The following is a 55,235-nucleotide window of genomic DNA, read 5'->3' as shown; positions in this document are numbered from 1 at the left end:
TGATGCAGATTTTTGGTAAAATATTTTGAAAAACATTGGATCTAAGTGACTGCTTGCTCCCACCTGCAGGTGGCGGAATTTCTTACTTCTACTAAACAGCTGCTTTTAGCCTTTGTTGATGAGAAGTTATTATTCATAATTATACTGCGAGTAATAAAAAAAAAATCATACATAAGCACAAATATTCCTAAATTAGTGCCACAAACACTTTGATTTGTATTGTAAAAAACCACAAAAACAATCGCGAAACCCTGGAGGGACTGAAAAGATTTACAATATAATTAAATTTTAAGAATTTATTTATATATTAACAGTTTTGTTACCAGGTTTTATCAATATATTCTGGCACAATCACCCCTTTAAGAACATTGATTATCTTAATTTGACCCAAAATGAAAATGAGTTTGACACCCCTGCTTATGACTAGAATTTTTCATCGATATTAAGGAATTATTGACACAAAACAACCTCCTTTGTTGCGCTGAAAAATTACTTGTAAATTGGTTTTGTCTTATTTCAAGCATACTAAGATATCTGCATTAGAAACTAGACCAAAAATACTCAGTAAGATTTTATGTTTTTGCAGGGAACTTTCATTTTGATACTCGTTCTTAAAAAAAAAAAACTTTTGGGGAATGAAGAAAAAAAAAAAGTCTGGTTTCTTACATGGAACAAAACAGAACAAAGTCACAGTCAACTAAATGTGGAATGCAAAAAGTCGGAGGGGTCCGTGAACGCATTTTTGAGTGACACTCCAGCAGCCTAATCCAGAGAGTGAGGATGCAGAGCGGCGCTCTAGGTCGATCCAGCGACCTTTAACTTCTAATTTCAGGGCTGACTGGAGAAACCCCGCCGAACTTTGTCCCTGAACGCTTCAGATCCCGCATTTTCAGTGCCAGCTGTGGGTTTCATCGGCACCGTCTTCCTCCTGTACCGGACTTTAGTAGACGTTACGTGGGGACAATGGAATCCAACATTATCCCGGACAGTATCCGCCCTCAGAGGCTGCAGCCGGGGATTGGCTTCGGATCGGGACCGACGGGGACCCTCCGCTCCTCCTCTCTCCGACCCGGAGTCACGGTCCCTGTCGCGCCGCTACTTCCCTCCCCGGCCTCGCTGTCCGCTTCGTCCGGGCCTCCTCCTCCTCCGCCGCCCCTGCAGCTCCACAGCCTGTACGGAGGAGTGGGAGCGGGGCTGGGGCCGGGGGCCGGCGGCCACTGCAACCCGGGGAACCCGGCGGTGCTGAAGGAGGCGGTGGAGGCGGTGGTCCGCAGCTTCGCCAAACACACGCAGGGCTACGGCAGAGGTAATGTTGTGTAGGAGAAAAAGCCTGTGCACATCCGTGTTAATGACTGTTAGTTTTAAATCTGGAGAGTTTGGAGAACGAGGATACCACAAACAAAAACCAGACATTCCTGTTATAAACCCAACATGTTTTATGATAATCTCCCTCTAGTTAACTCCCAGAGCTGACCTGCAGTAAACGGTAATCCATTTGTTATAACATTCCCCAGGTAGAAAAATCAACAATTTCCACAAGTTTGCCTCAATCTGGCAGCAGCCCACCATAACTGGGGCCAGCACAGACCCAGTTGTGGTTTTAGTGGATTGTGGTTGGTGCAGATTTGGGCCAATTTGGGCTGAGAAGTGGAAAATAAAAATCAGACCACAAGCAGATCGATTGTAATGTGGATGAGATGCAGATGATGTTCTGCAAACAAGTCCAAAACCAGAGCTCCAACTTATTCCCTTTGGCTGGCTGAGTATGGAGGAGTATTAGGCAACAACTTGACATGAAGTTAGGAGGGATGGATGTTTTGTTTCCAAGGAGACTAACTCTTTGGTGCTCTTTTGAAATGGTGTAGATTAGTAGTTTTGGAGGGTTTCTGGTGGTCGTTAGGAGAACCAGACGTGCTTTCTTGTTTAAGTCGTATAAGTTTGGCCTATGACGAAGCACTCAGACATAAAGGCTCCTGAGCCCAAACAGTTTGCAGACAGAAAGTAGGATTTCAGCACCAACAGCTGCTGCCTGGGAAAAATCTAGAAAAACAACAATCGAGCACAGAAAAATGTTTGTTGCTTAAAGAAATGATTTCCACAGCAGATACTGCTAATTTAATGCACCGTAAATAATTAGTGTCCAACTGTTGTTTCAGCACACTCCGCACAAAAAAAGTAAGGTTGATGGGTCTCCTTGGATATCTGCTTTGAAAATGTTCAAGGACTCTTTTGCAAGTCAAGGCACAGAACCTTCAGAAATTAAGAGCCTTCAGAAATCATGAATAACATTGATTAAGATCTCTTTTAAGCTTAAACTTGACTTAAATCTGAATCAGTGTTGGCATTTGCAGCCACTCTAAGTCTTTCTACTCTGCACTAATAGGATTTAATCCCAAAAGATTGCCCCTGTGTGCCGCCACTGACAGCCTCGTCCCCCTCCTTTTATTCCACTTAGGCTTCTTAACAACGTCAGCATAAGAATGAGACTGCTGTGACAGGATTGTCTGTAAGACAAGACACGTCCTTAAGTACAAAATCTTGATTTAAACACAAAAATGCTAATGACATTTAGTCTTATGGTATTTCTGTTATTCCAGAGTAGCTGTTGCTCTGCGGCTCTCTCCCGCTTCATTTCCTGTTTGTTTCCGCTTTTATTCCTAAGGAAAAGGTCAGACAAGAGGACTTCATCTTACCACCATCTGCTCCTCTTTGTTCGACCTTCACCTGCTGGAAACATTAATAAGATACAAATCACCGACTAGCTTTTGGTCACATCATGTTGACTGAATAAATAGGAACCTGTTTGATGAACAGAACAGCCAATTGGGGTTTGCTATGTAGCCTGGAAAAGTCAGAAAGTAATTAGATTTGTTCAGTCCTGGATAAGTGCAGTGAAAAAAAAAAGAAATTTTGTATTTCCATATTTTTGTTTACTTTATTTCCTTCTTTTAACGTTCCGTCCATCCATCCATCCATCCATCCATCCATCCATCCATCCATCCATCCATCCATCCATCCATCCATCCATCCATCCATCCATCCATCCATCCATCCATCCATCCATCCATCATAAAAAACAGGAACGATAATGTATCAAGCTAATAAACTGCATAAAAGTCCAAAAGAGTCATAAATTGAGATGAAGCACCTGCAGCCAGATCTGGAAGTGTTTAAGTTCCTTAAGAAGAGATTTAAACACCCATCCACTCATAAATAAGTATTTGCACAGTCTCCTTAAGTATCTTTCTAAGTTTTCTGTCATTCCTTCCTTCGTGCTCAGTGATCCCAGACTCGGTCCATGACGTTCAGATCCTCGTCTGTGGGGAGGGGGTCACACCATCTGTCGCAGGAATCCATCTCTTTCCTGAAGTTTCCTCCTTTGAAACCCGGCGTCATGTTTTGGACACGCCGCATTGGGATTTGGAGACTCCTCCCTGAAGGCGTTGTTGGATGGATGAGAGTCTATAAACATCTCAAAAAACGCACATAAACTTTATTTTACGGCCGTCTAACAACAAGATGAGAGCGTACGCTGGGTGTTTTACAGCCTGCTTCAGTGGGAGTATAAAAAATATTATTTGGATTGCAGCTTGGGAATTTACATTTCTGGAGCGGTGGTTTTGTTTTGTAGTTTGCTGACTGGGAAAGCTGAGAACTAAAACACACTGATGTTACAGGAGCAGTCTGAGCTGGGAGTCTAATTATCCAGCTCTCATATCTCTCTGCAGACATAAACCTTTATAACTACAGATCCTTAAAAAAGTATTTACATTCCTGATTTTTTCCTTTCTTTTTTTTAACATTTTGCCATGTTGTACCTGCATACTTTCTTTATTGAAAAAGCTTTGATTGAAACCATTTTGACTCAAGTTTTCATTCAGGATTGTTTTTTGTCGTTTTAGCTCCTTCCGTCATCACGTCAACTCTGGTTTGCGTCTCTGTTGCTGCTAAACAAAAACGTCCCACAGCATGATGGTCCCCCTACCCTACCATTGCTGACCTTCATTTTCACACTTCTGCTCTACTTTGTGTTGGTGTATCACCTTAAAATCTCTATAAAAATACTCTTGACGTTTGTGGTCGTGACATGAGAAAATGAGAAAACAAATACTTTTACAAGGCGCCATGTAACTGTCTCTAATTCAGATTTTACTGCACTCTTCTGTGGTTGTTCTTTCCTAACTTAAGACAGACATTTCATACGAGTTCATGAAAAGTCAGAATCTGAGCCGAACCAATTTTTCCCTTCAGCGGACAGGATGTGAAGTTTCCTTCATGAGGTCACCTCCATCTGTTTTGTGTGTGCATCTTAGTTGAAATAAGGACAGAGTGGCTTTAATGAAGCTTTTCTGTCCTCCCTGTCCCTTCAGTGAACGTGGTGGAAGCGCTGCAGGAGTTCTGGCAAATGAAGCTGACCAGAGGGGCCGACTTGAGGAACGGCGCTCTGGTCGTTTATGAAATGGTCCCGTCAAACAGCCCGCCGTACGTCTGCTACGTCAGCCTTCCAGGCGGCAGCTGCTTCGGGAGCTTCCAGGTGCAACATCATCGCTTTGTTTCCCTGGATAGTAAAAGATTTAAAGATATATATACATATATATTTGCTTAGGGACATCTGGGAATGAGCTGCATTTTGGATAAGCTCCTCTGTACTGCTTTGCTCTGCCTCGGTCTCTCTGGCTCTCATTATTACCCTGACTCCGCGTGTTTTCTTTCACCGTTTGACAGTTCTGTCCAACCAAGGCGGAGGCGAGGCGCAGCGCCGCCAAGATCGCCCTCATGAACTCGGTCTTTAACGAGCACCCCTCCCGTCGGATTACAGATGACTTTATTGAGAAGAGTGTGAATGAAGCGCTGGCCTCCTTCAACGTAAGTTCAGAACGGAGAGATCTGCTGCTAGCGCCGACAGTTCGGCTGCGGTGGTTTGTGAATGAGTGCCGCCCTGGGAGAGCCTCTCTTTCTGCACTGAGAGATGCAGAAGGAGGAAATAATCTGAAACCTGTGTGGAATAATTCACTCCAGGTTCGACTGGTCTACTGCAGCCACCATGCCTGTCTCAATTTAAGGTTTCCTCAATGGAGAAAAAACATGGAAAATATTCCCCTGGTGCGTTCACAAATAGAATAACAACGTTGTAACTGTGTTTTATAGCAGTGGTTCCCAGCCTTGGTGCTCAAGACACACTGGCCTGCATGTTTTTGATGCTTCCCTGCTTCCACACACCCCAATTCATTGCGTTTCAGCAAAACCCTGTTAATCAGCCATCAATTGAAATCATGTGTGCTGAAGCAGGGGGGATGCCTAAAACTTTCAAGGCGGTGTGCTTTGAGGACCAGGATTGAAAAACATTGTTTCAAAGAATTCAGAACTAGAGCTGATTGAGCGCAGTCTGGATTCCTTAAAAATTGTGAAATATGGAGTTAATTTCCTGCCATGATGTTGGAAATAAATAAAAGATGTTGCACAAACTGTCCCGTCCTCAAACACATGAAAGATATTTTCCAAGTTGTCCTCTAGTGCAAAATGATCTCTTTTTGCAAACGGAACAGTTCCACAATCTGCAGCAGGTTACCCATATCGTGTTTTGTTGAACAGGACGGGACATGAAAATAAAAAACAAACAAACAGCACAGATAAAGACAACGACAGTTTCACATTTACACATTTTTCTGGAAAATGCATCTTTGATAGGCCTCCCTAGCTAATTGGGACAGGGACACAATTATGATAAAACTGATAAATAAGCAGTGAAAGAAAACGTTTACATCACCTCCACAACAGAGAGATACTCCGAATATCACACATAGATAGAGAAGTAACATTTCTTAGACTTACATTTGACAGCAGATTATATGGACCAAGAACCGCAAAAAATGCCCCAACTAAATTAAACTAAAGATTTCAAAACCTGGATTTACAACAAATTAAATTCTGACATAAAAGAAAACAGTTTGATTTCAGGGATTGTATTATCTTTTTTAAAATCTAATTTTTAACGCCTTCCAAATTGGGAAATATTTTAATGTAAAACCAGGCAGCCAATATAGAATTATTGATCAGATGTTAAACCCTTTTGTTCCGTGTTGATACTCCATATTTGCCACTTTCCAGGAACAATAATCTCTTTTAAGAGAGGTAGAAACCAACCATTTATTATAATAATAATAATAATCTATATTTTTATAACACCCTTTATGTTTCTAATTAAAATCTCAAATGGCAGTATGACAGAAGCGTTATGTTATATAGTCCTTTCCAAAAATTGTGTACAACATAAAAGAAATTTGCTGCTGATTCCAACAATAATTTTCAAAAAGATCATTTCTGAATTTCAAATTTGGATATTCTTTCAGGCCTGCTGTTCTGCTGTTTTATAGTTTCTAATTTTTCTTGTAGCCATTTCCTAATTGAAGATCAACTCACATCTGTCTTACATAAATGACATGATCTCATGTCTTTCCCATTTTGAATAGTGACTTAGGGAAATTGCCCTAGGAGAATTTAAAAGAAAGATTCGCTCTTGAATGGTTTGTGTTTTTATCGTGGTTTGTTTGGATCATTATAGGCTAATTCTGCACCATTGCTGTGTGTTCACAGGGGAACCGAGAAGAGGCCGATAATCCCAACACCGGGATTGGGGCGTTCCGCTTCATGCTGGAGTCCAACAAAGGAAAATCCATGCTGGAGTTCCAGGTAGGAGAAACACATCAGCTAAACATGGATGGTGATAACATGGTAATGTTAGATGTCAATATAATTCAGGATTCCTTTTAAGGAAAGGACATAATGGGATCTCAGTTTTTTCAAGTCTGGATAATTATCCAAAAACCTATTTTGAGGATGGAAATTTTTTTTTTCCAAATTTTATTCCATATTCCATCCATAATGGTATATAATGGTATTTTTCTTTTCTGCTCCATCTTCTTTATTTGTTTGTTTCTTTATTTTTTTCTTCATTTATTTGTTTATTTCTGTCCGTCTGATTCCTTATGCTCTTCCTGAAAACAGTGCTTCCATTACTGGTCTCTCCTTTCTTTGTGTCTTTCTTTTTTTTCCTCCTTGTCATTCTTTCCATCCATTCCTTTCTTTCTTCCTTGTGGGCTTATTTTTATGTCAAACTTGAGTCCCTCCTTTTTTTTCCCTTCTTCCCTCCCACCCTTTGTCATTTCCTTGCTTCTTTCCTAAAGTAATTATTAGTGTCACCTCTCGTGTCCTTTTGTTTCTCCGTTCCTCCAGTCCGTCGTTTATTTATTGCTTCCTTACTCGTGTCCAGTCTTCGTTCCTTCCTTTTTGTCTTTTGTGTTCAATGAACTTTAGTATTTACTGTTTGAAAATGAACATGAAGGACTGTTATGTTGAGTCTGGGAAAAGTCTGGATACTTTTCCATAAAGTAAGCAGAAGCTCTACAATCACACTCACTTTATGCAGTTCAGTTTAGTAGAAGAAGTAAGTTTGAAGCTGGTAAATGTCTATCTTGTTGAAAACAGGAATCTGAATTCAGTGTGCAGTGCATTACATGCCTGGTGAGCAAGTTTTTCCCCTGTAACTCCTGGTTGTTTGCAGGAGCTGATGACTGTGTTCCAGCTGCTGCACTGGAACGGGAGCCTCAAAGCCATGAGAGAGCGACAGTGTTCCCGACAGGTACCCGTCTCACACATGGCATCAATTACACACAGCTTGGTTTTAGCTGTCATATAACTCGTTTTTGTTTTTTGTTTGTTTACACAAGACAAATTATACATAAAATCACGGTCCAAATGAAGGGACTGTTCCAGGCATGTTTACTTCTCCCAGCATTGACAGCAGCTGTGTTGTTGGAGACATGAAAATGAACTCGACAGCGAAGGTTTTTGAAAGTTTATATGGTTTGGAGTGAAAAAGTTCAGCATAAACAACTTTACAGATGCAGGGTTTTGTAAAGCAAACTTGAGTACATAAATTTACTTGTTTGCAACAAGAAACCTTACGGTATGAGCAGGGTGAGCATGAAGTAAAGGGCACTACAAAGCAATGTCCATTAACACTATTAACCGAACATTTTTAATGTTTAAAGAGTAACAGAATAGTTTCTAATTCACTCAGGGTCAAACGTTTGCATTCGGACTCAAACATATACAGAAATGTCCCAGATTAACCACACATTCTGAAGCCCTCGACAATATTCTGGCATAATTTTATCTGAATATTTAAGCACTCCTTTAATCAGAAATGGTGGAGCTCCTTTACACTGATTGGTTTTCTGTTACAAAGCCGACTTTTGCACTGAAGAGGATTATTTTTATTTATTTATTTGGAACATGATCGAAGTATGAAATCACACACATGATCAAGGAATGCAAAAGACACATATGTTTGTACCGCAATAATCTTAACATCCTCGAAAAGGAGTAGGAAGAAGTAAGAAACTTATGAACTCCTACCCCATAAACTCATAAAGTGTTTTCAGATGGACCCTCATCAAATAAAAGAATACAAAATAAACATAGATTATTATGCATTCCAAGAAAAGTTCAAACAGATCATCTAAAGCCTCAAAATTCCTTTTAATGCCCAAACTTACAGGAGGTGCTGGCTCACTACTCCCACCGGGCCTTGGACGACGACATGCGCACCCAGATGGCGGCGGACTGGGTGAACCGGGAGCAGAGCGTGGCGGGAACCATCGCTCAGGAGCTGGCCTCAACGGAGCGGGAGCTGGAGGACGCCAGGCTGGCAGGCAGAGAACTGCGGTTTTACAAAGAAAAGAAGGACATCCTGATGTTGGCTGTGGGTCAGCTCAGTGCCGCCAACGCCGCCACTCTGCCATCGCACTAAAACACAACCGCCTCGCCACGGCGAAGGACCCCTGGTAACAGTGTTGATCACTTTCTAAGATGTGTTTTGTAATGAGGATCAGGAAATCAAGCTTCAGCTCATGCTTTGTTTATGAAAGAAAACACTTGTTACTGAACTCGTTGTGCCTAGTAACCACAGGCTGCTTTTTTTTTTATTATTTGCCTGTAAAACTTGGCATTGCATCAGAGTATGAACAGGGCTTTTTTTCCCCTCTTTTGTTGTCTGTTGTGTTACATTTGTTTCTGGTTTTGGATTTGATGGGGGAAATATTACCGGGGGGGGAGGGGAGGAAGAAATTAGATGCAAAAAGTCACAAGTATCAGTGAGATTACCCTGAACCTTCTTTATGGACGTTTTTAGTGAAATAGTGAAAATTGATTCAATTTAGTTGAATTTTAAATTCCTTTTTGTGCTTTGGATTGTCTTTTGGGAAAGAAACTTTTATTAATCTTGTATTATTTCACAAGTTGGAGGTGTTAAAATGTTGTTTCAGAAAAAAAAAAGCAATTTTAAGTTAATCTCTCTTCTGCTACAAATGCAGTTAAATAATTCAAAACTCACTACAGTTACAACAGGCCGTGGTGTGACTTTATATATAATGCAGAGAGTAGCTATTATAAAAGTATTATTGATCATGTTTTATTATTATTATTATTATAGAAAGGAGCTTATTTTACTGTGTTTCACACTCTGGTGGCTGAGCAGTGAAAACTTCCACCAAGTTTGAACATTTTTACTCGTTTAGAGCACAAACCCTGGGATAGAGTTTGTAATTCATGCCCTGAATTCACTGTTTCCTATTGCAATCTGGAGCAGCCTCTCCCAGTGTGGAAGGAAGTTTGAGTGTTGCAACAGGAAGTTAACAGATTTAGCAGGCAATACGTGTCTAATAGTGGTTCCAGTGGTCCTGCTAAGGTTGAGTGATCATGTTAGCACCAATGTCATGTCTCAATCAAAGGTAGACGAAGACCAGCCCAATGGAGATCGAGAGTTCAGGGTAACTAAGTTTTGAGGGATAAAGGTTCAGGGTGGTATCATTCAGACAGGCCTTAATGATACAGATTTTTGCAACATTTCAACTGGCAATACCTACTCGGCTTTGTAGCATCCACTCAAGCGAAACCTTGTGATTGATCATGTAATGTCAGGGTCTTAAATTACACATAAACTCCAACATACATGATGCTCAGCTCCAGTCAGAGGGTGTGTTTTCATCCATACGTTATACTATGTGATCTGTATCACAAACAAAACCATAGAGAGGATCTCTTTGTCAAGGTAGTTTTCTCAATAACTATTACAATATTTCTGGAATTTGAGAACATTTACAATTACAATATGTGGCTACTTTTGACTTTGACTGTTCAGTTTTTAAAAAATCATACAGAGAATTAAGTGTTTGTTGTGTTTTGGTGTTTCTGTATGTGAACGGTTGTGGTTATTTTAGAGTTTTTTTTGTATGATTTGTGACCCTGACACTAGTCGAATGTATATTATAGCGTGCTATCAACTTTATTACTGGGAAATATGTGGAGCAACTTGTCCCGGTTCGTGTCGGCTGCCGTCCGCCTGAACTTTGTGGATTAATTCGACAAACCAACTTTGTTACACAATAATGGATGATTTTACAGCATGCACGACTTTGTAAATGCAGAGGTCAGTGGTATAAAATGAAAATGGATTGTTTTACCATGTTTTGATGAGGAAAACTTGGACCTGAATATATATTTTTGTTTCTGTGCGTTTGTTGAAAATACTCAATGCAGAATTTATTTTTTGAACCATTTGAAGCCAACAGATGATAAATGAAGTTGAACTCTTTATATGCTTTTTGTTTCTTAACTATATTTCTAAGCTAGAAGGATCAAGACATTTTAACCAAACTCTCCAAGACTGCATGTTAACAAGGAAAGTGTTTAATGGACAAATCGTGGCTCCAGTTTAAGAAAAATGTGACACAAAAGCAAACTAAAACAGCAGGGAGTCACATTCTCCGCTCCTGAAGGTAGAAACCCTAACGGCTGAAACATGTAGCCTTAATTTTTTTTGGAGATGACAGATTAAAAACATGAAGGAACAATTGGCTGTCATTAAAAGCAGGGGAGTTTTTATTTTGCTTGCCTTTCATTTGGGATTGTTGTTATTTTTTATAAAATTGGAAACCTTTATGTTGGGACCTGTAAAACACTGAAATGTTTTAGTTAAATTCATTACACCATGGAAGAATGTGGTAGATATTGGTTTACATACAAAGGCAAAACTGAAATTATAATTTAAATATAATTCCCTTATTTGAATTGAAAACTCCCTGTAGTCTTAGTTTGTTTTTTTTTGCCTGGCCACTGGTCCTGTTTGCATTTATAGAAACAATATTTCTTTGAATATTGAAATTTTTCTATTGGATTACAATTATTTTTTTTAAAGTTTTTAATAGGTAAAATCAAATGAACACATTTACCTCTACATGCCAAATTCCCTTTATATGTCAATTTCAGTTTTAATATAACTTTGTTTCTGTAAGTTTTCATATTTGCTTAAACAATATATGTTGTGTGGGTTTTCAGTGATTTATGAAAAAAAATGAAAGATTCATAATGAGTATAAGAACATTTTAATGGAGTTGTTTAAAAGAAATGAGATATTGATTTCCTTTCTTTTTAGTCACTTTGGTTTTTATAATAAAAACCCCCATCAAGTGTTGTCTTATATACAAGCCAGTCCAAAATATCTTCGTACAAAGTTTTCCTTTTTTTATGCTTAAGGATTTTTTGTTAATATTAAGTTGTTAAACATTTTATAAATGAATGAACCCTTTTTTAATCTCTTGGGTTTGATGCATGATGCTTTAGATTTTGTTTTTGTATGTTTCATATTCAATATACAGTATTGTTTTATAAATTGCTCTTTGAAGCCTAATTGTGTGTATTTTATATGAAGTTTTTGTATTCTGTCTTTATACATTTACTAGATTTATATCGATATGTAATAAATCAGTTAATAAAAATGTGGCTTGGTTTGTTTTGTACTATCATCCCCTTATATGCTGGAGTAAACAGAGTAAAATGGGGATAATTGTTGTATTTTTATTAGTATTTTGAAATAATAAACTTGTGTCTCAATCTCAAACCGGAAATACATTGTTACATGTGGATGGTCGTCACAATATGCTATATGGTTAATACAGATTTATTTATTTTATTTTAATATATTTTATTTTGAAAATTTCTAAGCACAGCAGCGGAAGAGGCGGGGCTTCCGTCTTCAACGCTACCCCGGCGTTGGTTCATTCAACATGGCAGCGGGACCAATTTCGGAAAGAAATCAAGGTAATTTCATCCTTTAAAGTATGTTTTTGGTGAATATCTCTCACTTGTTTTGACATGTGCTTATGACTAAATCGTAATATAATTTCTCGGCGGTTTTTGAGCATCGCTTAGTGGAAAACATTCGCTTGAACACATGGAAGTGTATGAAGTGTTGTTAGCTTAGCATTTTGCTAGTTAGCTTCTTTTAAAACGTAAGAAATGTAATTTACATATATATCAAACAGAAGCACAGTGGTACTGTAAGTTATAATGCGGGTTATGACGATGTCAAACTGCTGCTTTTTAGCATGCAAAGTTAGCTTGGAGAATTAGCACGTCATAGCATTTAGCGCCACTCATGAGCCTTAGTAAATAAACAGTATTGATCTTTTGTTCACTATTTTACCAGCTGGATAAAATATACTGCTTATAATGTAATTAGGAATGTTTTTCAGTAAGTTGCAAGTAAAAATGTTCATTTTGAATAGCAGGAGATAATTTCGTGATTAAGAAAACTAGTTCTTTCTTTTAACTAATGACTGTTGGTATTTCGATCTTTTGCAGAACGAATCATTTAGTATTTTTTTCAAACCCCTTTGGATTTGCACTACCAGGCATTTGTTTCCCGAGATATATATTTGGCCATGTTCTAAAGCTTAAAGCTGTTATCAAAACCAAACTAGCAAGAAAGGTTTATGTCAATGAAAGATGAGTCTTATTAAAAATGTAAGATGTACAACCTGATAAACACACCAAGATGTTAACTACAACACTGTTCTTCTGTAAAAAGTTTAAATTGCAACATTTCTTTTCTTGTCAATTTTCAGATGCGACTGTGTATGTTGGAGGCTTGGATGAGAAAGTGTCGGAGCCGTTACTGTGGGAGCTGTTCCTGCAGGCCGGTCCTGTGGTCAACACACACATGCCCAAAGACCGGGTCACTGGTCAACATCAAGGTCAGCGACAACTTGCAGGCTGTTTTTCTCAGTGGACAGTAAAACATACGAACAATTAACTCATTTGGATATTTATATCCTTTCTTTCTGTGAAGTAGAGAAATACGTTTTTACAAAGTATGTAGCGTAACTGAGAACGCAGCTGAAATCTGCCTACGATGTTGCTTGAACATGTATTGCTTGGAGCAGAGTTAGTTTTATTGGTCAGAAATGAGAACAATGTGTTTTTGTGATACTGTCACTAAGAAATGTAACTTGTTATTTTTCTCAGGTTATGGCTTTGTGGAGTTTCTTAGTGAGGAGGATGCTGATTATGCCATAAAAATCATGAATATGATAAAACTCTATGGCAAACCAATTAGGGTCAATAAGGCCTCAGCACACAACAAAAACCTGGACGTTGGTGCAAACATCTTCATCGGTAATTTGGACCCGGAGATTGATGAAAAACTTCTCTACGACACGTTCAGTGCGTTTGGTGTGATCCTCCAAACACCAAAGATCATGCGAGACCCCGACACAGGCAACTCTAAGGGTTACGCTTTCATCAATTTTGCCAGCTTTGACGCTTCGGACGCGGCTATCGAGGCCATGAACGGCCAGTACCTCTGCAACAGACCCATTACGGTGTCGTACGCATTTAAAAAGGATTCCAAAGGGGAACGCCACGGTTCGGCCGCAGAGCGACTGCTGGCTGCACAGAACCCGCTCTCCCAGGCCGACAGGCCGCACCAGCTGTTCGCAGATGCTCCGCCCCCGCCGTCTGCACCAACACCAGTCCTCACTGCGATGGGAACAGGAATTCCCATTCCAGGTACGACTTTTGTGTCGAGTTGAAGCATTTTTCAGTATTGCAGAACTTTTTTTTGTCCAACATCCAGTTTAACTTCTTTTATTTTGTTTTTTGGTACAGGTCTCCCGCCTCCTGGTGCGTTTCCTCCTGTTCCCCCTCCTGGAACGATGCCCCCAGCAATGCCGCCTTCTATGGGCATGCCTCCAACAGCAGGAGGTGTTCCGCCAGGGTCTGCCGGTGGACCTCCACCTGGACCACCACCGTTCCCTCCTGGCAACATGCCTCCAGGTAAAACTTGGGGCTTTCAAATGCAGCTGAAACTGTCATTCCCTGTCAGGGAAATCCAAAGAAAACTATTTTCTCCTTCTGTTCCACAGGTATGCCTCAGATGCCCATGCCACCTCCTGCTCCTCCTGGCATGGTGCCCCCACCTCCTGCTCCTCCAGGATCGGCTCAGAGGGCTCCGCTGCCCCCCAACATGCCGCCACCACCAATGGGCATGCCTCCCAGGGCACCATACCCCATGGGTGAGAGCTGCTCTTACATCTTAACCTACAGCGTACATCAGGAATGTTTTGGAACATCTTTTTTAATTTTTAATAAAGAAATGACCTAATCTAATGGCAAGCCAAGTTTACTTTTTCTTACATGAGGCAATCCAAACTGCTTTACAGGAAGTCAAAGAAAAAACAACAAACATCTTAAAGCTTTAAAAAGCGTCGTCTAATAAGAAACAAATGTTAACCTAATCTTCCATCTCAAGCTGCAGTCACCATTAGTCGCCTCCAGTGGCAAGCAGTTAATTAGTGAGACGCTTTAATCAAATTCGTCAGTAAACAATTAGATTTTGGTCCTGATTCAACAGAGCAAATAGTTTCTGCACATCTCAGGTTTTCAGCAGGTTTGTTCCAGAGTGGAGGACCATAAAAACTAAAATGCTAAAAGTCTAAATGTGCTTCAGATCAGAACCACAGCTTGTTCGTGGTTTAAATGCTGTAATTCCTAATGCTGCATATTGTGACCCCTCTTTTTGTTTCCCTCAGCTCCTCCTGTGCCTCCAGGTATGCGAGGGCCTCCTCCTCCCATGCCTCCGCCTGGCTACGGCGCGGCTCATCCTCGTCCGCCTCCTTTTGGTTTTCAGAGAGCTCCTCCGATGCCACCCAGGCCCCCAGGTGCCCCTCCTCGGGTGCCTTAAGCACACCGTGATCCACGGAAGACGGCATGAAACAGCTGCTGTTTAGCTTTTATTTTTTATTTTTTTAACATGTTCAGGGCTACTCCTGTAGCTTTAGTGTGTTCTTTATTTGTTTTTTCATATTTTTTTGATCATTGTACAGATGAATGCAACTTGACGAATAAATATTTACTAAAATTTCTTTTTTTGGGTGTTTTTGTATGGTTCTTGATCTATCAGAGAAAGAAAATCATTGCATTTTTTCTTTTATTAAAAGACTGATTACTCAGCACGAAGATTCATCAAGTTTGAAATTATTAAATATAAAATGTGGACAAATTATTTTTGTCAATTTTATTTTGCAATCATTTAGGGTTTAAATTAATTAATTGCACACCCCACTGTGTAATTATGATAATCTCTGATCTGTTTAGCAACTGAAGACTCTGGCCTTCTTTTGTTCCAGAAATCTGTTGGCAGTATTGTGGCGTTCTGAGAACAGAATCAATGAGCTTTGTTGTATTCACTCTTGTCCTGCTGTGACATTTTACCAGGTCATGGAGAGAAAGGAGAGGTGTTAGCAATAAAAGCAGTAATTTATGTTTTTATATCAGAAAGGGCATTGGGCCAGACATGAAGCAAAGAACAAATGATTTTAAGAGTGGAAGTGATTTAAAATTCAGTGCGGTAGGGCTTATAATGTCTGGAGTAGGCTTCTATTAAATACGTCATGTTTTCAAATGAAGTCAGCTTATTTCTAATGGTTCAGTATTGAGAGTTTAGCTTATTTGTATTCTTTTGGGTAAAACTCAATAATATAAATCCTTCACAAATAAAAATTGAATGTTAAATATCAGTTTGACGTTCTTTTGTCCAGCTCAAACGGCCAACAGCTGAACTCAAAGCAGTTCAGGAAAGTAGCTGGTCAATGGCCAAAGAAAAGAAACAAAACAAAAAAAACAGTGGAAACATTGGTTTGATTAGACAATGAAATGAGCCTTGTAAACAACAAAATACAATTGACTTTCTGGCCCAATTTGGACTAAACACAGGATCAAATAATCCAATCTAACTTCATTTATAAAGCACTTTAAAACAACCAGCACAAGACCAAAGTGCTTTAAAGTTCAAATAAGTTTCAAATTGTAACGCTATTTAATAATGATAATAAAAAGAACTGAATAAAGACATAATATCTTGGTATGTTTTTCATCTGGAAGATAGACATTGACTTCAACAATTTGTGAAGTTTAAAAGTATTTCATAAAGTCCCCTTCTCTGTACGATTTGAACATTTTGTTGCATCGACTGTAATGTTAAAGCTTTGAGAATCAATGTACAGTACTGTGAAAGAATCACCTCCAAGAAACACAGTGAAAAAGTCAATGAATAGATTTTAAAAATATGCCAGCATGAATTCTGTCTTAAATCCCATCAAAACCTATGAGAAAGATGAAAAGAGTTCAAAGGAGCTGAATGGCCAGCAGAGCCATAGAGAGCTTATTTGTACAGCAGAGGTCACACAGTCATTCTTACAGCATTGTGAAACTGAAGCTCTATAATAATAATAATAATAATAATAATAATAATAATAAAAGGTACAATTTTCTAGATTGTCCCTATTTTCAAGCTATAACTTGGCAATATAATGTTTGGATGGATCTCTTCAACATGGAGTAAATAAATGTGTTAAAAGTACATTTAAAAGTCTGAACAGTAAACATGTCCAGAGTTACTTTGCAAACTATACTTTTTGTATTTGTGCTGATTAAAAATATTTATTGAGAAGTTGTTTCAGAAATTATCACATGCAAAAAAAAATTTTTCTTTCAACAAAATTATACAATTCTAAACGATGCCTAGTTTCTACTCTAATTTAAGGAGATGAAGATATTAACATAAATTAAGATATTAATAAATTAAGATATTAACAGGATATTTTGTAAATCTCCACATTCTGTATAAGTCATGAATTATGTTCCAACTATCTGGGCTTGTGGGTAATTTGTCCTGGAGGCACATTCAATAAATGTTTCTAAATATTTTTAATATTTTAAAAATATTTTTAAATATTAAAATGTTAGCACTTTTCTTCCCAGGGGTAATTAAAATAATAATTAACTAGTGAAATAATTGCTCATGCTTCTCAAGTAAATTAATATTTCTTTTAATGGCATCGTCCATAAGTTGCACAATAGTAAAATAGATTTGTGTGAAATCACTTAATTAATTAGAAACATAATTCTTGCAAGAAATTGGAGCAAATGTTGGGAAGACAAAAGCTTCTGAAACATTTGAAATCCGCCATTATGCTGCTGAAACTTGGAAAGACGCAGGTTCCACCATGTTCTCAAGGTTTCCCATCAACATAATGGAAATGTGATGTTTTTGTCCCTAGAAGAAGAAGAAGAAGAAGAGGCAGCAGACTGTTCTCAGAGGAGAGTTCACATTTTTCATATGGCGCATCTTCCCCGTGCAGACTGAGGAATAGCGAAGGGGTTGGCATGGTAACAGGAGTCAGGCGCGCTTGCATGTGCGCGTCGAGAGCGCACACATGTAGAATGATGATGCTAATGTCTGGAGATAATGGTGTTTGCAAAAAAATAAAAAATAAATAAAAAAGATGTGTGTTAATGCGCTGAACACACATAGATGGGTATAAACACATTTTATGCATCAAGACGAATTATTAAAAAAAAAAAAAAGAAAAAAAAAAAGGTGCAATCCTGCGCATATCTGCGCCGAAAGACCTTTCACTAAATATGAAGTGCGCTCGTGATGGGCTTCTAATGGAGGAGGGGTGGAGGTGGGAGTCCTGTGCTTCACAGAGTGTGCGTGGACAGCGTGGGCTTCTCTCTTCTCCAGAGCGCACACACGGAGCATCATCACTCGGCTCACAGCAACAGCATTCTCCGCCTCCTCCTCCATCCTCCATCCTCTTCCTCACTATCTCCGGGCTGAAGAGAGGGGCGCTTGCAGGATTTACGGTAAGCATTAAATTATCACTAATTAAACCATTTGAGTCGCTCGTGGCCTCTTGGAGCGACGGGCATTTTCCCCCCTCTGCGCGTGTGTGCTTTCTTTCTCTACGCATTTAAGACATCATGTGAAAAGCGCGATGGGCGTGCTCACCAGCAGTTTGCTTCACGCTAAAATTAGGATCGATTTTGTGAATCGAGAGAATCTGATCCAAGTCGTGACGGGCTGCTGCACGGCCGTGTGATTTCTAAGAATGAGCGCATCTGTCAGGAAATATTTGGTGTACAAGCGGTAATTATAATTGGCCTTGTTAGCGATGTACAGCGGCCTTTTTTAAAAAAAAAAAAAAAAAAAAAAATCTTGTTGCACATATTTGCTCTTTATTTCATCCTGTTGCTTCCTAAAGCCAAATAAGCACATCAAAGCTGTTTTCAACAGAAATATAAGGGCAGATAGTGGAGCCTTTCAGGGATGTTTTAGCGCTTTCTTTGGCTGTTGTGATGTTATCAGGTGTCCAGATGATTTATTTCTTCTCAGTGGATGGGAATCTCTGTACTATAAATAAGATGGTGATGTGAAGACAGGTTGTTCTGGTTGGCTCTATAGGGAAACTATAAAGCTGATATTGATTGTTTTTTGTTTTTAATGGAGGACAAGCAAGAGGAGGAAAACTAATGGAGGCTTGTCAGTCTGAAGGAAAAAAAATATAGCTATCATTACTCCTCATCATCATCAGGCCTTCCTCTTCTCCTTTTCTCTCAGTTGAGTGTTTGTGGCTGTGTGAAGAGACTCAGCTCAACAGAGACATATCTATCTATCTATCTATCTATCTATCTATCTATCTATCTATCTATCTATCTATCTATCTATCTATCTATCTGTCTGTCTGTCTGTCTGTCTGTCTGTCTGTCTGTCTGTCTGTCTGTCTGTCTGTCTGTCTGTCTGTCTGTCTGTCTGTCTGTCTGTCTGTCTGTCTGTCTGTCTGTCTGTCTGTCTGTCTGTCTGTCTGTCTGTCTGTCTGTCTGTCTGTCTGTCTGTCTGTCTGTCTGTCTGTCTGTCTGTCTGTCTGTCTATCTATCTATCTATCTATCTATCTATCTATCTATCTATCTATCTATCTATCTATCTATCTATCTGATCATAGATCCATCTTTCACGTGTATTCTTGTGGCTAAACTGCAAACAGTACTTTTTCTGTCTTTTCTTTTAGTAAATTTCTTTCTTCTCGTGGAAAAGCACAAGATGGTTGAGACAGTTCTTCTGAGTCCTCGGCTTTATTATTGCTTGCTGCACCAAGGAGAGCAGTACATCGAATTCCTACACACTCTGAGCACTGCTCTGAACTATTCCAAGTTTCACACTGTTTTATACAGCACTTTTCTAAATGCACCCACAAATAACACAATTCCCCAAAAACACGTCAAAGTAAGACACTCTGCAAACACGCTGTGATTTAAAATCAATTCTGTTCGGTCTGACAACTCAAACTAAACTATTCCTTTAGCAACTTCCTCTCTGCCTGCTCTCAGCATACATTATCCCCTTGATGAAATCACAATTCGCTTGAAGTTATTTGAAAGATCAGCAATACTGAAACATACAACATTTCCGCCACACCTGCAATCAGATGTTTTGGGGACATTTTGTACCCATTTTGTCCACTGGTATCTTAAGGTAATTTTCTATGCTCTACTCAGAGTGTACTGGGAGAAAATGTAGCTAAACCGACTCCAACAGCTAGGATTTACCAGATGTATTTTGATTCGATGATGGGTTATGATGCATGAAGTCAACTAGAAGTTGGATGGAATTGACTAAAAAAAACAGACTCTAGAAAAACTATTCATACTTTAAAATTGAGAATTTTCAGAGTTATTTATCTCTATAATAGTTTACCATCAAGAGAAATAAAATGTTTGTCAATAGGTACATAATGAAGAAATGGATGGTTGAAGGGTATGGACTGCAAATGGGAAGAAACAACATTTGAGAACAAAATGGGGATACAAATTGAAGACAATGTATTCCTTTTGAGCCATATTAAGTAGTACAGAAATAAAAAAATATCACCGAAACCAAATCTCTACTTGCTGTTCTTGTTTATATACAGGCTTTAGTATTAGCTACAATGCAAATGAATAAAAGAGGATTATTGTTTGACCCATTTGAAGCCACTTAAAGTGAGATGTTAAGTGGCATCTGTACACAAATTATGCAGAAGTTAAAATTGATCAAAATATCCAAATTCTTGTACCAAAAACTTGAATTTCTGCTTTTAGCACTCTCTCTCTTAAACTAAAATGAACTAAAATGAAACACTGTAACCACGTAAAATCATCTGTATGCTTAAAGGAAAGCACTCCCAATATTGTTCACGTAAGACACCTTTTGGGTGAGGGAACTGGTTAACGATTATTACGTCCATCTGGGGATATTATTAGGTTTGAGTCCTACAGTTTAGCCTGGCTGACCAGGCCCGGTTGGGTTCCTTTGATCTGTTCTCTTCATGCTGACAGGGAAATCTGCTGCCTCATGGCTGGAAATGCTGCCCAGGATGAAACATAAAATATAATTAAATCAACACACATGCAGAAGCTCTCATAAAGGCAGTAAAATTAATTCTTGATACTTCCTGGTTGGTATGACTTGTGAAAAACATGAGAAAAAAATAAGTAATGAAGCACTCAACATTGATATGAATGTGGAATTATTATTATTGTTATTAGTTTTAGTTTTAAGGATTAATTTTATGTTTTTTTTTTTCCCAGGATGGAATGAGCATGTTCAAAATATTAAAACTGAGAATTTGGTTCACACATTTCAATTGATTACATTGTTTTTTTTAATGCGTGGGGGTTTAAAACATAGAAGATCAGTATACACTGATGTCTGGTTGAAATTAGTACTGCAGGTTTCACCTAAATCACATACTTTTTCTTTCTTTTTTTTTTTTTTAGCAATTTAAAAGCTTCTGACTTAATTCTGGTAAAAGGAAATGGCAATTCCAACCAATTTTTTAAATTGGTTGGTTCCCTGGCTTAGATATGGCTTTTAACCACAGGTCACAAATCTTTAATGGAAATTAAATCAGGGCTTTATTAGCCCCTTTCTAAAAGCTTAGTTCATCCTTTTCAAAACTAGTTTGCAATTCCTCCTGCAGCACTCAGTTGTGTCTATTTCATTTATTTTTTAAAATTTTCAACAGCCAAGTTGTTAATTTAAAAAAGCAAGAAGTTCGAGACATTTTCCAGTTTCCATTACTGAAGCATGATGCTTCCACCACCACGTTTCAACATTCTTAGCTTTTGAAGAGTCTAACTTTCCAACACAAACGATCAGTCTAAGATGAAAGGAAATTGATCGAGATTTTGTGGAACATTTTTTACAGAGACTGACATTGAAACGTTACTTTTGAAGCGTGAGGCATTTTGGATTGACATGCAAGAATCCTTCTCACCCAAAGCCTTAAGGAAGATTTATTCTAACATTTGACACTTTTTTCTTTTAGTAAATGTTGAATGAGATGTAACTGGAAGTTTTTAACATCAGTCAGCAGTAGTACTACGCTAATTCACAGTTAGGTCTTTTAAATGATGGGCTTGTCATAAATACATATTTTCAGTAACAACAACCAGGCTTGAAGATCCCAAGATGAGGCTTTCAAACATAAGTTCAGTGTTGCAACTTAAAAAGCATGGTGGTGGCAGCGTTATGCTGATTGGTTGAATAATGAAGAAGGAGGCCTACATTCAAATTTCTTAACTTTACCTCATATCACCTCATAGAAACTTTGACATTTTCCAATAGGTGTATGACTTGACCTGATTTTGATGCTCTTGCTCTAACGTCGGATCCGAGCCAAGAAGCCGACCAATTAGAATCAACTAGAAACTGTAAAAATATTGGACAAATTTGAGTCCAGCAACTTAAATAAACTGAAGAAATTATACAGATTAGAGGAGGCCAGCAGGTGTTTTTATGGCAAGTCAGTGGAGCCATCCCACACGGTCAGTATTTTCAAGCGTGCTCTGGTTCGTTGTGTACTGTATACCTGCTTACTATTGAGAAGCACTGCTAGGGCTGTTATTACCTGTCAGAGTTTGTTTCTGAAGCACCGGTGAAAGCGCAGCGACATCTCATCATCGTCTGTCTGCTTCTTCACTGCAGCACAAATTCAAAGTGACATCGCGCCTCATTGCACAGTCACCCGAGGCTTAGTGTGCTAGTACATAAACATATTGATGTGAGGCTCATCTAGCAAATGCGAGGACAAGTTTCTTGCCCTGAAAAACGGCCTTTACACTGCAAAATTTATTGCAGATCTGATCCCACAGCAGATGGGGAATCAGGAGTCTGATTGCCAGCTTCTTCTTAATTTCATGGCTCATTTGCTGTTGCACGTGGCTTTGGCAAATTTATTACTTTGCATTTGTGCTGCTAATTAAATATTGTCAAACATGATATTTAACTGACGAAACAGAGCCAAGCTACTGGCTCATTCTGATTCACTTGTTAAGGTTTCCTTCCTTAGCTGTGTGGAAAATCGTCTTTTAGTGCTAGATTTGGAGATTTTATGGGTCAGGATCACAACACAGTCTGCTTCGTTTGAATTCCACACCGTTGCTTGTCACCTCGAATTGAGTAATGCACAACATTTCCATCAGAAACCATGTACTGCTTGAGGCCGGATGCTTTGGCTTGCAATTACAGTTAAGACCTTTCAGTGACTTGGCAGACACTGTGTCGATGGGAGAAAGCAACAGGTTTGATCTAAAGGTGGTTCCATATGGAAAACACAGATAGGGCAGACTTTATAGCTTTGCTTGGGGATGAACAAAGATATGTCAGCATGCAAACATCCACCTTGTCTTTGAACATCTCTTTATATGGTAGGCTTAGCATGTAGAAGTTACACCTACACTTGAATTTGTAACAATAGAGCATAAGTTTTGCACATTTTGTTTTGTGCAGATAACATGTTAGAAATTATTTGTGTTCAGTAAGCAAGATTGTGTTATTTTGTATACCCTAATGTACAAACACTACTAAATAATGCAACTACAAAACTCAACGCAATCTTTTTTTCATTTTCATGGCGCAGCAGGCTCATACTGTACAGGTACATTCATCACACTGCTGCACCATGCTAAACCCAACTGTCTTAGGCTTACAGCAAACACGCAAAAGCAAGTAATCTTCTATAAAGCTTTGAAAAGAAGAAGTTTTTGTATTTTTTTTGTCAATGTTTCAGCCAACCTACCATTTAAAGATTTTTATGATGACAGAATAGGCAACTGTATGAAAAGATTATCGATGTCTCTGACTCCCTTCATTGAGAGGTCACCACTTTTCCTCTTTTGTGTTAAGCCACCCCCAACTCACTTCCTACTTTCACAGGTTAACACCTAACCAGCTATTTGCCTCTTCGGTATTCAGATACCAAAGTCTGCAGGATATAACTCATCTCAGAATTAGCTGGGTCCTGGGGAAACTTGTCCGGATTCTCACAGCCATACTGAATGTCCCACCTCTTTTCCCCCTGTATCTCAGCTAACCTGAGTAGCCTTGGAAATGAGCCGAGCCACACAGATCACGCTTATTACAGCAGCTGGTTTCCCCCTTATTACAAAAGGCACTTGGAACTGATCCAGATATGATATGGTGACTTGCAGGAGTCCCAGAGATGTTGTTTTAATAATCTGGTGCCATCTGAAGGACTTCTCAATCACGCAGTGGTCCAATTGTTCTACGGTGTAATTATGTGATTTGTAATAAGAAAATTTGTAGTAACGTGGAGGCAAGGATTGATCTCACTTTATGTTTTCAAATCAGAAGTTATTTGGTAGAGTTGCCGTTAAGCTGGTTGACTTCTTCCAAAAGCTTCTCACAGTAGTTTACTGGAATTTCAGCCCATTCCTCCTGACAGAACTGGTATAAAACGTTTTTTCACTTTATATCTGTTGTCTCCTCAGGAGTATATCAAGTGAGCTGGGAGTCGCAAGACCTTTCTCCTCCATTGCTTCTTCTAAATTGTCTTTAAAATGGAGGACGGCTATCAAAACCGGACTGCTTTCATAAAAGGTGCCAAAGACATTGCGAAAGAAGTCAAGCGGCAAGCCTCAAAGAAAGTTGGCCGCTCGGTGGATCGGATGAGCGACGAGTACAGCAAGAGGTCCTACAGCCGCTTTGCAGAGGACGATGATGATGACTACCCTATGCAGGGGAGCCAAGATGGAGGCTACTACCGCAGCGACAGCCAGGCCGCCAACGACGACGAGGGTGGCCACAGTGACTCCACTGAGGGCCACGACGAGGACGACGAGATCTACGAGGGGGAGTACCAAGGAATCCCCAGGGCTGATTCTGGGAAAGGTGACCTGGCCGGAGGTCCTGGATCAATAACAGCCGGGGCTCAGCAGTTCAAAGATGTTGGGGCGTCCGAGGCGGCAAGGCGGAAGGACCAGGAGGAGCTGGCTCAGCAGTACGAGACCATTTTACAGGAATGTGGCCACGGGAAGTTCCAGTGGTCCTTGTACTTCGTGCTGGGGCTGGCACTGATGGCCGATGGCGTGGAAATCTTCGTGGTGGGGTTTGTCCTACCCAGTGCAGAGAAGGATATGTGTCTGTCTGAACCCAGCAAAAGCATGCTTGGTAAGACTCATACTCCTGTGTGTCACAGATTAAGGTACTTGTTCAAGTCCTATTTAAAACACTTCAATGACTCACTGTTGCTCTTGGCGACATGTTCCTTCATCACACTGTTTACACGTGTACTGATTATTCTGAGTCAGTTCCACATAAGCCAGAAGAGTCTCTGGGGAATTTTCAACTCTAGCTGCAGCCACTGGTCTTAGTTTTATTTATAATTAATGGTTTGAAGACTTACATTCTCAGAAATGGTGTCGCACTCTTTCCTGCTAATAGATTCCCAGAGATCCATCTCTGTTTATGCTCTGTGAAAATTTTGGGAGATAATCTAGAGCAGAAACAAGAGCAAGATAAAAAAGAAATTGTAGATGTGAAAGATTAGTCTGAACCGTTTATTTTTAACGGGTTAAGAACTGTTTCTTAAAGCATGTGTGTCCTCAAGCTAAGGTGTAACATTTAGGACTGAAAAATTGAAAATGAATAATTCTTTCAAAAACTACACTTTCTTTCAATGCCATTTGGGACCAGGTATGATAGAGAAAAACATTATATCTAAGAAGAGATCTTTTGTGCCTGCAGTTTTTCATTTTGTTAATATTGGGTGTTCATTTTTTTGATAAATTGTCATAAGCACAATTGCTTAAACCACTTGAGCTCATTGGTAGGATGTCTGTTTTGAATTCTGACAACAACAGAGCTCTTCTGTTTAGTTTTCCAATGACTGTTAGGGAAAAGGTTATACAGTACGACTTAGTAACTTAACAGAATAAAGTCAGCAGTTTTTCAGAACTTACAGGTTCTGAAACCTGCAAGTTTTGGTTTCCAAAACATTCCGTGAACTTACCAGCCATTTACCTTACTGGTTATTTTCAGGAAGTCAGAAGATACTTTCCTGGAACTTACAGGTTCCCAGAAATTGTCTGAAACTTTTGTGTATTTCTCTGAATTTAAAGGACTTTCTAAAAACCTTTAACCTACTGATCTGAAAGAGGGATGATGGACATCTAACGCTGACGTGATTTACAAGTTATAATCCTGAATGCACAATATACTTTCCAAAAATCTGGAGGTTATTTTGTGGAACTTACTGCTTCATTATTCAGTTTACATAAAATACAAAAACTTAGTAGAAACTTCTAGGATTTTACTGGCTACTTTCTGAACTTACAGGACATTTGACTGGAATTTATACCTTGGAAATTCTAGAAACTAAATGAGTACTTTCTACAACTTTCTTGGGACTTACTTTAGTGAAGTTAAAGACTTTCTATGTGGAACTTAAAGGATATTTTTTGACAACTTTCCCAGATGTTTCTGATTGTTTTCCTACCAAGCCAGCTACGGCAATTTAATTGATACAGAACAACAACCTGGTAAGGGCAAATATTTCAATTGTTAAATTCCTGCAAACTGCTGGCATAAGATGCTTCAGGAAAGAGGTTCAAACAACTTCACAGCAAAGGATATTATTTGAAACTGCATGCCGTACTAGAAAATCCAAATCAAGAGGAAATCTTGGCCCATTTGTTGAAATCCCTGTTGATCTTTAAACACAGCTTTTTTTTACAGTGCATATACAGAACCATACTAGCATTACTCAATGTATACATCTTACTTGTTTTGTCCTCATACACACTTTCCAAATTTAATTATTTAATCAACCCCAGTGTAAGAATTCAGCTTAGAAATATGCTCCAAGCACACTTGGTAGCAATCAAACACCACACAAGTAAAGGACATAATATCAAAGATTAATAAGACAGTGAATTAGTATTTTTGCTCAGAATTGGCTGATAGAAAAAAAAGTATGTAAACATCAAATGTTGAAAGCTAACACATTTTGTTTGCTCTCCTGACAGGCCTCATTGTATACTTTGGGATGATGGTGGGGGCTTTCCTCTGGGGGGCTATGGCAGACCGGATAGGCCGTCGGCAGTCCCTCATCATCTCTCTGTCCATCAACAGTATCTTCTCCTTCTTCTCGTCCTTCGTTCAGGGTTACAGCACTTTTCTGTTTTGCCGCCTCCTCTCAGGTGTTGGGTAATTGCACCTTTAACTCTTTTTGTGAATTCCTCTATCCAACACATTAATGTACTATCTGAACAGTTCACTGTAATTGGGATTAGTAATGCCCCCCCCGCCCCCCCGATAGTATTTTTGATGTTTGGGTGACCAGTTTGTAACAGAAAATCAATGTAAAACTCTCTTACAATATTCCCTAAGAGAACAATTATCGTCATGTAGAGTTTTATTGTCATTCCAGTATTTTCCACTTCATTGAACTGGTGAATCGAAAGGTCAACATCATTCCCAGTGAGTTACAACCAATAACCTACTCAGTGATCACACATGGCAGAAGAAGAAGCTTGAGTCATCCCTTATGTCTTTGTATTTTGCTTCCAAGCAGCCAGACTTTGTAATCCTTTAAGGTCATCTTCATCATTCATTTCTAAGGCTGCTTAGAAGAATGTTTTTCTTCCATATATCAAACATAACTCTGGTCTTAAACTCAGAGCACCACTATTGTGTCTACACATGACAGGCAACAGAGAGAAGAATTGATTTTAAATCTCTAGGCACTTTATTCCTGGCAGCCAGTCACAAATATACAATTTATTCCTAGTTCTTTGAGTTTTTAAATGAAAAATGCCAACCATGACACATTCTGGTATGTACTAAGTAAGAACTGTATTTTTGTATCGATTCCTCGAGGCAGACCAATCATCTAAAGGTCAAGCTGTTCCTTGGCTTCAGGTGTTTGCTTGTCTCTTTTTATTTATTAGCGCAAAGAACCAAAAAAACACTCACTGGGAATAATGTATCTGTACAACAAGCCTCTAGTAACAAAGTTCCTAAAGATCAATGACAAAATAAGCTGTATATGAAGTTGTTTATTACGAGCAGACTACAATTAAACATTGGATGATGTACAGCTCAGGGTAAGTTAATTGAAAATACATTGAACCTTTTAAAGACACCCAGAAAGTCATGGTATCCTTTACTCTTTAAACAAAATCAGAAAAGTCTGTGTCCTTGGCAGCGGAATAAATAGCAACTGTGGATGATTTAAAGCAACAATAGCAAAGTTTTTTGGTACCAAACGAGACAGCAAAACAAACACAGCAAGAGTCAAATTCTCTCTGCCCAACAGTCACTGTTGTCTTGTGTCACTGGTCCAGATAATAGCAGTGGTTTTAAATAACTCCCTGCTGCAACATTTTTGATTAAAATGGCTGAATTATCTCCTCAATCTGTCAGCAAGCTATACAGAAATAGATTATTGATCCATTCATCACAAGCAAATATGAGGAAGCAGGGAAATTTCTGAAAACACACAGGACAGTGGCAGGGTTAAGGACCACTACCCAAATGCATTCTGGCATTTTGGGCTATAAAGTGAACAAATTAAAAATAGTTATACTTTCCTTTACAATGGGATAAAACACCTCTCCCCAATGCTGACCTTTGGACTCTAACTTTTACAGAATTGGTGGCTCAATTCCCATCGTGTTCTCCTACTACTCTGAATTTCTGTCCCAAGAGAAGCGCGGCGAGCACCTCAGCTGGCTCTGCATGTTCTGGATGATTGGAGGAATTTATGCGTCCGCCATGGCCTGGGCCATCATCCCACACTATGGTGAGCATGGAAATGCAAATCATCAAGACACAGAAATGTTAAGGAACATTAGGGACAACATGTTGGGCTCTACAGTCTTTTCAGATTTCCTTCCACATTCATTGTGTGCTGCTTGTTGCATTGATTCAGTTCCGTAGTCTTCCTTTTCAGCCACTTGGTCTCAGTCTTTTACTGTCTAATCTGTGTAAACATACATATACTGTATATAAAGTTTGCCTCTATTCTGCTGTCCTACTCTGCCAACCTTTGTTACTTGTCATTTAAAAAAATTGTTTTGGATTTGCATGCAAGAATTCTTCTCACCCAAAGTCCTTAAGGAAGATTAAGGCCTGCACTACGGCTTGCAAATTAGTATAATTTTTATGTAATCTTGCAAAGATCCTGTTAATTCAGATTCAAATAATCTGCTTGCCTTCTTTTCAACTCTTTGTAGCCCTTTGTGATTGTAAGACAAATTTAATTAGCCTACTATATGACCACTCGTTTTCACTCAAAAACAAAAACAAACAACAACAAAAAATAACAACAACCCCCCATATTTGGTTCATTGCTGGGGTTTTTTCAGCAAGTGTAACATTTATTGCAAACAGTGGAGGTACTTATAACACCCACTAACCAAGTGACTTAGTAATGTGAACATATGTCAAATATGTGGAGCTGCTATATCTGGTTTACTTTCATCAAATGATCCAAAACATGTAGGCGGTATTTTGCAGAGATCCATTTTCGGCCAAACACCATCTGGTTAATTATCGCATGTTACACACAGTCACTGAAAAAAAACACAGATTGTGAGCTCAAACTCACGCCTCTGAGCAAATAATGACGAGATATTTTGAATTTATGTTGAGTTTCAGCAAGTTAACTCACCAATATAAGTTTTGACTTTATATTGACTTATGGTTGTAACTAATTTTTCTGTTTCTGTTTGGTTAAATATCTTTTGTTGTTATTTGTCTTTACTTCCAAGGGTGGAGTTTCCAGATGGGCTCAGCGTATCAGTTCCACAGCTGGCGAGTGTTTGTGTTGGTCTGTGCGTTTCCTTCTGTTGCAGCCATCGCTGCACTCAACGCCATGCCTGAGAGCCCACGCTTCTACTTAGAGGTGTGCATAACAGTTGGCAGTCAGTCTTTTTAAAGCTCTACACATTGTTTGAGGTTTTACCGCTAAAAACTTGGTGGAATATATATATATACAGTATATATATTTTACATTTTTTTGTCAAAAGTGACACGTCTTTATCTTCTTTTTCAAAACAGAATGGGAAGCATGATGAAGGCTGGATGATTCTGAAGCAAGTTCATGACACAAACATGAGAGCTAAAGGACACCCAGAGAGGGTGTTCACTGTGAGTATCCTTGAGAAATATTTGTTGCAATCATTGAAACCAAAAGTTGAAAAAGATGCAAAGGTGACAGACAATAAACATCACTTCATAAATGCTAGCTGGGAAAAACATCTTGCAATCTTGCAGTTACCTGCTTTCATTACTGTGCAACATTCAGAATGTATTGTTATATAATTTATATATTGCATATATACCGTTTGATCAAATTCTAGACTCTAAAGGCTCAGAAACTGAACTTTAAGATAACAGTTGTGAGCTTAAATCTTATTTTATCAGTCAAATCAAATTGGTTTTTATTTGTCTAGTACCAAATTATATCAACATAAAAAGATGGTTAACATTTAATAAACTATAAACCATCATTGGAAAACTGCTTTTTGTATTTACTCTGGTTATCTTTGTCAATGAAGACCTGAAGTGCGTAACTATGACAAGAACAAAAAACCACAGAGAATTGTAATGGGGCAAATATTTTCTCTACATTGTTTTTATGAGATAAGCTTAAGCCAACAAGGTTTTCAAACATATTTCCTGAATTGGCTACCATGAAAGCCTGACTGTCTTGTGTCTGATTATTCCAAGGTCACCACAATAAAGACTGTGAAGCAGGTTGATGAGTTGGTGGACATTGGAACCGACACCCCCGTCTGGCAGCGCTACAGACTGAAGATTATGAGTCTCTCCCAACAGGTCAGTAAAACTGTCAGAGTTACAAATGTGCTTTTTTTAAAACCCAGATTGTTTTTTTTTTTCATGTCACACTCTGCAGCACAGCCACAGTACTGCGGCACAGTTCTGTTAGATTTTGATGCATTCAGCCTACTTTCTGCTAAATGCAACGCCTACACCCTCCGTCCTGAATAAATAACACTTAACGAGGGTTGGGACTGGGTTTTGATTCTCAAATTTCGTTCTCACTCTCTTAGAAGCACGCAAAGCTTAGAAAGTAGCTTCAAAGAGTAATTAGATCAAAGCCAGATACGGATTTATTTCTTTTAAATGAATCTCGTTTTTTCTCTCGTCGCATGCTGCAGATACGGAACAACATTCTTGCCTGCTTCAGCCCTGAATACAAAAGGACCACCTTTATGCTCATGGCTGTTTGGTTCAGCATGTCCTTCAGGTAAACAGAAGAGCCCCGTCACTGTTCCTGTAGTATCTCATGTATGTCATGCTCATTTTCCGTGCTTCTTCCGTCTGTCTTTTCTTCAAAAAACCTTGCAGCTACTATGGGCTGACGGTGTGGTTCCCTGACATGATCAAGTACATCCAGAAGCAGGAATATGAATCACGGACAAAGACCTTTACCAAGGAGCGAGTGGAGCATGTCACTTTTAACTTCACCCTAGAAAACCAAGTCCATCGCGATGGATACTATTTTAATGACAAGTAGGGCTTTCTTCGTATTCTGATGTGTAGCAAATATGGAACATGATGACCTCTGTTAGATAAAATGAGTTACATTGGCATATGATTGAAATGGTTCTTTTAAAAAACACAATATTGATAGTTCAATTGAAACTCAAAGATCATATTGGAACTAGACTATAACAAAATCAAAAATCAGCCAATTATTTACCACGCAAAGGTGTTTCATTTTCAGAACATAAAAAACAAAAGTCTATTTGGATCTAAATCGTCAAAATACCAATTAAATGGACTAAAATCAAAAGTCTATGATGGTCTGCTGTTCTCTGAAATTCAAACAAAAGTTTCACAGGTAATTTTGAGTTGTTACCTGTGAAACTGGGGTCTGGCAATTTTCATCTGGCACATACATCAGGTGTTTGGTGACTCCCCCCTCTGATCAATTCAAATTCAAAAATACTTCATTAATCCCAGAGGGAAATTAAATGCTGTTATAACTTATATTATCCGAGTTTCTTCAAAAGGTTGTTGTAGATACTGACTGGACAAGGATGATCTCATGTAGCACTCTGTTGTACCGCGAATCTAAGGATTTGTGGGTGCAGTTGAAGCATTATTTCTGCTTTTAGGATGTTAATCAAATTCTCCCAGTTGTAAACCGCCTTGTTTCTTTGATTATGCATCATAGCAAATGTCCATAAGTAAAAATGTATCAAGAAAAATCCTTCCAGCTGCAAATCATCTAAAATCAGAGAGAATACTTGGCCAAAAATCATTATGCTTCTGCCAGAAACTGAGGAAGAAAAAGACAAGTGAGAATTTAAAGCTACTGGATCATTGTGTACACTTTTGTACTGATCATAAGTCAATTATGAATCATTTCAAAAGCTTTTAAACTTTGCGAAAATCATCATTCCGGTTAAAATAGACGATTTAACATAATAAAACAGGGACAGGAACACTGACGCGCTGTCACAGTGAATGCTTTTTCCAAAAGCCCAAAATGTAATCTGACTACATTACATTTAGTCAGATTAATGTAATGTACACATTTGTGTGAAAAGTCCGATTCTTAAAGGTGGCGCTCGCAATATAAATTAGTTATTCAAAAGTCTGCAGTGCAACTGAGTTATCTAAAGTTTGTGTGTGCAGGTTCCTCAGCCTGAAGATGAAGTCCATGGTGTTTGAAGACTCAGTGTTTGAGGAGTGCTACTTTGAGGACGTCACCTCCACACACACATTCTTCAGGAACTGCACCTTCATCGCCAGCTTGTTTTACAACACAGGTAAATACTGTTATAGCAAATATTACAGTTAAATGTGATTTGGTGGGGAGTATGGTTTTAATTTTAAAACTGTTGTCCGGTCATACTTCAGGACAGGTCATTATAATGACAATGTGATATTTTGTCTTTATCCCTTGAATCTTCCCTGCAAAAAAACAAAGCAAAACAAAACAATGGTTTGACAAGACAAGCGAAAGCAGAAACAACATGTACTATTTTACAAGACTGTATCTGTCGTTTTTATATTTCTATAATTCATCGAGATGGAAATTAGAATGGAAAAGAAAATCTGAGAAAATATTTATTTGGGAATGTTACTATTACTGATAATAATAATGTAATAATGCACAAACAAGAAGGATTGCAGTAAGTAATGAGGAAGACTAATTCTACTCAAGTCAGTCAATTGTTTTCTGAATTCTTTGAAATAAACACAAAGGGAACAAATACTTACATTTACAGTTTACATTTATCCATGGAAATTAGTTAGCTTAAAATTAATACACATAAATTCGATTTTACAGTGAAATACACAGAAAAAGAAGAGCAGTGAGAAACAACAGAAACCCTGTGATGCTTGTTACCCTGGGTTACTCTTTACCTGCACCAATCGTAACCACAACAACACAAACAAATCCAGCACAGAAACAGACTGACGGGATTGGATGAGACGCAGCTCTTTGAGATTTAGAGAGCATAAATCGAACAGGGAACATGAGACAAACTTATCCATGTGGGTGGAGACAGACTCACTTAAAGGCTCCTGTGACCGTCCTCTGCTTGTGGTTTTGATTCCTGCCGAAGGTCTAAATCAACATGTCAGAGTTGAAGCTGGGAATCACATCTGAGAGACTCTAACGCTTCTTTTGCTGACATTTTGCAGCCCTTCATTCTTAGCTGTGACAGATTTATTCTCGCCTATTTTTCTCAGGGAAAGCAGCAACCTCTTTCCTCTCACGCTTGAAGCCGACAACATATTCTTTTATTTCCGTCACTCATCCATAAAACATTTTTTTTTTAAAGCATTTTAACATTGTCTTGGGGAAATCTACGTCCCCCAAGACAATGCTGGGGAACGTAACATTGTTCAGACAGCTTATGATTAGCTGTCTGAGCTGCTAATCATAAGCAGCTCAGACAGAAATATAGATAAACTGGAGCTGGAATAGGTCATTCTGAAAAGACATTTCAGTGTGCACAAGTTTAAGTTTAAGCAGTGGAAATATGGTAAGCCATTGTGTCATATTTTCTTCAAGTCATTGGAGCAGGTCCGGGAGAATCAGAAGACAGTGCTATTGTTTTATTTATTATTTTTGTTACTCTGGATTTTTGTTGGCTGTTGCATAACCATGGCAACTTTTTGTTGCTATGGTTATTCATGAAAAAAAAAAACTTTCACAAAGTTAAAAAGTAAGAGCAAACATCCTTTCAACAACAACATCTAAAATTAAAAAATTAAATAAATAAATAAAAACAATGCTTCCACCCCAAAAATTATGAACATAAAGAATGAATCAGAAGTGAGCGGGATGGTTCTGGAGGGATGCCAAAGACTTGAGACTGGTTCCCTTTCCAGTGGGACGGCCACCATAAACATACACAGACAATAGAATGGTTTTAGATCAAAGCATTTTCTGTTTTAGAATGGCCTAGTTAAAGTCCAGGCATAAACCCAATTGGGAATGTGTGGCAAGACTTGAAAATGGAGGTTGATTTCTGATTTTCATCCAATCAGTTGAGAGAGATGTCTGCCTCAGGTTAGATACTGACTTCACATAAAAACACCTGAAAACCACACATCTGAACTCTAAACCTTAAAACAGCTTCTGTCTAAGCAATGACAGGCAGTTTATTGTCTCATCTAAGGTCAAAAAAACAAATCTGTCATTCCCATTTTTTAAAATGGAATGCAAATTACTGCTTGCCGTACTGAACAAATGCGACAGGGAGTTCACCACACTGTATTTTTGTAATGTTTTAAGAGCCGTTCTTTTTCACCTTTGATCCGAGTCTCTGAAGTTGCAGTCCTCTGTGGGAAAAATTACGCAACTTCTTTCTCTCCTCAGATTTGTTCAAGTACAGGCTTATCAACAGCAAGCTGATCAACAGCACGTTCCTCCACAACAAAGAGGGCTGCATGCTGGACTTCAGCGATGACTTCAACAACGCCTACATGATATACTTTGTCAACTTCCTTGGCACACTAGCTGTGCTCCCCGGGAACATTGTGTCTGCACTTTTGATGGACAAAATCGGCCGCTTGAGGATGCTGGGTAGGAAAACGCAGTCAAGTTTGAATATCGACATTTGGCATGGCTGCAAAACTGATTTAAAAGTTATGTTTTTTTCTTCTTCCCCAGCGGGATCTAGCATCATCTCCTGTGTCAGCTGCTTCTTCTTGATGTTCGGCAACAGCGAGTCGGGGATGATCGCCCTCTTATGTCTGTTTGGTGGCATCAGCATCGCCTCGTGGAACGCCCTGGATGTGATAACGGTGGAGCTGTACCCGTCAGATAAAAGGTAGCACAGCAGCAGCACAGAATAGCTTCATAGCTTCATAGTTAATCATTTCTGGACCGGTAACTATGGAGACCCCTCTGACTGAGGTGCCAGAAGTGAAAACTATTAATTTGTTTTAAATGATCACCTTTAAATCTTTTTTTGTTGGAATAAATCCTGCAGTTTTTTTTAAGATTTTAAAATGAGTAGTTTATGATTCTAAAACGATGTTTGGTAAATGTTTTTACATCTAAAAAGTTTTGACAGATTTTATGCTACATCATTATGACACCAAACTCCTTTCTATTGGTGTTTTAATTGCTCGAAGTGGTCTTCATTAATAGTTACCCTGGTTTTTTGAGAACCAAATGTCTTTCAAAATTTCTGTTTTTATCGTTTGTTTTTTAAATTGATTCAGCTAGACAAAATGGAACCAAATTGCATCTTTGTGACAGTAATATTGAAAAGATGCAAAACACAAAAGATCGTTTCCACTGCGATCGTCAATAAATATAAAACCCAATGAAACATAAAACAAGGGACACAATGGTTACAAAACAATTAGTGAGGACAGAAAAAATAAGAGTAATGGATTAAATAAAAAATAGCAGAGAATTAAAGAGATAAAATAATCTAGATTATTTACATCAAATATTTAAAAATTACAAATGTTATCTAAAATTTAAAAGTCACCTTAGTAAATAGGGCTGAATCTAAATGTATGCCACACTTTTTAGATTTTTACTTATAAAAAAAAAAATCCAAATAATTTATTAATTTATAATTATGCAATACTTTGTGTTGCTCCGTACACAAAGTTTCAGTAAAATACATCAAAGTTTGTGGTTGCATGAAAAAATCGGAGCATTTTCTGCCATGTGTACAAACGTCACTGGTTAAGGAGAGCCTTTTTATGCCTGACTGAGTCATAGGTCAGAAGTAAGTGGATGTATAAAAGGAAAAAAGATTCTGAAAATTGGCAGGTACTGGATTGAAAATGAGAGGGAAAAGCATCAAGTCACCTGCAAAACAAACAAACAAGAAGAAATCGTCAAACGACCTTCAGTTAGCCTAAGAAAAGCTTTTTGAGGAGATGACAAGCAAGCATTCCTACTCAGACACAAAAAGAGGAAGGATTTAGGACTTTTGCATAAAACTTTATGTTAAAGTATTCTACATTTTGGAACTGATAGCTGCTCTCTGTTCTTGTCTTCAGGACCACAGCGTTCGGTTTCCTGAACGCCCTTTGCAAACTGGCGGCTGTTCTGGGCATCAGCATCTTCCAGTCCTTTGTGGGCATCACTAAGGCCGTACCCATCTTATTCGCCGGCGGTGCACTCGCCGCCGGCAGTTTCCTCGCGACAAAGCTGCCTGAGACGAGAGGCCAGGTGTTGCAGTAAGGCAGACGACCAGCAGAGTTCAGCCGGAGGGAGAGAGTGATAGGCCTGAACATCCCAGAGAGCTTCAGTGCTGCCCGTTCGTTTCACAGCAACAGTAGAGACTGCCTGCCCCCCTATTGTAAGCCCAGAATCCTTTGAAATGTGGATTGCATCATTCAATGTCAGGAATTAAAGAAGAGCAAACTTTTTTATTTTAGAAAACCCGCACAAAATCTCAATACCTTTGACTTATGTTCAGCTGCTCTGGCAGGTATTACAAAAGTCTAATCCTACAAAGGTGGTTAAATATGTATTTGTACTAAGACACAGTCACAGTGGAATGGCAGAAAATACTGAAAAGAAGAAGCATTTGTTGGGGGAAAGATTTAGCTCATGCAAGATGAAATCGCAGCGTTCTTCTTTACTCGTGTGTCTTAATCTCCATGACTGGTTTACAGAGCTGTTACTTATTTTACTGTTTTCTAAGTAGTTCAGTTCATCACTGCCAGACCCACTGGGAGCTAGTATTACCTACCAAAACCCACTAACACATTTCAGTAAAGCTGACTTCCTCAGACAGACGGAGATGCATTTCACAGGATTCTTAGTTAGATCTAGTTCCTCAGTGTCAAGCCCATGTTTACCCTCCCTCTTGTGTGACAGTTTGTGGATGCTCATGGGTGAGAGGGATGGATTTTGATCAAATGTTTATGTGTGAGAGGAGAACATAGTGTGCTTTTTGTCTGCATTAGTTGTGTGTTTTAAGGGAGCCAGTTGTGTTTGAGCTTTTGTGGATGGGAAAACTGTGAGGCTGAAATGTTTGTTTTAGGTGAAAATCAGGTTTTGGAGTTAGCTTAATGTACATTGATCTAATTGACTGCTTGTTTTTATGTCAGCAGAATGTTTTCATATTTTGATTTATTGTAGTCCATAAAGATTCAACACAACTGTCTGTCATCTTATGTCTTCAGACTCAGGAGGAAATCTATTACATAGTTTTACTCTAAAGTTGATTTGTTTCTTATTGAGTTCATAATTCCCCAATCTGATTTTTTTTTTGTCCTTGAGGTCAGTGAGTGATTTGCAGATACCAAGACTCACTGTGATATTATATTAAAATGATTAAAATCAGTCCTAAAACTCTGTAAATAAAACTCTGCAGCTTTAAATTCCAGTAAAACAGAACCCAAAATTTATTCAGGATTACACTTACGAGCACACCAGTCCAGGATGTGCTGCTTCAAACGTCATACAATTTAACAACTAGTATTGCTGCTGCTTCATGCACAGCTCTTTCTTTGGCATGAAAAGCTGTTTAGTAATGTTTGAGCACATATTGCAGAGCATGCCACAATGGCACAGACAGAAAACTGCAGCAGTTTCTACTTGGGAACAGATCAAGTCCTTCCTTATCACGTTTTAACTTCATTAAACAAATGGGACCAAAACTCAAAAAACAGGCAGCAGAGCATATAGGGAAGGTGTGAGTTAATTTTAAGGGCTCCTGTTCAGTCATTCCTCACCGTATAAATTTTTTACTGAAAAATTTCTGCTCACTGCACCGATCTCCAACTTAATACTAAAACATTCTGAATACAAAGTGGATTGTACTTATTACTGATTCTTGGTGTCATTTGTCTGAAGTTTTACATCATCATGTGTGCTGACAATCAGTGAGTGGGAGATTTTGACCTTAACACATCCTCTAAATTGTGTACGTGTGTTTACTAGTAGCGTACTGTTATTTTATAGTTGTGGGCGGCATAAAATTAAATCTGCAAAAGAACGAGGAGATGAATTTCTAAAAGAATATGTTGTTGAGATGGTTCTTATTACAAATAAAGATAATTACTTTCACATAATTGTTTACTGCTACACATATTTTTGAAGTAAAGAAAAAAAATGTAATTCATAAACTTGTTTTTAAATTCCTCTATTTTTTCTATTTATAGTTGTATTAATATATTATTGATATAAAAGTACTTAACTTTTTTTTTCCATTAGAGAAGTGGACTTGCCAAAAACCAAAATAATCTTTGAAACACAACATAAGAATACGTTTTAAAAGATTAGGGCTTAAAAGTAAAGGAAATAATTGCACAATATAAACTTAGAAACACTACAGACTTGTTATTTTTATGTCATTCCAAAGTCAGACCGCTATTGACTTCTGTTAGCATAGTTTAGCATAGTAAATGTGGTGCAAACGTATTAGCACTGGAAGTGCAAGGCTGCCAGACGTTCAGTAACTTTATACAACTACATTTATTCTTTCACATATGAACAAAAACTGTTGCTAGTTCATGTGCAACTAGCGTTAGCCGTGTAGCATAGCTAGCTAATACAGCAAGTTGTGAAAGCATCAGATAAAAATGACATGAGTTATTTCTTAAAAAGTTTGTTCATGATCCATTTATTGATTTCTATTGATCTTTTATACCTCCCATAAAAACCGCTTTTTCTACATACCTGTTAAAACATTTTTGCTGCAGCTACTACAATGCTAAATGAAACTAGCTGTTTATTGAATCAAATATTGGAGCTTATTTCAATAGATACCACCTGAATGAAAAGCAAAATCACTAAACATGATGGTTCACACGGTTAGTTAATTAGATTTTTTCATCAGTATAGATTTGAATGTCTTCGAAAAGGCCTTAAATGAAGCCAAACTCAGAGACATGACCTGACTGATTAAACACAAGGCAAAAGCGTGACTAAAATCCACAAAAATAACTTTTTTACCCGTCAGATTTCTGTATCCAGCCGATCTTGACGCATGTTTGTATCGTATCGTCTAATCTCTTGGATGTCCTGTATGCCAGCTGTTTTTGTCTAAAGCAAGAGAAGCAGTGTTTTTGTTGTATGATGACATAGATCTGTTGCTTGCAATGATTGTTCTTTATCAAAGTGGGGTCAACATTGGTCGAACTTGATTATGTGACATGACAGTTAGTCGATGGTAACTGTGCTCCTTGTACAGCTTGGACCCAAGTTACCTTAATACACTCATATAGTTTATTAATAAATATCTGAGGATGATGCTGCTTGAAACATCAATCTTGTCAGAGATACAAGAAAGGGAAGGCCGGGAAGAGGCAATCGTAATGGGAGCCAAAACCTACTTGTTTGAGTTTATGAAAGAGGACAGGTAAGCAATAAGAAGGGCCACGACTTATTAAAACGTTTCCTGTTAAAGTTTAAGCTCCTGTCCAAAATGTAACCAACTGTTGCTATCTGTAAAATCTATACATGTACAAATGAAGAACCTATTTCTGGTTTGAGTTTTATGGCAGCATAAAGACACCAGAATTACTTCTCTTGATTATGGTGGTCTGTTAAAGGTGTTTTCATGGCATGATATTTGTCTGATCAACTCTTATGAACATTCAAATGGGTTCAGAATGACTTGTTTACAAAAAAAAAAGAAGGATCTACCCATAACACTCATTTGCAGAGAACAGTGAGAATCCTTCATTTTATGTGGGATAAAAGGAGTATACATTTGTGTTTTATTCAGTTTGACTCTGATCTGTTAATTAACTAATAAAGGGTCTTCTCTAAATGTAAGTTCACTTCAAAATTCAGTGTATCGTGAGTGGAAACTGTAAATGTTTCTATGTAAAAGTATGGACTTTGTGGAAAAAAAAAAAAGATAAAGGAAACAATTCTAAAAAGTTAAATATGAAAAAAAAATCTATTATGTGTTGTCTGTGTTTTGTAAATGAAGACTGAAAATCTTGGTAAATATAGTATTTATTATCATGGATATTGAGATTATTTTGGTGATGCTGAAAAGGTGCTGTATGTATTTTCTGTGAGATTTGTTCATTATGCTGGGTTTTGCACATTTGTGCCGGTTATCCAGTTCTATGAGAAAAATTATAATGAAAATAAAAATAATAAAAAAATAATGTCTTGCATTGCATTTAAAGGTAAGTTTGATACATTTAAGTCTAAATTCAGTTTGAAATTTCTTTTGAACTTATAGAATATTTCCACATTAAATCACACTATTGGCCATCTGCTGCCTTGGAGAAGAAACTAGCATCATCTATGATCGTAACACTATTGCACATAAAAGTTGGTCCTTAAAATATATATATATAATAGAGCTGCATGAAGCCACAGGTTTCATTTGATCTGTGTATCAAATATTGCAATGAGCCAATATCACCTAAATACTAAAATGGTGATTGCTTCACCTCAAGATAAACAGCATGAACCATTTTATGATTCAGCTGAATTCTACTCAGCATGAAATTTAATGCCCAGACAACCATTTGAATGTGATAAAAGATGGCAATGCTGTACTTCTTTCCAAAGGAAAACATTAAATTCCAATACACCTGCACTTATTCAGAGGATTGCATCAAAAGTGACACTTTAAAGACATGACAGGAATTGAAGTTCTTCAAAATCTGCTTCCTTTCCTCACATTTTGACCTGGACACTGAAATAACAAACTTTAACTGGAAGCGACAAACCTATACAGGGATGTGTGAGAGCGAGCTCAGGCAATTGGTAGAACATAGTGATGGGTTCGGCAAGGCAAGTTTATTCGCAACACCGATGCGTCGGCGCATGCGTCAAGCCCATAGACCAAACCCCGTGTCGGTGCGCGTATTGCTTTTAGCAGGTCACGTGACCGATACAGGAACTGTTTTGAAATGACACTGGCGCGACAAACTGTGTTTATAAGGAAGCGAATCTGTCAACGGGATGCATTTGCCAAAATAATTCTTGATCTTTTACGGTACAGCGTCAACTATGGAGCCTGAAGGCAAACGAAAGGTTTCGTAGTTTGGAACCATTTTGATCTTACATCAGAAAATAAGGTATTGGTTGTCACTTCGTTGTTGTTTCATCCGGGTCTTTTCAGTTTCTACTTGATCTATCTGAATCCAAATTCAGCTGAAATTGACTCTTAGTTTGCTTTCATGTTATGCTCTGCAGGTTAAGTGTTGCATATGTTTGACAGAACTGTCTTATTTAAATAAATCCACCTCCTCAATGCTGAGGCATTATAGGGCCAGGCATCAGAATGAAGTCCCAAATACACCTAGGATATACTCAGGTATACAGCCATTCTACAAATTACTCAGTTGCTTTTTCTAAATTATGTCATATAAATGTATGGTTTACTTAATTTTTTCTACAGCAGGAGAAGTTGTGTCAAAAAAGCGTAACAGACTAAATTTCAAAATGTTGGAAAAACGTATTTTTTTGAATGAAAATTTGAGAAAAAAACCAAAAACAAAACAGTTCACAAACATCCTCATTCCAAACACGTTCACTTACATTTTCACTTTATGGTACATGTTCCCATTATTTATTGACTGTATCTAAGAATATAAAATATATTTTGAATTTAACTGAACATGACATAATACAATATATAATATACAACAAAATACAATGACTTAAATCTTATTGTATAGACTAGGTCATCAAATCAGCCTGTCGACTATGTTGCCTGTAGGGATTTTTAATGTCCAGCAGGTGTCAGTATTCAATAACAGTATCAATACAGTTTTGCTAATGGGTTGAATCGCTTCATGACGCCTCATTTACCCATCACTAGTAGAACATATTTTCATAGCCATTGATTAGGATACATTTAAAATCTTCCTAGCAACCTCAATACAAAAAATTTTGATTGCCCAAAACCATCTTCCTCATCCTATGTTCAAGTTTCCACACAAATCAAATCCCAATATGAAAATCAGATCTTTTGGGAACAAACAAGCTTTTACCAAAGCCAACCATTTAGCTTTCAGATCAGCACTGCTGCCTAGATTTGTTTGAGAGATTATTGGGGCAAAAGTTTACTGCAATAAAGGTAGCCTTTTTTGGGCCATCTCTCAAAAGAGACCGTTCTTTAGCTTTAATGTTTCCCCCCGCAACTTTATTCTGGAACACAAAAAGCAATGCATTTCATTTTCTAAATTAGTTTCCGAAACCTTTTGCATTTTATTTAAAATTGTCGACATGTCTATGACTTTAGGTTGATTTAATACCACAAACGGTAACAAATGCTTAGTTCTAAGTACAGCACTTCAGGAATGATTCATGTCAGCATAAAGTGATACAGAAAATATTTTATGCTGACTTGTGCTTATAGGACCATTTCAAGACACAAGGTTGCCAACTCAAAAAATATTCATAAAGTTTATTGGTCACATAATGGGAAAACATGCATAGAGGGCGACTCCACACTGGTTGTTTCTGTTACGAGCCATTTTGATATAGCCTTCGTCTCCATAGGTTGTACCCCAACTGCAAATAGAAAGAACATTTCAGGGAAGAGTTTTTGATTATAGCCCAGATGAATTTTACAAACCTGTTTTTGATTAGCCAATAGTCCTCTCCATTTTCAGTGCCATATCCTACAGCCAGGACTCCATGGTTTACATTGTGAGAGCATGAATGGTCTTTGTAGACACCTGTTGGGTCACAAGAGATTTATGTGGTCAGTCATTCCTGTTGGAAAAATGATCCAAGTTCATTTAAATTATGAGTTTATATGTTTTCATATTATTCTTTTGTGTTTTTTCTTTTATGGTACATTATTAACCGTTCTTTGGATGTTTGCTTGAAGATTAGAAACGCCACACACTCTTCTTGTTTATCAATGTTTGCTTGGAGATTAGAAATGCTTACTCACGCTTCTGGTTTTATCAAACTGCCCGTCCTAGAACATCCTGTGGCAGAATTCCCTGACGAAACTACCTGTGACTATGTGAAGAAACCCAGCCCTCTGTTCCTTGTTATGGTAATAAAAAGAAGCCAAGAGGTGAGAGCCGATGGAGTTGATCCCAGACAGTTGTTTGACTGTGGTTCTCTGTGTCTGGCCTCTCTCCCCTCTTCTACGGAAGAGTAACATGTGCCTCTGGTTGATTCCTTGCAGGTTGGGAACTAAAATAGACCCAACAATTCCCTCACAGGAAAAAATAAATAAATTTAAAAAAATGAGAGAATGACTTGCCATGACTGTAGAAGAGAAATTTTGGCCTTGAAGCATCAATAGCAACAGCAATGGGGCCGATGTTTGCCAGGGCCATCTTCAAGGCAAACTCATCACCTTTTGGCAAGAAGCAATACCCTGAGCAGTTAGCTGCCCGATACGTTGGGTCGTACTTGCACTGACCTCGCTGAAAGAGTTAAGCAGAGTCTTAATGGATTTTCTTGGCAGCTTTAACCACAAAGCCATAAAAAAGTTAACACTCACTCTACCAATGTAGGGATACGCAGCATCAGAGCTAATGCCTTGGTTGTTGATGACGTACTGGAAGGCATTTGTCATGAATCCGCCTCTGCAGCCATAGTTGCCATATTTTGAAGAACAATCCACAAGATTCTGAGGACTGAGGGACATCAAGATGCCTGTAGTCTTCTTTAGTTGCCCCTCCAGGGCACCAACTGAACTAAATGCCCAGCTAGAACCACAAGCACCCTAAAAACAGTACAGTGTTACTAGAGGTGAAAACATCTTCAGCGTTTGTACTTTCAAGTATGAGCTCACCTGTGATTTTACTGATGTCACCAGCCCGCTATCTCTCCAATCCAGTGAAGCTGGCAGAGATTTGTTGACCTTGAGGAATCCATAAGGAACCCGCTCCAGCTCTGATGGTACAACAGTTCCTACGAGAGATGACGTGATCTCCTCAGTGGTCTGAAAAGGGATTCGACATCACAAGTCATCAATGGAAATAAGGTCAGAGACTCCCAGTTTATCAACTTTTTTTCTAAAGACTCACCAGGTCCCCCAGGTGGTTCATTCCCAGCTCATAGGTGTGCAAGCCAAGGGAAGTCTCCAAGTTATGGACATTTATCATTTCCAGATTCTGTTCCCATAACCGTCTGCGACCCAACTCTTCAACCTCCAACAAATGGTGGTAAAAATGAGTGGAGAACAGAATGCAGTCATAGTTTGCTCAGATTGGACACTTCTGTTACCTGATGAGCGTACAGCTTGTTATGAGTCCTCTTCCACAGCTCCCAGTGCTTTTCAAGATGTGACATTGTAGAGGTCAATGTGACGCCACATAGCACTGTGAAAATCAGGCTCTGAAACATGTCAAGATCTGAAGAAGGAGCAGGTATAAGGATTCTGCAATAAAAGTTAAATTAAGCTGCTCCAACAAGAGAGCAGGGCTGTAGATGTGTTGGTAATTTCAATTTGGAAAAAAACAACAACCAGAGGATAAAATTGTAGAAAATGTGCATGTATAATTCATAAAACGAATTACTTTAAAAATCTCACTCCATACCATTGAACCATCACTGACCTGTGCAGCTGCCAAGGGGAGAAGCCAGACTCTTTCTAGACTTAATCTGCATGTATTTATCTCCACACTCGCTTCACACCTGCAAATAATCACGCGTTAGTTGTTAGGCGTTTTTTGTCCACTTGGTGGCAGCAAAAACAAGCCGTGAATGCATCCCAGCTCTTCCACAGAGGAACATGAGATGGAGGAAGGTTTTTCTGTGGTTGAAGGAGCTCTATTTTCGTCCATTAGCTCTTTTTTAATTTTGCTTTTTATACACAACTTTGGATGAAAAAAAGACACACTAGCTCCAGTGAATATAAAACCGATATATATTTATGTCTGTCACTTTATTTACAGCACAGATTGGTTTGTGTTTTACTGCCATAATGCTGTTATGTGATGATTGAATAAAATTCAGTCACAGGAAATCAAACATCAAATAGTCATAGAAGTCTGAATACTTTCATTTAGTTTAACTGATGTGTCAGTTTCATCAAAAATAAACCTTATTTTCCAGGTGACAGAAGTCAAGGAATAATAATGCAAAAAAATGTATATAGTTTTGGAAATTTAGAAAAAGATTAATTAAAAAGGCACCTGTTACAGCTACCTTTAAATAAGCCACAGTTTTATTACTGAATCTTTTTAAGATTCTCTTGTGGAGGGAATGCAACCTCAGAGAGTTGGAGGAGGAGATGGTGAGTGAGTACTCAGTCACCGCCCACGATGGAGACCGATCTGGTTTTTATTTATCAAGTTAAAAAAGCAGGAGGTAACCAGGTTCAGTAACACACAAGTATTTCTTTTTTACTTAGACAATGTATCACGTTATGATACAAATGCTTCCTGAAAACGGATTGCAACGGATTATTTTTCTCATAAATGCTTTTTGCACTGAGAACCAAAAATGCAACAAGATTTTTTTTTTTTTGTGTTAAAATAGAACGCAGTTTTTAACAGAAGAATGTCGAGCTATTTTTATTTAGTGCCTGTTCCAAACACTAAATAATTTAGCTGACCATCATGTTTTTAATCTACTGAAAGGGCTGGACGTCTTGAACATATTCAAAAGAAAAGACGTTCCTGACCTTTGTCAGACATTTAAGCATAAAAGACGTGTCTCATCTTTTTGATGAAACCCATCTTTTTTGCACAGTTTCAGATTTTAATGTTTGTATGACTTGAATTTTGCTCGTAGTTTGTTAAAGGATTTAAGGTCCTGCCTTCTGCACCAGTCCCCAAATACTTTTAATTCCTCTTTAAGCACAACCCTACTGGTAAAAAGAGGATTTACTGATACGTAAGCAGAGATTATACCGTATACTTAAAGTCATGTTTAGGAAAAGGGTCAAACTTATCATGCTGGTGGTCATCATTGAAACCCCTCTGAAGGCATGGTGGAGCAGGGAGGCAGAGAAATGACTCAACGCAAATGTGAAGTACACTTTTCAGAGTTTTATTCATTCAAAATCTTTTAAAAACAATGTATTCTTTTCCTTTGACTTCACAATAATGTGCTACTTTGTGTTTGTGTATCAGATGAAATCTCCATAAATTACATTTCAGTCTAGATCTAAACTGATGGGTTTGTATAAATAAAGACGAACAGGCAAGTTTCTTGTCAGTAGGGACTAGTGTTTGAGTTCCATGTATGCAGAATAATTTGATTAAAAAAAAACATTCCTCAAAAACTCAAGAATTTACTCTCAACCTTTTGTAGTATTTTATCTGTACTTAGAAAAAGCAGTGTGTTGGAAAAATTGTCATTCCTGACACATAACAAGTGTTAACAGCAAAAATTGGGATTTGGAAAATGTAAAAACATTGTAAAGTTTGATGGTCCAGTTTTATAGAGTCCAGATACTAATTTTACAATTGAATATGTTTCTGTTCCATCTGCAGAGCATTTTAGCTGTTCAGATGTAAAGCTAACATCCACTCGTTGTCCACACCCACTGGTCCTTGCAGGGCTGAGGGGAGCTGGTGAGCAGGATACACCCTGGACAAGTCGCCAGTTCATCATAAATACACACAACCATTCGGACCTTAATTTAGAAAGACCAATTAACCTAACATGTTTTTTCTTATGTGGGAGGAAGCTGGTGTTAGAAAAATTATCCTCCTGTTCATTTACTCATGAGTTTATTTTACAAGTTATGTTTTCATATTATTCTTTTTATATTATTCTTTTTTTATTATTACTCTCATATTATTCTTCTTTTTATATTTACTTAACTTCTCTTTCTTTTGTAGTATGTTATTAACTTTGTTTAGGATGTTTGCTTGGAAGCTAAAAACGTTAAACATTCATGTGTTATTAGTTCCATCTGTAACTGATTAGTTGTGGTCAGCCACATGCCCTTATAAGGGCATGTCCATAGGAGGTTTCAGAATGTAAAGACGGTTGGTCAATTCTCTGTGTGACTGTGTGAAGAGAAGCCCAACCTCCTTTTTCTATACAATAAAGAGAAATGCAAAGAAAGAACTGGCAGAATTGAGTCCAGACAGTGTTTGACAGCGATTCGTCGCGTCTGTTCTCAATTCTCCTATTCTGCAGAAAAGAAATCAAAAGAAACCTAATCTCTGTCTCTGGCTGATTCTTTGCAGGTTATGACAAAATAAACCTATCAGCTGGAATACATGAAGAAAACCTATATGCAGAGGAAAAACCTACAAACCAGAAACAGAAAGACCCCAGCACAGGATTTGAACCTAACGCTCCCACCTGCAGCACTGAGTAGAACAGAATCCTTTAAAACTTTATTATATTGGCCTTTAGAACCTTTTTACCCAACAGTGTTAATAGATTCTGTAGTGCTCTGACAGCACAGTGTGCTTCTTTCAAAAAAACAGCAATACAAAATTAAAACAGAATAAATCTCGGTAGAATTCACAGCGTTGGGTAGACTGCTAACGTCGCAATACCGCAGAGATTTTTCTTGTTCCTCGCAATCCGGATAAATCCACCTTCTCCCCAAGCCGTTCCCCAACTGAAACCACAGAAATATCACATTTTATTAAATCATTTAATTAAAGAACAAATGCCAAAAAAAAGTAAATGTGACAACACCCCTACCTGTTTTTCACTAGCCAGTAGTCCTGTCCTCTGTCTGTGCCGTAGCCCACAACCAACACAGCGTGATTGATTAGCTTTGGGTTACAGTCAGGCGCGTTGTATAAACCTGCACGAATAATTTATTTAGCAACAGGAACTGAAATAGCTATGAGTACAGCAAAAATATTGAATAGTTATTTAAAAAAATAACTTTTCGGTCCTACCATCACAAATATAAACATGTGGAGTTTGCAAACCAAAACTTGGACTGTCAGATTCAAATTCAGCATTTCAGCAGCAAACACACAAGGTGGGTTTGGCGTAAAACAAATGACGAACATAAGGTATGGTGGAGGTTCTGTGATGCTGTGGGCCTGTCCAAAAATGCTTTTGGAACCATTTTACGGTCCATGGCATCACAAACTCAGCAACACAAGATCATTTTCAATTAAAAATGTTCGCCTCTGCCAAACAACTGAAAATGGATGGTCAATGAGTCTTTCAGCTGGATGACTAAAATCATTTGGTTAAATTAACACAGAAATGGTTCACCATACATAAAATGAACCCTTTTCCAAGAACTGTCCACTCCACAGACCTAAATCCTGTGTGTGAGCTGAAGAGAAGAGCTTAAGAGAAGAACCGCAGAAGAAAAGTCAAAGATTCATCTCTGTACTCCACAACCTTGTGAAGTGTTGTAGGAGAAGCTAACGTGCCGTTCTGTAGATAGAAAAATATTTCTTTTAATCAGTTTTACCAGGGGTGGCCATATGGGAGGAAGATACCAACAAATCAGTCATTTTCACAACTATTTGATTTTCACCTTCAAACTATAAAATAGGAAAACTTGCACATTATTTGCAGTTTTATCTATGAAATTTATTCTAAATATTTGATCATAAATCTGATTTAAAATGTAGTAAGGTTGATTTGCAAATGCAAGCCCTGGCAAACGTCCTGATTTCAGAGCCGTCAGCATCCTGACCTCCTTTGTACTGATGGAAAGACGGCAGCATGGCGTTCACGGCCACGGCAACTGGTCCCACTGATGCCACCGCAGCCTGCAGAGCCAACTCGTTCCCCCGTGGAAGGACGTGAAAGTTGGAGCAGTGAGCCGCCTTGCCTTGGAGCGAGTAGCGGCATTTTCCATTCTGCAAACAAGATGGAAAATGTAGAAGTGTAGAAAATGTATTATTCAAGCTGTTATCATAGCTCTCTGTTCAGTTTATGATCTTTGCCTTTGACTTGAAGATAAACTCGACTCAGTCAAGATATGTGACTCATTAGAGAAAAAAGGACATTAGGATATTCTATTTTTGATGAGTATAATAAATTAAAAATAAGAAGAAGAAAGAAGAAAAGGTCTGCGTCAGCATTCAGAGGATGACCTGATGTTCGTAGGGGTACGAGCTCTCTGAGTCGACGCCTCCGTTGTGAATGATGTAGCTGAAGGCCTTGGTGATGTACCCTCCCTTGCAGCCGAGGTTTCCCTCCTTAGCGCCGCAGTCCACCAGGTTCTGTGGACTCAGCATCACGAGGACGCCCGTTCGCCTCTTCATCTGCCCCTCCAGAGCTCCCAGAGCACTGAAGGCCCAGCATGAGCCACACAAGCCCTAAAAAACAAAACAAAACAAAAAAAACACATTCAGAGCTTCAGTTATCTTCCAGTTTTTGCTGGTCTCCTTCCGGCAGCTCATTTAGTACCTGGTTTCTGACGGGACCGACCAGTCCGCTTGTCCTCCAGTCAACACTTGTAGGAAGTGATGAGTCATTTGTGTCTCTGAATGTGTCATTCCTGAGATCGAGAGGCTCCTCCACCTTCAAACCATTCAGCCTCTCATTAATCTCCTCCGCTGTCTTAAAGCAGAAACACAACAGAAGACACAAGAACAGTGTTTGTCAAAATAATCAGGAAATCAAACTCAGGGGACAACGGGTGTATCAAAAAGTAAGACTAACAAATCCTACTTCAAATTACAACTCTTGGTAAAAGTTTATAGAGCTTAAATTGAGTTTTATGTTTATGGATATTAAAAACATGTAGATGGAAGAATTTTTTAAAATTATTTTCTGACTTTGATACCATTCAAGGTGGAGCATTTTTCGCTATAGTGTTTGTGAAACAGTCCATTGTGTTTATGTGTGTTATGTGTTTATGCCGCCCATTTAGGAGCTTCTTTGGAAGAATGATCTGGGCCCAGTTTCACTGATTTGGTACGTTACTTTACCGAATCCCAAATGCGTATTCAGGAGAGCATTTCCACTGCCGGTTGAAATGTCACTAACTTTGTGCCGTACTAGTGTGACCAGTGCTCCTTGTTTTGAGTTTAATAAAATGTCCTTTGGTTCAGAAAAGTGTTCAGTGTGCTGATAAGAAGAAGATTAAAATCAATCCCATTGCTAAACGGAGTTTAAGTCGCCTCTACTCTGCTTTTTGGCTGTATCCTTCAATATCATCCTGCACTCTGTCTTCTTTTATTCATGGATATTACTGAACAGTGATGGCACTTTCCAATGCCACTGCAGTGCTCTGTCCTCTGACAGCGAGCCAAAAGCTTGTGTGAGCATCTCAAACATTGGAGCCAGACTCCTGCAGAGCGTTGACATGCTACACCCATCCAGGCATTTCTGCTCAGGCTCCCCAGCCAAATAAAAACCACCTTGTGATATCCTTTAAAAAAGACCCTGCATATTCAGGTTCTTCATCTTTATAATTGAATATCTGTTTAAGCTTTCAATTTTTCATTTTATTGGTGAAAAGAAATCTATGTTTTCCTTTTTATGGAGTGTTTTCTTGCAACTTGCACACAAATAGGCTCATATTGTGCCTGTTTTAACCTCCTTCTAATTGGATTTGTATGCAATATATGCACAACTTTACCACTAAGAGGGATAATAGGCGTTAGGAATATTATTTATAAAGTTTGCAAACTGTATGCTTTTCTGTATTATGTAATGGAAACTTTTAAATACAAAAATGAAATGGTTTACTTTATTTAAAAAGAAAAATCCAAACAAATTTTCTATAGTAGGTTTTACAAAAAAAGCCACTGCTTGAAACAGCCATGCTTCTTTCCTGCCTCTAAGCAATTTCTTTTCAGCAGGTAAAAAAAAAGCTCTAAGGATTGTGAAGGTTGATGACCTCTGGCTTAGATGCTGTCAAAGGCTTGAAAAAGCAGGCTTTTGGCTAGGCATTAATTATTGCTGAGTTTTACTATTTTTTCTGACTATTTCTTATTTGTTTTTAGGTCAGCTGGCTTGCCGCCTTTGTATAGATCACTGCTCTTCTGCCTCAGAAAGGCAGATGGACAGCTACCCGCCACTAAACCCTCGTCCTACCATGTCAGCGAGATGATTCAGTCCCAGAGTGAAGCTGTGTTTTCCTGCTGAAGCCTCCCGGTTGTGTCTTAGCAACAACAGCAGGTTTTTCTCCCACACTGTTCTCCTGAAGTTCAGCTCAGTCTGAAACGGTGACATCGTACACGTTTGCACATTTGTACAAGAAATGTATTGAATATTTAAATTTTTTCTTTTCTTTCTAACTCATACTTGATTGTCATAAGCTTTGCCATATTGAGTTCTCCAGTCATCCCACAATCTGTTTGTGGCCGATGAAGAGCAGCAGAGGGTCACAGCTGCCAGAAGCAAAACTGCACTCAACCAGACATGCATCCTAGAAGAAAACAAACAAACAAACAAACATTTAACACCGTCAGGTGTCATCTCGGACTTATAGCTGGGGAACTATTTGACTGATCAGATATTTTTAAACTTAATATTATATTCTCTTAATTTACCCACTGATTTTATGTTCTTAACCTGAAAAGAAATTGTCACTGTCCCAGAATTACAGATAAAAATATGTACAACTGTAGCCAACTTTCAATATTTACAGCTCTGACAAGAATTAAGAAACCACTTAAAATGATCAGTTTCTCAGATTTTACTTTTTTATAGATATATGTTTGAGTAAAATGAATGTTATTTTATTCTATGAACTACTAACAACATGTCTCTGAAATTCCAAGCAAAGATTTAGTATTTATTTGCAGAAAATGAGAAATGGTCAAAATAACAAAAAAGACACAGTGCTTTCAGACCTCAAATAATGCAAAGAAAACAAGTTTATATTCATTTAGAAACAACAATACAATGTTTTAACTCAGGAAGAGTTCAGAAATAAACAATTGGTGGAATAATCTGGAGGTTTTTATTTAATCAGCAGTCTCTTCATTTTTTCTAAAGTTGTATATTAATATACATGTAAAACTTTTTTTCTTGTTAAGAATTAAATTAAACTAATCTTGTTTTCTAGTCTGGGTAAACTAGGATTAAGAAAATTATTTGTCAGAATATTGAGGTGAGGGATTTTTTAAAAACTTAAATAAGACAACATGGGGAACTCCAGGTGATTACTTCATAGGTTTCTAATCATCTGTTACAGGAAGTCATAACATTTTAGCTAAATGGAGGCTCACGTGTTAATGCATTTCAAGTCAACACATCAAAAATCAATGTACCAAATACTGAAGGTTCATGTTAGGACATCAGCCATGAAGTTAAGGATTTTGCACAAGGTAGTTCTCCAAATGAACAATAACTCTTATTATGCTGCCAAATTAGTTTTAAAGAGGAGGAGTGTAGAAGGTGGAGATGCTTGTGAAAGAACCATCAAAAAGTTTGACCCATGTCATCATTTTAAAATGCAGCTAATGAAACTGATGTGCACTTTTGAAAAAAGTAACAAAAACATCTTCCTTTTTAATCTTGAATTTAGCAAATAGAAATAGCCAAACTTTATTTTAGGTCAGTCAGATTCACTACAATAAACAAATGGTGTGAAGTGTTAGCTAAATTTGTGCTCACTTGTACAAACACATTATTTGCACTTTTTGACATCTATTCATATTTTTGTTTTCTTTGAAATTTGCAGAATGAATTTCACACTAAACATGGAAAAAGCTTTGAAATAATGCATCACAGTCCTATTTTATTATTACAAAACCTGGGAGTGCAGACTTTTGGAAGACATGGTTCCAGATTAATGATGCTCAATTTTTCACATCAGTTACATCCGTGTATTTAAAAACTATTCTCGTGTCTGGATTTAAGCTGTTTTTTGCATAACTTTAACTAACCTGAGACAGAAAGCCAATAAATAATTCAACACCTGAAAATGGAGCATCACAAGTAAAATGAAACAATCACTGGTGCTGGTGCACAAGAACTTATGAGAGTAAAGGAGGTCTGTGAAATATTTCTGCAAATGATAATAAAGTGTTTATTTTTACGCATGCTCACAAAGGGGAAGTTAAAACAGGTTTCACTAGCACGCCTAGGCTACTTTCCTAGCAATCCTATCACCGCATAATAATTTAATTTCCCCGCTATATTTACCAAGCAGCTCATCTCTTTATTGCCCCAAACACAAAACCAGGGTTGCACATACCTTGATGGGATCAATCAATGAGTTACTAACGTCCCAGGAAGAAATGACACCCAGCAGACGGGCCCCTCTGTTAAAGGAGAAGTCTTGTTTCCTGTTACATCTGCTCTGTGGTTCGTCATGTGAATCTCATTTACTACCAGCTGCATTTGGCCCAATATAACCTGACAGTATGACTGCTGCAGCTGAGAAATATGAAGGTGCTGAGAAACATCATGCAAGTCAAAACCAATTCTTGAGAATGCAGAAGTTAAGGAATGAAATTCAGATGAAACCAGTAGTTTTATTAGTGTAAGGCTGCGCTGTTTACCGGCATACAGACTCGTGCTCTGGTACTGTATGCTGACGTAAAAAAAGAAGAAATACAGTTAGTGGTTTGGATCCAGTCACTTTGGACCATTGGATTTAATGGTACTTTTGAATTGGCTGTGTGTTTTTGGAGAGTTAAATAGATGAAAAAGATTTTCTGCATATATAATAAAAAAACATATATGCAAACTCCAGACATGCCTTTTGATAAAAATCCTCTGGGAAGTTGCACTTCAACCAAACTTTCTGCAACAATCTACATATGTGGTCACACTTTATTTGAAGAGCTGATCATAAGACTGACATGACACTGTCATAAATATGACATAATATCTGCTATGAACATGAGGAAGTCCTTATGGATGTTTATGATTGTTGTCATTCAGTAAATAATGACATTTTTAATGCAAAGTTGCTTTAAATGTTGCATTGAAAGTCCATTAAAAGGGCCAGCTTAGTATGATTTTGTAAATAATGACACTTTAATGAAAAGTTGACACTTTTAATGCAACTTTGCATTAAAAATGTCATTATTTACCAAATGACACTTCTTGACAACGGTCATAAACATTCATAAAGACTTCTTCATGTTCACAACAGGTGTTATATATATTTATGACAGTGCCATATCAGTCTTATGCACATCTCTTCAAATAGTGTTACCTCATATTTTTGGCAAAAATAATATCGAACACTTGACCATTCTTCTTGCCATTGTTAGTAAAGTTCACTTAAGCTGTTTGGCTTCTCGTTGCCAACCAGACTTCTTTCTGTAGTCGATAAATTTTCACTTGAAGCTGGAACAATCAACCGTATCCAAGCTTAATCATGCAGCCCAATTTCTTATTGGACATCAGTGCCACTACCAGTAAAGTAAAGCAGAGCCCATTTAACAATGCCATAGACTCAGAGGGTCCCAACCAAGAAAGCAGGTCCTGCTCCAGAAATTTACTTAGTTAGGTTAGTAACATGTCAATGAAATAGAATAAAGCTGGCAAACATTAGGCTTGTGGGATGACACTGACCTCGACTCGACTGAAAATCAACCAGACTCAAATTTTGACCTCGTGTGGATTGGAGGAAATTACCAAATTTACTGAAACTTGACTGCCTATCTTTAAAAGTCTCATATTAATATGGTGTTTATGATCACGACGAGAGGATATAATCTTTGGATAGGTGAAATCAACTCTCAACATTAATAAAACATAATTTTGTCTGATGAATTTGAAATGATCCTTTAATATTTAGCATTTGTGCAATAACAAAGAGTAAAGCATAATAAAATAGAACCTTTAGTCTTAAATAGAATTTAAGATTAAAACTGTAAAAGTTGAAGTTGACAGAAACAACGTTTTTGTTTAGGCCAGACTGGTTCTGTGTGCATTTGGACACACAAACGTCTCGTTTTATACTTTATCTCACAGCACATTGAACTTCCTTGTGTTGTCACAGTGAGAAAAGACACAAATGAAAGGTTGTTCTTTAAAACGCGAGTGTGAAGACTAGTTGTGAGAAATATAATCAGATTTAAAATACAGATTTTTGTTTTTGGTTTTTTGTTTGACTGCAGCTTACCTTGCTCTAACTCACTTCTCCTTTTATTCGCTTCACTTCATTGTTTATTGTCCTCTACAGTAAATAGACCATAGAAATCCAGCCACAACACCAGACAAACAGGAAGCAAATGTAATGAAACAAACGTTATCATGATATTACGCAACGCCGAACTTTGATTTGGCTCAGACTGCTGCAGGAGTTCACCTCTGATCTTTCCCCCTTCCTGAATCCGGGTTTGGAAAGAGATTTGCTGATGAGTGCAGGTTCCCTGAGGTACGGCAGCAGATGGTAAGTTTCTGACTCAGCACAAGCTCGTATTGTGCAGAAATCCCAGATAGTTTGTGCGTCAACACACCTCAGGATCCTGCAGCTGAGCGAAGAGACAG

The 55,235-nt window shown here is 38.1% G+C and overlaps 5 protein-coding genes across 6 annotated transcripts; 3 read left to right on the top strand and 2 right to left on the bottom strand.

Annotated features, from left to right (window-relative positions):
* The first annotated feature begins 691 nt into the window (after positions 1 to 691).
* lix1l (limb and CNS expressed 1 like) lies at positions 692 to 11,249 on the top strand. The gene is made up of 6 exons (XM_032580654.1): positions 692 to 1,306; positions 4,371 to 4,534; positions 4,726 to 4,866; positions 6,595 to 6,690; positions 7,562 to 7,639; positions 8,561 to 11,249. The coding sequence occupies exons 1-6, from the start codon at positions 964 to 966 to the stop codon at positions 8,810 to 8,812; spliced, it is 1,074 nt and encodes a 357-aa protein (XP_032436545.1). The 5' UTR covers positions 692 to 963; the 3' UTR covers positions 8,813 to 11,249.
* Positions 11,250 to 12,080: 831 nt separating this feature from the next.
* sf3b4 (splicing factor 3b, subunit 4) lies at positions 12,081 to 15,263 on the top strand. The gene is made up of 6 exons (XM_032581821.1): positions 12,081 to 12,159; positions 12,966 to 13,094; positions 13,366 to 13,908; positions 14,008 to 14,175; positions 14,265 to 14,414; positions 14,931 to 15,263. The coding sequence occupies exons 1-6, from the start codon at positions 12,126 to 12,128 to the stop codon at positions 15,080 to 15,082; spliced, it is 1,176 nt and encodes a 391-aa protein (XP_032437712.1). The 5' UTR covers positions 12,081 to 12,125; the 3' UTR covers positions 15,083 to 15,263.
* Positions 15,264 to 17,855: 2,592 nt separating this feature from the next.
* LOC116731303 (synaptic vesicle glycoprotein 2A-like) lies at positions 17,856 to 40,110 on the top strand. Its single transcript, XM_032581012.1, has 13 exons — positions 17,856 to 18,048; positions 24,013 to 24,691; positions 26,548 to 26,728; positions 28,174 to 28,325; positions 29,296 to 29,429; positions 29,585 to 29,674; positions 30,257 to 30,364; positions 30,709 to 30,797; positions 30,899 to 31,063; positions 32,195 to 32,328; positions 34,395 to 34,601; positions 34,689 to 34,848; positions 36,044 to 40,110. Exons 2-13 carry the CDS (start codon positions 24,082 to 24,084, stop codon positions 36,225 to 36,227), a joined length of 2,214 nt encoding a protein of 737 aa, XP_032436903.1. The 5' UTR covers positions 17,856 to 18,048; positions 24,013 to 24,081; the 3' UTR covers positions 36,228 to 40,110.
* Positions 40,111 to 42,350: 2,240 nt separating this feature from the next.
* On the bottom strand, positions 42,351 to 46,581 carry LOC116731587 (cathepsin S-like). Its single transcript, XM_032581414.1, has 8 exons — positions 44,498 to 46,581; positions 44,166 to 44,293; positions 43,967 to 44,089; positions 43,732 to 43,881; positions 43,438 to 43,662; positions 43,195 to 43,360; positions 42,550 to 42,652; positions 42,351 to 42,485 (listed from the first exon to the last, which is right to left on the bottom strand). The coding sequence occupies exons 1-8, from the start codon at positions 44,547 to 44,549 to the stop codon at positions 42,386 to 42,388; spliced, it is 1,047 nt and encodes a 348-aa protein (XP_032437305.1). The 5' UTR covers positions 44,550 to 46,581; the 3' UTR covers positions 42,351 to 42,385.
* Positions 46,582 to 47,113: 532 nt separating this feature from the next.
* Positions 47,114 to 54,982, bottom strand: ctss1 (cathepsin S, ortholog 1). Of its 2 annotated transcripts, none has more exons than XM_032581416.1 (8): positions 54,868 to 54,982; positions 51,084 to 51,207; positions 50,874 to 50,996; positions 49,239 to 49,391; positions 48,923 to 49,147; positions 48,520 to 48,685; positions 47,556 to 47,661; positions 47,114 to 47,469 (listed from the first exon to the last, which is right to left on the bottom strand). In XM_032581416.1, the coding sequence occupies exons 2-8, from the start codon at positions 51,204 to 51,206 to the stop codon at positions 47,370 to 47,372; spliced, it is 996 nt and encodes a 331-aa protein (XP_032437307.1). In that variant the 5' UTR covers position 51,207; positions 54,868 to 54,982; the 3' UTR covers positions 47,114 to 47,369. The 2 variants fall into 2 exon arrangements, with proteins under 2 accessions (XP_032437307.1, XP_032437308.1); XM_032581417.1 differs by lacking the exon at positions 54,868 to 54,982 and adding an exon at positions 52,984 to 53,661.
* Positions 54,983 to 55,235: the final 253 nt, after the last annotated feature.

Source organism: Xiphophorus hellerii, chromosome 13, assembly GCF_003331165.1.
Source record: "Xiphophorus hellerii strain 12219 chromosome 13, Xiphophorus_hellerii-4.1, whole genome shotgun sequence".
Lineage (NCBI taxonomy): Eukaryota > Metazoa > Chordata > Actinopteri > Cyprinodontiformes > Poeciliidae > Xiphophorus > Xiphophorus hellerii.
This window is presented reverse-complemented; position numbering and strand designations above follow the sequence as displayed.

Coding starts and splice junctions, on each gene's coding strand:
- LOC116731303 (XM_032581012.1), top strand. CDS start 24,082: ATGGAGGACGGCTATCAAAACCGGACTGCTTTCATAAAAGGTGCCAAA. Junction 30,798..30,898: donor TGGTTCAGCATGTCCTTCAG/GTAAACAGAAGA, acceptor AAAACCTTGCAG/CTACTATGGGCTGACGGTGT. Junction 31,064..32,194: donor GGATACTATTTTAATGACAA/GTAGGGCTTTCT, acceptor TTGTGTGTGCAG/GTTCCTCAGCCTGAAGATGA.
- lix1l (XM_032580654.1), top strand. CDS start 964: ATGGAATCCAACATTATCCCGGACAGTATCCGCCCTCAGAGGCTGCAG. Junction 4,535..4,725: donor GCTGCTTCGGGAGCTTCCAG/GTGCAACATCAT, acceptor ACCGTTTGACAG/TTCTGTCCAACCAAGGCGGA. Junction 6,691..7,561: donor AATCCATGCTGGAGTTCCAG/GTAGGAGAAACA, acceptor GGTTGTTTGCAG/GAGCTGATGACTGTGTTCCA.
- LOC116731587 (XM_032581414.1), bottom strand. CDS start 44,549: ATGCAGATTAAGTCTAGAAAGAGTCTGGCTTCTCCCCTTGGCAGCTGC. Junction 44,294..44,497: donor TCCCCTTGGCAGCTGCACAG/GTCAGTGATGGT, acceptor CTCCTTCTTCAG/ATCTTGACATGTTTCAGAGC. Junction 42,486..42,549: donor TATTGGCTAATCAAAAACAG/GTTTGTAAAATT, acceptor TTCTATTTGCAG/TTGGGGTACAACCTATGGAG.
- sf3b4 (XM_032581821.1), top strand. CDS start 12,126: ATGGCAGCGGGACCAATTTCGGAAAGAAATCAAG. Junction 13,095..13,365: donor GGTCACTGGTCAACATCAAG/GTCAGCGACAAC, acceptor TATTTTTCTCAG/GTTATGGCTTTGTGGAGTTT. Junction 13,909..14,007: donor AACAGGAATTCCCATTCCAG/GTACGACTTTTG, acceptor TTTTTGGTACAG/GTCTCCCGCCTCCTGGTGCG.
- ctss1 (XM_032581416.1), bottom strand. CDS start 51,206: ATGCATGTCTGGTTGAGTGCAGTTTTGCTTCTGGCAGCTGTGACCCTC. Junction 48,686..48,922: donor CGTACCCCTACGAACATCAG/GTCATCCTCTGA, acceptor TCTTGTTTGCAG/AATGGAAAATGCCGCTACTC. Junction 47,470..47,555: donor TACTGGCTAGTGAAAAACAG/GTAGGGGTGTTG, acceptor CTGTGGTTTCAG/TTGGGGAACGGCTTGGGGAG.